Here is a 67732-nt window from a genome sequence, read left to right as displayed (position 1 = left end):
GTATAAGCCGCGGGTCGCTTTTTTCTTCGCGACGATAGATCGGATTTTTTACAAGCACTGCTCCAGGAGGGCACATGTAAACGGCAAACGGAGGCCTCAGGATAGCACCTGAGGTTATATTAAAGCAGGCGGCGCAGGATATCCGGGGCACCCAAGCTGTAGCGGGGGGATCAAAGCTAGAAGCCGGACTGGTCCGTGGGTTGGGGCTCGCAGAGGCCCAACCCACGGACCAGTTCGGCTTCTAGCTTTGATGTCCCCGTTGCCGCTTTGGTGTGCTGGAGGCGCCACCAATAATGCGAAATAATGACACATTGTTTTCATTAGTAAAAACATCACCTAATAAATATAATTGCGTCGAGCCGCCAACTTGCGATGGTGAGTTCAGCACTACCGTGCCCCGCGACTTCTGCCGGCACGCCTAGGGACAAGCGCATACAACGCGCGCCAAGAAACTCCTCCATAGTACCTAGGCAGAGTCGTACTTTCAAGGAGCAAAACTCCCCACATTTCCTCTCTCGCACCCGCTCTTACTCGCGCATGCGCACAAACGTCCGTCGTCTCCGCAAGTGCCTCGCCCCGCTGTACCTACAAGCAGTTGGAAATACGCGGACCGGCGTGCCTTTCGCGCTTTCCACGCTGGTGGACCGCTCGTGACGTCACACGAAGATCGCTCAGCTCCTCGGTCAGGCTTCGGTTTCTTTCTTGCGCTTTTCAAGCGAAGCTTTATTGCCTCACTCGTGTCGGCGGTGGTGTTGCTGTACGAAAAAACTCAAGCCGCGCAAAAACAAAAATTGCTTGTCGGGCTGTGGATTCGAACCACCGATCTCCGGGTTGCGAGACCACCACGCTAACCGATTCATCATATGAGCCCTTTAAAGCGGGCTTTATATGCAGAAGTAGACACAGTGCAAGGCGCGAGCCAAGCACAGGCGTCCCCTCCCTCTGGAGAAGGGAAAGGGCGTGATTGCTTGTCGCTTGCCTCGCTCCCGCCATTTCCCGCCAGTTCAGGCCCGGCAGCCAGACGGGGAGGCCGCGCTTGGTTCGTTCTGCCGCATAGCAGGCTGCGTTGAAGGAACGGCAGCGGGAGCGGGCCACGCGTAATGCGTTCGGCCGAAGAACAGGCGGCGTTTCGTGAACGCTGCCGGGAACTCGCTCGAATGAAGGGATCGTCGTCGACGTACCGACCTCATCGTGAGGGAGCGCGAAGCCCAAGCGTTACAACGAAGAGCCGCGCATCCCGAGCTCCGCGCTTGCACCGCTTTTAACAGTAGTGAAAGAGTGGTCTCTTTTTTTAGAGCGCGGCTTTTTGATGCCCGTTCCCACGTTTCGCGTCGGCCTCGCCGTCGTGCTTCGCCGTAACCAGCTCCGTAGCCAGAGCCAGCGCGCTGCTCTCCTGTCGCAATCTCTCGCGCATGGCGCGAGCCTTGCTCTCTTCGCTCCTCCTCCAAAGCCGGATCACATGCTCTCATCTATCCTCTCGCCCCCTTCCTCCGTTCCTCCGCGCAACGCCATAGCAGTGACTCTCGCCGCTACCATCCACTCCGCCCTCGCCGTCCCTTCTCCCGCTGTCGCGGCAGTGCCGCGGTGCCGGCGGCGGGCGCTCCTCCGTCTCCGCGTCGCGTGGCTGTACAGCTCTCAGAGCCGTGTCTCTTGCTTCCCCATTTGCGGGGCACGTTCCTCAGTGGCATTTGTCGCCTTTGACAGTGCTTGCGCCTGGCTGTCCTTCTCCCGCTTCCACTCTTGCCCTATGCCTCCCCTTACCTGGCGCAGTGCCGTTGCAGTGACTCGAAATACACTTATAGCCTTTCGTCCCCTTACTTCTACTTTCCACCCCAACCTTGGGCGGCCACATTGAGGCCTGTCCGTGAGTGAATGAGTGTGTGACTTCTACTCAATACCCCTGTTCTTCACCCGTTTACTCATCCCACCTCAGAAGAAACATTAAATAATAATTGTTAATCCCCCACCCTCTCCGCGGCGGTGGCCCGCTATAATATGGCGCGTCGCCGGAGCGCCGGCTCGGTAGCGGCGGATTGCGGTGTGTGCGGCCCAATCCGAAGCGCAGAACAGCCTCTGTTCGGCACTGCGTGTTCTGTATGAGGTTGCCTGTTGTTGAAATAAGGCAGCAGCTGCACTCAAAAATCGCATTACCACGAAGCGTAATCGTCGGCCATTTTCTTTATTTAGGGCTATTTGCGAATTTGCCGAAAAATTCTATTATGGGGTCTCGGGAACCTAAAAATGCCATCACCTTGACATGGTAAAAAAAATTGCCGGGGTTACTCTTTAAAGTAGTGAGCGCTGTATTGGTTGGGTTCTACACAAGCATGATCGAGAATGCATTTACAACGCTTACTTCGATGGTAATCAGTGCCAGCGCGGCTGAGGGCTCGCTTATCCAACAAAACATACAGTATATATCAGTTAAAATACGTCTGTTTACCGATGATTGTATACTTTACCATGAGATTTTGTGCAACGACGATCAGGAATTATTAAATATGTCTCTGCGTAAAATTCAAGCCTGGTGCTCAACTTGGCAAATGTGCATTAATTATAAAAAAACAGTAGCTATGACTGTGACACCTAAAGTTAATCCTTTGAAGTTCCGCTACACCATCGATAACAACGCCTTGTCTCAGGTTACAAAATACAAATACTTAGGAGTCATAATTACATCAGATTTGAAATGGAATGACCACATAACGTACACCGTAAATAAGGCAATGAAACAACTTGGATATTTAAGAAGAACCCTTAGTAAATCCTCCGCAGAAATTAGACTGCTCGCGTACAAAACTTTCATTAGATCAATTCTGGAATATGCAGCAATTGTTTGGGATCCACACACAAAGTGCAATATTACCAAACTTGAAAATGTCCACCGCAAATGCGTCAGGTTCATATATAATTGTTATAGTTGGAAAAAATCTCCATCAGCCCTTTTGCAAACAGCCAATTTAGAGACCCTACAGGTAAGACGACACCAGGAAACACTAAAAATGTTCTACTTAATTTACCATAACCAACTTGGAATAAATAAAAATGCATATTTTCATTCAATTACCCAGCCACACACCCGTTCTTTCCATTCAAAGAAGGTGAGCGAGTTCTTGTGCAGAACAAATATGTTCAAAGCCTCATTTTTCCCGAGCGCAATTCGCACATGGAATAACCTACCTGCCAATGTGGTTGAGTGTTCGACGGTGTCTTCTTTCTTAAGTGCATTCCACAATAGCTAACGATAGTTCACATTGTCGTGGCATAGTGTTTGTACTCCGCTTTGTATAGCTTATGTGGGTTCTTCTCATGCCGTACTTGCTCGACCAAATGTACATTGTATTCCTACATGCTGTATTGTTATGTACCCCACTCCTGCCTAAAGCCTGACATCCAGGCTGGCAGTATGAAATAAATAAATAAAACATACAGTGCCTGTTTTTGTTCAATGCATTATAGATTGAAAAGTCTCTGAAGCGCGCGAGAATTGGTATGTAGAAACTGTGAAGTCAACAAAAATCTGGCGGCAGAAAGTTGAACAGTTTAAAGTCAGTACTTAATATTACAAGTACAGGAGCTATCGCAAGTCGGCCGTTTTGTTAGAGTTGTGTCAAGATCTCCGGTTGTTACGCTTGGCACCCGAGTTGGAAACCAACTCACAACTTTGTTTGTTTTGTTGTTCTGCGGTAGTTTGCCTGACGTGCACGGCGAAAGCCTTTTCAACACTTGCATCTGCAAGGGGATGACGACGACGAAGTGATCCTATTGCTGAGTGTTTGTTCTCCGTCACCAGTATTTTGTGGTAATTCTCGCTTTCTTCCGGGGAACACTGTTCCCTGCCCGACGGGAATGGAAGTGGAGCCACCCGCACTCCCACCTGATGTAGCGGCGCCCGCGTCGGCAGCCTCAAGGAAGCGGAACAGCCTCTCGAGCGACAGCGAGGCTACCCTGATAGACTCGACCGAGAGCGACGACAGCTCCGACGACGACTACGTGACTGTCCTGAGTAAGAAAGCAAAGCGGCGGATGCTTGGGGCCTCTGTGGACACATCTACTATGAGGACTCCGCAGAGTTCGCCGAAGTACACCATCCTTTTCTTACCTGTGCTACCTTCCGACAACATGAGGTTCCTCAACAGGCAAGTTGCATCGGTTGAACTCGAGAGACTGTTGCCAAATGGCATTGAGGACGTACGAGTCAACCCTCGGAAGAATATTGTCGCGGTAGACGTCGCACAAGCGTCGGCGTAAGATTCTCTGCGAGCTGTCACTGTTCTCGGTGGCATGAACGTCCGTACCATCATCCCGATGGGAAAAGAGACTACTACAGGCGTCATATATGACATTGATGCGGCCATCTCAGGCGAGGATTTACCACTTTTGATAAAGCCTGCCAATCATGGGACCCACATACTACAGGTGGCCCGTCTCGGAACTTCCAGATGCGTGAAAATCGTCCTTAAAGGTGACTGCCTTCCATCGCATGTGAAGGTAGGTCATTTTCGACATGCTGTCCGGCCCTTTGTTCCCAAGCTGCTTCAGTGCAGAAACTGTCAGAAATTCGGCCACGTGAGCGCCGTCTGTGGAAAGTCTGCTATATGTTCCCGCTGTGCAGCACAACACTCTGCAGGCAACTGCCAGGCAAAAACTTATAAGTGTCCGAACTGTCAAGGGCCCCACGATGCCTCATCAAAGGATTGTCCTAGAGTTAAGCGAGAACTCTCCATCTTGAAGAAAATGGTGAGGGACCGGTCGACTCATCGTGAAGCAGCTGCTGACGTCAGGCGACGTCGTTCTCGTCGCAGACGCTCATCAAGGAATTCTGCTCTCCGCACAAAGAATACGCGTGCCGCACAGCCTCTTGCTGTTGAATCTGCTCCAACCTCAGTGCAGAATGTTTCCAAACCGTGTATAGATAACGGAGCATCTAAAAAGACTGCCGTGGATGAGGAATGGCCACCACTGCCAAGGATAAGCCCTGTGGAAAAACCCCAACAAGGAAAGGCACCGCAATGCTCCACCCCTCACCCAGATGAGCTGACAGAGCATGACCGCCGAATTTTAACAATGCTCAGGTCTTTGATAAATGCGATTCGCACGCTTGTGGGCAACTCGAATACGCCAACAGCTCGAAACGCAGTTCAAGTGTTGGATGCCCTGAGCCCAGTGCTTGCAAATCTTGCATAAGCACAATGGCTCTTCCACTGCCTTGACTCCGTGATGAAGTGCGTAGCGCGACGATTTTCCAGTGGAATGCCAGAGGACTTAAATCACGGATTTCATGTTTCCGCCAATACGTTTTCACGAACCGATTTCCTGTGTTGGTGATATGTGAACCAAACGTGTCGAAAGCGCTAAGACTCTCTGGATACGAAGCCTTTATGGCGTCGACGTGCGGGCAATCCAGCAAAGTAATTGTTTACATCCGTACAGAACTGACTTACATCCCCCACTCAGTGCAGCCTCATGATGGAAACCAATACGTGTGTCTCCGCATTACAAAGAATAAAGTGGCCTTCACCCTTATCGGCGCCTACATATCCCCATATAGTCGGTTCGACGGCGACCGATTGCGAGACATCCTGACGGCGACTACTGGACCCTGGATTATCACGGGAGACTTTAATGCTCATCACTTGGCTTGGGGAAGCTCCAGAATAGATTCCAGGGGCCGGAAGCTTGTGGAATTTGCTTCCGACCATGAACTTAGCATTATGAACGATGGCAGTCCGACGTACTTGCGCGGTGCGAACTATAGCAGTTGCTTAGACTTGACTTTGGTGTCACGGCAACTTGGTCAAAATGTTCGATGGTTCTCTGACATCGAGACTCATGGTAGTGACCATATTCCCACCTACTTAAGTATCACTGGATTTGGAAGCTTCTCCTCTTGTACTTCCCGACAAGCATATATAAGGTGGACAACGTATAAGACAAAGGTGGAAGAGGCATGCAAAGAAGAATTTACCGGAACCATTGAAAACCTTATTACAAGTGTACTGGAATCGTCTAAGTACACATTTACATCTGCTAAAAAACGTACGGATTTTGACATGGAACTTGAGCGACTTCGAACGATTCGCAGAAGAGCCGAGAGGCGATACAGGCGCACGAAGTCAATTCATGACCTTAGAGTCGCTCGACGTATACAGAAGAAAATCCAACGTCGTATGGACAGGTTGGAGGAACAACAGTGGAAGACGTTCTGCGAATCACTTGACCCCCGCAAGCCACTGTCTATCATATGGAGGACGGTGCGCGGCCTTGGCTCGTCTCCACAGCAACGACACCCATTCTCAGCCCTAGCCCTCCATCAAGGCCGCTCACAGGTCGATATAGCCGAAGATTTCTGTGTGAAGATTGCGGGCAGTGTGGTCACCATCAATAGTGAAATTTTGGGTGAGGTTCCTGCGACACGCTTCCAAGAACTGAATGTGTCCTTCTCACTTGAGGAATTGGACGCTGCTCTGGCCTCATGCAGGCGCTCATCGTCGCCAGGACCAGACGGCATCACCTACGCTGCTTTATGCCACCTAGGTGAAGATGGCCGAAGCAGACTGCTGGAATGTTATAACCAGTCATGGAATCATGGCGTCGTTCCTGAGCGGTGGAAGTCCAGCCGCTTGATACCACTCCTGAAGCCTGGAAAGTCGCCACTTGACCTAGCGTCCTACCGACCCATTGCGCTGTCCAGCTGTGTCGGGAAGGTCATGGAAAGAATGATTCTCACCCGCCTAGAATGGTATCTTGAGCGCCACAACGTATACCCCGATGCCATGACTGGTTTTAGAAGAGGCCGTTCCTCTATTGACAACGTCATCGACCTAGTCTTGTCTGTACAACAGGAAAAACACCACAAGCGTATATCGGTTGCACTATTAATCGACGTGAAAAGCGCCTATGATAATGTAACGCATGAAGCCATCCTTGATGCCCTGGAAAATAATGGAATAGGTGGACGCATGTTTCGGTGGATCCGGAGCTATCTATTCAAAAGATCCTTCTTTGTGCACAGTGCAGATGGCCGAACTGCTGACCATTACACTTACCGTGGCGTCCCTCAGGGTGGGGTTCTTAGCCCCACTTTGTTCAACCTTGCAATCCTTGGCCTTGCCGACGTTCTACCACATACAGTAAACCTTTCCATATATGCTGACGACATATGCATATGGGCCTCGGCAGTTACACGTCTCCAGGTGCGTGCACGGCTCCAAAAAGCAGTGACCCTAACATCATCGTACCTGCGTGCGCAAGGCCTCAGCATTTCGACCGAGAAGTGCGCCTTAGTCGCCTTTACCCACAAGCCCATGACCTGGTACCCCATTTCTATTGACCACCAACCAATTTCCTACGCAAAAACTCACCGATTCCTAGGCGTTATTATAGACAGAGACCTTTCATGGAGCCCCCGCATCACATATTTGAAGAAGAGGCTTACTTCTATCTCCCATATAGTAAGGTTTCTTGCCGGCAAAACGTGGGGCACATCCGTGGCATCTATGCTTCAACTATACAGGACGCTCTTCCTAGGATACTTGCGATACAGCACACCAGTGCTGTCCAATGCTAACAAAACTAACATCCATGTCCTACAGAGCATTCAAGGCCAAGCCCTTCGAACATGTCTGGGGCTACCTCGAAATGCTTCAACCATGGCAACAATTGCCACCGCGAGAGACCACCCAATAAGGACCTATATAGATATCGACGCACTCCGGGTGCATGCTCGCCATATATCCAGAGTCCCTGACCACCATCTCGCTCGACTGCCTGAGAAAAGACCCAGGGCAGCGTTCTCCATATCAATTGCGGCTAACCGCAATTTGTCTCTTTGTCTTTGAGGCACTCACCCGCAACAAGAACGCCATCCCCTATGTGGTGCTTGAAGAAGCCTCCTGTGTACCTTGCTGTTCCAGGAATAGTGAAGAAAGCTAGCCTCACCACCGCGGCTCTCAAGCAGATCACATTGGAACTTCTGCATTGTTCATACGCTAACCGAATTCATGTTTACACGGATGGTTCCGTTTCGGAAAATTCTACGGGCGCCGTTGTTCTACCGTCTCAATCGATCGTCATCAAGTTTAAGACATCACACGTAACGACATCTACAGGCTCTGAACTGGCCGCTCTTCGCGCTGCTGTCGAATACATTGAAAAAGAACCGCCCAACAAATGGGCAATATTCTGTGACTCGAAAGCAGCCCTCCAGAGCTTGAGAATTTTACGACGTGGCAATTATGAACAGCTGGTGTCACAAATCAACGAAACCTGCCATTGCGCTTCTGAAAGAGGACATGATATCATATTTCAGTGGCTGCCGGGACATTGTGGCATCGTTGGTAATCACCTCGCCGATGACGCTGCCCGACGTGCCCAGGCTGACTCACCGACACTCCTTATACCTTTATCCAGAGTCGGCGCTGCAAGAGAGCTTCGCAGTCTCGCTCGTACAATCACGTTAGGTTGCTGGCATACACCTCAGAACTCTAAGTGTCGTTTACACAGCCTCGACCCATCACTGAAACTTACATTACCAGCGAACCTTCCACGACGTGACGCAACGCTGCTGTGTCGGCTGTGGGTAGGAGTAGCATTCACCAACTCCTACAGCTATCGCATTGGAATGGCGGATTCACCAATGTCCGCTAAGTGCACGTGTGAAGAGACCATCAGTCACCTTCTGTGCCACTGTTCTCGCTTCGATAATCAACGCGAGACTCTCCAGTGTGCCTTAAATAGACTGGATGACAGGCCATTTACGGAAGCGAAGATCTTGGGAGCCTGGCCTCACAGTTCATTGGCCCAGAAAGCAGTTCGAGCACTTTTTCACTACCTGAGGGCAACAGACTTGAGTGCCCGACTATAGACATCCTACATCTAAGTTCTCTCTCTCCCTCTTTCACTCCCCATTCCCCTACCCACGTGTAGGGTAGCAAACTGGACTCAGTCTGGTTAACCTCCCTGCCTTTCCGTCTTCCCTTCTCTCTCTCTCTCTCTGCATCTGCAAGGCAAGACAACAGGAAATATTGCATTATCACATGCGCTAAAGAGCACATGTAAAAACGGAGGATAAACATATTGTAGAAACAGCACAATAAACATACTTATACGTATGACCTGACGGTGTATTAGATCCAGCTGTCCAGCTGCAGTTTCGCTGTCATTGCTGTCATTGTCACTGTCATTTGCCACTGTCATTTGTTGTCAGATATAAGGGCGAAAATGTTTTCGCAACGAAATCACAATTCCACATGACATGTTTTCGCAAGAAAAATCACAATTCCACATGACACTGTAACTGCAAGAGTACGGATCGTTCTCGATCAGTCAGCACCCAGACCTGATTCTGTCACTGAAGAAATGCTTAGAAAAAGGTCCTAATCTTATGACCGACTTTGCTACTCATGTTATACATTTTGGGATTAATCAAACTGCATTCACAGCCGATATTTAAAAAAAAATTCGAGCAGATCGAACCTTAGGTTGATGTCTTTGTAAGTGATAGCTTGTGCATTACAAGAGACGCGCTGCAGATTTCAGTGGCGAACGTGCCACTAAACCACCGTAACACAGAGAAAGTGATACATTTAGTCAGCATTAACACTTCTCCAATCACAAGACACAATGTGCATAATCTCGCAGAAACCCGCCACAGCACAACAGTATAGTGAGAGAAATGCAGAGAATTTCTTGTTGCCAAAGAATGGGCCCATACCCACTCCGAGAGAGTGGCCAATAAGCAGGCGATTGTACAAGTGTTCATATTAGGAGTGTACGCGAAATAAAACATAGTATATCAGAGCATAATTTCACGTATGAATGTGTCCTGTAACTTTCTTCATCACCGTCTAGAAGGTACGTGCACTTACGTTTTATACTTAAATTGTTGCTGTGCAATGCGTCAAGCGGCAACTTGCACGTGTTTAGTACCCCTTTTTCAACCGTGTGTACATGGTCTAATGTTTGGAGCATCGAGCTTCTAAGGCGGGGGGCCAAGGTTTAAAACCAACCAATGGACATTTTTATTTGATGTGAAAGGCGCGAAGAAGAGGACGTACAAAGAGAGAAACACACACAACACGGGGCGTTCTCTTGTCTCGCTTTGTCCGTCGTCGTCGTCGTTGTGCCTTTCACATCAGATCATGCTCAACCGACACGCCCAGCTATCCATCTTAAATACATCCTGGACGCAGGGACCACATTATCGATCCCTCTTGGACTTCATTAGATCAGCAAATCATTTATTCATTCATTTAATCCTCCTTATTCACTTCCACCCCATACCCCTGTATGCCCTGAGGCATTTACCCTCGCATTAAAAAAAAATACATCCTTATACATTTTATTTATTTTTAGCTAGTGACATTTAGCCTCCCAAGCTGACCCTAAATTGCCAGAAACTGACAAACCATGAAGTGCGCGAGGGGAGAGGCAAGGAAAGCTATTCCTTTGAAAGCCTTTCTACAGATGCGTATCACGAAAGAAGACAGGGATGCTTTCCGGTGAGCAGAGAATAACCACAGTGCTCTTTGGGACAGCAACGAGTCCATTCATGCTAAATGTCACTCTTTAGCAACACCTGATGTTTCTGCAAAGTCACCTACAAGCGATAGCCAAGTTACTAGCTGAATCTTTCTATGTAGTGACCTCCTCGTTAGATCTGCAACAAAGAAGCACGACAACTGTACAGAGGAGCTAACGTCCCAATTGAGTTGACGGGTATGCTGCTGAGAAAATGGCCATCGAATTCTCAGCATAAGCTCATTGCTGCAGCCGAGGGAACCGCCATTCCGGCTCGGACTCATAAAGGACCCCATGACAAACATTTTGACAGTTGTCTCAAAATCTGCGCTTGGGTTTCTGCAGACAGAACGCAGACAATGTAAGAGGTTTCTCCTGCACACTGTGTCAAGAATATTTGACCCCCTTGGAATGACTGCACCTTTCAGTATTCAAGCGAAGTAATTTTTTCAAGAGCTGTGGCAACGAAAGATTGACTGAAACGACGAGCTACGAGAACTGTAGGCTGGGGAAACTTGTGCTTAGAGCTACATTATATTCCTGCTCAGGCGGTCCCTTGTTTGGTGAATGCTGAGCCAGAAAATCAAACTGTGCAAATGTGCATGTTTCGAATGCCAGCTGGAAAGCTCATGGAGCCTGCGTATTATCTAGGTATTTTGGACAGTGTCCACGGCGCTTCAATAGGCTAAATCAAGAGTAGCACCTATAAAGAAGACCATGCTACCGAGACCGAAACATTCATGGCACATTGTTCGGAGTTAGGTTGGAGAAGTTTATGGTTAGCTCCCTCAAGGCGTTTGCACGTAAAATAGATGCGACCTTTTCTGAAGCAATTCTACATTCAAGCTGCATTGCATCAGAGGATCACCATCCAATGGCAGCAGTTCATGGGCAGCAATGTCTGAAATTCAGCACAACTCTTGACAAAACTAAATGGCGACAGTGTGTTGGGACTGATAACTACTCTGATTACATTACAAAAGGGACATTAAGTTACAGCTGCTCAGAGAAGAAGAACTATGGTGAGAAGGTCCACCCTGGCTGAGAAAAAGTCAAAGAACATGGCTGACAAATGTACTGGATCCACTATGTAGTGAAACAGATATAAAAGTTTGAGCGTCGTGCAAGTTCTACATATCAAAACCATTTGGTCTGAAGTTATATACATCGACAATGCACAAATCTTCAAGACTCCAAATGAAATTGCTTCTTTAACAAGTGCATTCTTCAGAAGTAAACTTCAAGACTACTGCTCTCGAAGAAAGTTCAAGTGCAAGTTTATTACAGAAAATGCCGGTAAGGATGCTTTTGGCCGATAACGTACGCTAAGAAGTGCCAAGTCCAGCCTCCGAAAGATTGTCAGCCAGGCAATTGCTGACGCCTCAGGAATTGAGGACGGTCTTGTGTAAGGTAGATGAAGTAACAAACCTCGCTGTATCTCGCTTTATAAGTGCGTTTTCTAAGGCATCCTGATCTGGCTTCGAAAAGTAATGAGCTTCCCTTTGAGTTATCATAAATTGTTTCTTTCCTGGTTTTGTTTTTTTTTTCCTCTTAATTACTCATGTCAGGTTTGTTTTCTATTGGCGCCACCCATAAGGTTATCTCAGCCTCTCTGATTTTCCGCTTGACGTTCTTTGTTGCCGTGTTATTCACAATACAGGTCGCTTACATACTGGTAATTAAGCTTCCTAGTTCTTTTCCTCCACTGTGAATCAATGTTTTTCCAGTACTAATACCTGAATACTCACACAGCCCATTTACTCTCTTCCATATTCCTCAGTCGTTCTTCATACTCAAATTTATTGTGACCTTCCCTCACTTCAAAACTTGTCCAGCCCATATCACCCTGCACAGCTTCATTTGTGGTCTTCCCGTGAGCGCCCAATGCGAGGCGTCCAACTGAGCTTTGGTAACCAGCGAGACCTGATTGCACCCCTGATTTCAAGCAAACAACCGTACTTCCAAATGTAAGCTATGGAACCATTAAACCTTTCCACATATCCCGGAGCGCTTCGTACCTATTGTATCCCCATAGTGTTTCATTATGGCCGCATTTCTCTTCCCCTTTACTGTTATTGATTTTTTTTCTGTATTTCCATATATCTGTTGCTTTCGTTTGTCCATATACCGGCATATTTATATTATTTTACGCGAGGTATTTCCTGGCCCTGTATTGACACTGTCTGATCGCTGTTTTCAGTGATCACAACAAGCAAATGCACCGATGTGGTTGCTTGCCCCCTAGTGCCTCTAATCGACACCGCACTCACCAACTTATGACTTCCGAAGCTTGGGGTTATCTCGGAGGCTACAACCAACTAAATTGGCGTATACTCGTTTTGTGTCCCGCATAGCTCATAATAAGACTCCTCCATACACGTTTCCGCCGTTCGTGACGCGTGGATCTTTAGCTCACGACACCTACCTAACCAAGTGGTGGTGTACAAATTCACGCGCCATAGGATGGCGTCCTCTAGATTTATCATGCTGATTTAAAGGCTAAGCTTTTGCTATAATAATGCGGCGGAAGCGATTTTGGAAGCCGGAAACACGTCATAGACGTGTTTTGTACACCACCCTACCTATTCAAAACGAAAACAAGCGCAGTCGTTAGGAGCATGTAGGCGCTCTGGGAGCCAGGTATGGCCATCTACGGTCGGCTGTGATACAGTAGCTATAAGTGGGCAGTGTGCCGGCCGACGGATCTACGCCGTGCGAAGGAGAGGCGCGATGAGCGATGAAATTCTCGGCGCCGCTAGGGGCGCTGAAGCGCGCTGGTGTGCAAGTACAAGCCACGGCGCTGCCCTTGCCAGTGTACGTAGGGTCAGCGAGGTTTGGCGGGCAAGTGTAGACCGCGTTTGTTTGTACGTCGATCGTGATCACTTGGAAGCTGGGAAGTGTCGCACATGTGCCACTGTGATTATTTTGAGGTGCCTGGCACGGGATATTGTGCTGTTCCTGTTTTATGTGTTATGCATTAGATAACGCGGTGTGTACTCATGGACGTCGATCGACGGCGAATATCTCAGCAACCTTCGATTTGCTCATGACAGTGTTCTATCCAGCAACACATGCAGACGAGTTGCAACAAATGATAGAGGGCCTTAACAGAGCGAGCGTAAGAGTGGGGTTGAAGATTAATATGCAGAAGACAAAGATAATATGAATAGCCGGGCAAGAGAACAAGAATTCAGGATCGCCAGTCAGCCTCTAGAGTCTGTGAAGGAGTACGTTTACCTAGGTCAACTAATCACAGGCAACCATGACCATAAGGAGGAAATTCACAGAATAAAAATGGGTTGGATCGCATACGACAGACATCGTCAGCTCCTGACTGGAAGCTTGCCATTATCATTCAAAAGAAAAGTGTACAATCAGTGCATTTTACCGGTGCTAACATATGGGGCAGAGACTTAATTGGAGACTGACAAAGAAGCTTGAGAACAAGTTAAGGACCACGCAAAGAGCGATGGAACGAAGAATGCTACGCACAACGTTAAGAGACAGAAAGAGAGCGGTTTGGATCAGAGAGCAAACGGGTCCGATATTCTAATTGACATTAAGAGAAAAAATGGAGCTTGGCAGGTCCTGTAATGCGCAGGTTAGACAACCGCTGGACCCTTAGGGTTACAGAATAGATAACAAGAGAAGGGAAACGCAGTCGAGGACTGCAGAAGACTAGGTGGAGCGATGAAATTAGGAAATTCGCGTGCGCTTGTTGGAATCGGTTTGCACAAGACAGGGCTAATTGGAGATCGCAGGGAGAGGCCTTCGTCCTGCAGTGGACATAAAATAGGCTGATGATGATGATGACTCATGGCGTCGAAAGCGCAAACATGTTTCGTATCCGGGTGCAGAAGCGGGTACAGAGCGTGCCAATCCAAGGCTTCCCATTTCAGACATCCATTCTCAGACGCAGCTCGGCGTGAATTGTGGCCGCGAAACATCAAACATGCTGTCAAGGAGTTGACACCATGCAGAGTGTGTCGTTTGCGGACAGCACTTTGAATTGAAGTACAGATGTAATAAATGGGGAAGTAGTAGAAGTTCCACGTGATCGTCTGCAGGTGCCTAACGACGCTATTTCTACGGTCTTTCCGGATGCCCCCAAATAATTCACCAAGAAAGCGCTTGTCAAACGGAAGAAGAACCTGTGCAACCAAGCCACGCTCATTAAAGTGCTAGAGGTTGCATTCATGTTATTATTCTTTTTTTTTCAACAGAGAGGCTTTATGCTTTCAGTGTGCGTGATTTTATGCAGTTTAACACTCCGCCAAGTGGTATATGCGAGCTTGTGGTGTTAGCTAGGCTGCACTTTTTCACAAAATCTTTGAACTAGGACAAGACTCTTTAAATGGAGCGCCAAATATATCTTTGAAATTAAGCAGAGTGAAGTAGAGCCTACCGCTAAACTCGATCTGATGTGTGCATATGGATTACTGTACTATGTAATAAAGTGTTTCCTCTCGTCTTGTGGACCTGGACAACGAAAGCAGTGATTGAAAATAGGGCATATGTTGAGGTTCGCCAATGCGCCCACATATGTACTTTTTTTTTTTTTTTACAAAGCTAAAGCTTCTTAAAGGGCATGTTGCTGGCCCATGCGGACGAGGAGAGTGAACTGAACGACGTGGTGATGTGCGCAGCCCCAGCGTTGTTATTGTCTGTTAGCGTATGCAATTTTCTCTGCGCCTACTGGCTATATTTGCGACAGCTAGATGACCGAATGACAAAAGTTGAAAGTCGGCGTTTCGGGCTCTTTTTTTGTGTGTGTTCACGGTCCACGTTAGCTTGCGCTAACATCAAGCCTTTTAGTAAAAACCAACTCGTCCAGAGTGACCTTCAGATGCGATCTTCCTCCTTTGTTAAATCGCATGGCTAAACATCTGCTGCGTGTTCCGGTGTTGCAAATAACAGATCTTTGCATTTTCTGCTCTACGAAGAAGAGTTACCATTATTAATAATGCATCTCTGAGCTGCAAACATTTTGTAATGTTTCGAACGCGCATTACATATTAAAAATTCAAACGCGAGGCGAAGTGAACGCGCGTGCTAGCGGCCGTGCGCTGCCCCCCCCCCCCCCCCTAAAAGCTGCGGAAGCTGCACGCCAGCTACAAATAGCGCCATCTACAGCGTTAATCGCTCCTCTGTGCGCTCCGCCGGCTCCCGCCTGTCGCACTGCCCCCTTCTAGCCACCATAGCTGTGAGCCATCGCAACCCCTTGGCGCCAGTTGCTTCTTGATTCTATGTTGTGCCCCAGAACTGTTGGCGCGTTCTGCGAGGAAGCGTGAGCAGCCGAGCAGCGGGTTCGAGTGGGAGATACTAGATCGACGCTCAACATTCAGTGTGCCGTGGTGCTGCGGTGTCAGTGCGGAAACTCAGTTGTGCGACAGTTGAAAAAGAAACAAAACAAGACTTGCAGTGTTTACTCGTCCACGTGCTCGTGTCATGTCATATCACAGAAGGCAGCGGAGATGAAACGACCAAGATGACGGAGAGGCGCCGGGACAATCGAGAGCGAACCTGTTTTGTACAGGGCTGCAAAAGCGGCTACCGTTCTTGCAAAGAAGCTCGGTCCATCTTCCGCGCTCCGCTCGAGCCCGAACGCCTCAAAGCGTGGTCGCGCAACATCCGGCGAACAGACAGGGCCCTCGACCACAGAAGCGTCGTTTGCGATCGTCACTTCGACCCCCGTTTCATAGAGCGGACATTTCGGACGAAAATCAACGGCGAAATCGTCGAGATCCCCCGCGACCGACCGCAGCTGACAAAAGATGCCATCCCTACCATTTTTCCCGAGGCGCCGAAATACTATACGAAGTCGCTACCGAAGAAGCGAAAGGAGCGAAACCTTTGCAGTCAGGTACTGCCCAAGCCGAAGCGACGAGAACAGGAAATTACAGTGGAAAATGGATGTTCTGACGCAACGACAACGTCGTCAGAGGCCCGCAATTGTGACGGAGGTAGCTCACTGAACGAACACGTCAAAACGGCTGAGAGTTTGTCGTTTTCGAAGCTCGAGATTCCAAGAGGATGGTCGGAAATAACCCTGGCGGAAGCCAAAGATTCCTTTCTTTACGCCGAGTGCGAAGTGGACGCCGCCGAACCCAACAGCAGCGTAGTGATGACCAAGTCGGTCAGAATTCAAGTGCAGCAAAACGGCGGAGGTGCTGCGACGGCAGAAGCGCACCTGCGGGGGAAAAAGTGGCGTGAAGAGCCAATCCCGACGCGCAAGTATGCCGAGGCATTCATTGACAGCGTTAGCAAACTCGCATTGTGCTCCGGAGTAGGACTACAGCCTTTGGCTGGCAGTTGCCCGTCCTACAATGGGAAGTTCTTTTCCAAAGACTGCACCCTCTTCGCAGATTCGAAAGGACTGGGCGCGTGCGACCACTGTAAATATCAGAGGAAACTAATCCAAAATCAGATGTCCAGGAGAAGGAAAGGCTACGAAGTGGTCATGACCAGAACCAGTGATGTGCGATGGCATGTGGAGGTGAGCGTGGCAAGCGCAAAACGTGATCAAGTGTCTGAACAAGAAGCCGCGGACCCTATGGAAGTGTTTTTGGAGCCTTGCACGGAATAACCACAGAAGCAAACAACTTCAGTTAGTGTGACGCTGTGGTCTCTGATCAGTCGGAATTTAGCTGTTGTTTGCGTGTCCACTGTTATGTTAGAAATGGCAACATGCCCAAACAAGTTTTCTGTGGGAGAACGGCCAGGTGCCGACCTCGATGTTCCAACTTTTGGTGACCTAATATATTTCTGTTTTGCCATCTTGTCATCCATTTCTGTCCTGCCTCACTTTTCGAATACCTTTAGTTGTGCGAGTGCCACCCCACTCTCATGTTTAGTAATACACATTGTATGAGTGAGGTACTCAGCAATCATTTCTGCATCCCATTTGCATAGCTTCGTAAGCTAGCCGCAGACAAGTGGCACACAGACTCGCTTGCAGCCAGTGCAGTGTGTTTCTAAGGCATCAAATTGCACCAATTGTAGCATCACTAAACGTAAGGACACCTGCAAATCAACAGATCTGAATACGTGGCTTCTCCTTTATAACAGGCTGACAAATGTCACCCATACAGCTGGTATAAGTTTCACATCATTGCATCTTATTTTTCACCCAGGCTTTCAACCTTGTTTTACTTTTTTCTGGATGATGACGATCAATCGTTCTTAACAGGCAAAGCTGTGAAGGCTAGAGACTAGACTTCCCTCACTGCTTGTATTCGCAGTCCGAATGGTACAGTCAGTGCATAAGCATTGAATGACGTTAAAGTGGTGGCCTAAGCAGTGCGTAAACATCACATGACATCGCACATTGCTGTGGATTACAATGAAGACACTTATACGCATTGCATTTGGTTGTACAGCACTTAATTACCCATTTAACTTAGATTCCAGTGTGTGCATTGCATCTTGCTAGCAGCCAAACATTTTACAGCTGAATTGACAGAAATTACAAGCCATATTAACTGATGACAAGTGGATCTGGCAGCTGGTGGTTGTGAGGAATGGGAGGGCCAGCCGGCGGCGAGTCTCCTTCTCTCGAATACGAATATTTGAGAGAAATTACCTTCATGTATCAAATTGAAAACTGAATGTTTAGAAGTTCTAAACAAAATAAAAAATGAAGGCTCAGTGAAGTCTGGCAACTAAAGGCTTATTTGTTTTGTTTGATACACGTAACTAGAGAATGGAACTTTAGGTAAAATGCCTATTTTTTACCTTACGTCCTTACGGTGCCTATTTAACATACAAGCACAAGCTTATAGGTGTACAAACATTTTATTGGCACCTTTATCTTGCCTATACTGATATTGGTGCCTATATTGGAATTTCAGAACCTAAAAATGCCTTTTTTTATGTTTTGTCCTAGCCTCATTTTGTTTATAATGTTACAACCCACCAGGGAACCTGGCTTAAGGAAGGCGATTCTCCCTACAAACACTTGGCCAGTGTAAATGGTTGTCAATGGTTCTGACCAACAAACATTCTGAAATTCCTAATGGCATTGGATCGTCGAACTTTTCAAAGTACAAGTATCTACCACAAACTTGGGTGCTTGTTGAGCATTCCTTTTCTGCATAAAAACTAATACTCAGGGTAAAAAGAAACAACATGAAACCCAAAAACTTTGAGATGATGCTTGTTTGTCACAGATTACTCCAACTTTTCTCATGGTGTCTATTCACACTTAACTTTAGGCAACTCTTTTGTAACTTACGCAACTTGCCTCATTCCGTTCAACTCTGCAAATAAACTGAATTTCACAAAACAGGAGTTATGGGGTCTGTGTTTATTAGAAAATCACGATTTATCCTCAGATGCATAGCTGAAGTTATTAATTTAGCCTATACATGCCTAAAAGACAGTTGTGATGCCTATATATGCCTTGCATGACTGCTTTAGTGCCTGTTAAAGACATCTGAAAGAGCTTTTTTATGACTAAGTGTCCACTGTCTACACATGGTACCTTTATAAATTGGATTTCAGCTCAACTGAGAAGCTTGCGGTTGAGAAACAAAGGAAAGACAGTCAGACCTGCTGCACAATGACAGTAATTGACAATGCCAGTAACTTCACAGCATAGTGCTCGTTGAGGAGCTAAATGCAATACTGTCAGCACTGTGAAACATTTCAAAGGAACCCAAAAAGCAGTGAAATTGGTCAAGTAACAAATTGGTTTGCCTAAACTGAGAGCAAATTCTTAGGCAGCCTAATTGTTGAGACATCCTTATTTAACAACTGGAAACTATTGGGCGTAAGTGACTTCCTCCATGTGTTTGCTCAAGAACTGGTTTGCCTGCGCAACAACTGCAGCTTGTATCCGAGTCATTCGGAAGGCTCTCGACTTGCATCAATCTTTCTCCCTGCAAACTGCAAAAGCTGTTATTGCTTAGTATTAGGATGGAACAAACATTTGAAAACTCCAAACACAGAAAAACCTCGATTCAACGAACACAGATATAACGAATTATCAGATATAAAGAAGTAAATAGATTGCCTGACCACTATTGTAGTGGAACAGAGAGATATGGTTATAATGACTATTGGGTTTAACTAAGCTATTATTGTGTCAGGTGCAACTTCGTTGACAACGAGGCTACACTAATAAATTCTCAAATTAAATCAAATGGCAAGGGATATTAAATTCAGGTTCAAAGTCCTAGGGCCCTTCCTCCTGCTGTATACGTAGCTCATGGTAAAAACGAACAAAAGGAAATGGCACAAAGGTAGCACTATGCTTGTCCTGGCGTCTCTTCTTAACGCGACAGCGTTAAGGGCCCCTGTAGCAGAAAATCCGGTGGCAGCATCGGCAACGTTATCCGCATGAGAAAAATCATCTTAGAGCACACATCCCGATGTGTGCCATGCAGGCCCTCGGCGTGACACATGGTCATTACTGAATTAATTGAATTTCTCAAAGTAAAATGCGTTGGAAAATTAGTAAATTACGACCTACACGCAACCTCTAGACATGATAGCATCGGATTGTAATCTGAATATACAATATAATCTCTCAAAGTAAAATGCGTCAGAAATTTGGTGAAGTACAACTTACACGCAACCTCTAGACATGATAGCGTCGGATTGTAATTTGAATGTACAGGAAAATATAATTCTGTTACGTGGAAACTCTGACGCAAACCCCTTTTGCAGCTGCCGTACAAGGTCCGTCTCAGTAGGAGCAGCATGCCTCGCTTGATTCCTTGCAAAACCATCCAAATGGCGCTCGCCTCAGTGTATGCACAGCACCCGCCGTGGGGGGAAAGAAAAAGAACCACAAAGCTTGCCTTCGAGCGTAGCATTCGCCACCAGCGTTCCCAGGAAAACATAACGGTTACATAAGCTACAGCTTCCAGGAAGTACGAGAAGCTGTCAGGGATCTTTGAATGCTATCACATTCCCCTCTTAGGTGAAGCTAAAGCGTCCTCCAAATTCTTTGCTCTCATTGTGCGCTACTTAAACAAAATGTTCCATTCCCAATTTTCCCAAACAGCTAAGCTCTTAATGTCTCCTGCTTGAAATCTGTTAAACATTGTCATCATCAGTGTATTCTATGTAAACTGTGGGACAATGACCTCTTTCAACCATTCCAATTATCTCTATCCAGCATCAGCTAAATTGATCCATGCCTGCAATTTCTATCCCACCACCTATCCCTCCCCTGCTGTCCATAACTACGTCTGCTTACACTTTGTGCCCATTCTGTGTTCCATTCTGAAACTATTGACATCGCATAGCATTTGAGGGTATCCAGCCATGGTCTCAATAACATCCATTCCGTCAATATAAAACAAATGGCTTGTCACATCACTGTACCCTCTGTCTCGCATAATAAATACAATGTTTCAGACTAAAATATTGTTGACACAACAGCTAAAGTTATTTTGGTACTTAACAGGGGGAACTTGCAGTATTGCAAATTATCGCACACTAGCACTTCTATGCTTTATATAGGGCGTCCCATGTCGTCATCATCATCATCAGCCTATTTTATGTCCACTGCAGGACGAAGAACTCTCCCTGCGATCTCCAATTACCCCTGTCTTGCGCCAAGCAATTCCAGCGAGCGCCTGCGAATTTCTTAATTTCATCACCCCACCTAGTCTTCTGCCGTCCTCGACGGCGCTTCCCTTTTTTTGGCACCCATTCTGTAACCCTAATGGTCCATCGGTTATCTAACCTACGCATTACATGACCTGCCCAGCTCCATTTCTTTCTCTTAATGTCAATTAGAATATCGGCTATCCCTGTTTGCTCTCCGATCCACACCACTCTTTTCCTGTCTCTTAATGTTATGCCTAACATTCTTCGTTCCATCGCTCTTTGTGCGGTCCTTGTTCTCAAGTTTCGTTAGTCTTCAAGTCACCGCCCCATATGTCAGCACTGGTAAAATGCACTGATTGTACACGTTCCTTTTCAATGATAATGGTAGGCTACCAGTCAGGAGCTGACAATATGCAATCCAACCCATTTTTATTCTACGAATTTCCTTCTCATGATCAGGGTCCCGTGCGAGTAATTGACCTAGATAAACGTGCTCCTTCACAGGCTCTAGAGGCTGACTGGCGGTCCTGAACTCTTGTTCCCTTGCCCGGCTATTGATCATTATCTTTGTCTTCTGCATATTAATCTTCAACCCCGCTCTTGTACTGTAACTCGTACTCTTATGCTGAAACTGAAGCTTTCTTACATGCAGATGACACTACAACCTTTGCTTCCAACTGGTCTATATATCTTTTGACTATCAAATTAAACACTGATCTACAAAATATCTTAAACTGGTACTGACATAACACTCCCAACATTTACTCCTCTAAAATGTCATTCATGTTGTTCCATTCCAGTAAAAAAATTTCCACCATCCCATCCATCAATTCATTTCAACCACTATGCCATTCATACTGTTTCTAAAGAAATTAAATTATGGGGTTTTACGTGCCAAAGCTACTTTCTGATTATGAGGCACGCTGTAGTGGAGGACTCCGGAAATTTCAACCACCTGGGGTTCTTTAGCGTGAACCTAAATCTAAGCACACGGGTGTTTTCTCATTTCGTCCCCATCGGAATGCTGCCGCCATGGCCGGGATTCGATCCCGCGACCTCATGCTCAGCAGCTCCATGCTGCTTCTGAGTGCCGATTTCTGGGAGTAACTTTGGACACAAACTTCAAATATGCAAGCATATTACTAATTTAAGACCTAAGGTTGCTCATGGTATCAGAATATTACTTGAGGCCCAATGCTATTTTAATACATCAACTTTGCTTGTGCTCTACTTTGCATGTATCCGAAGCACTTCATGTCATGTAATTGAACACATTTTTTTTTTGTGCTTTTACTAGCACGGTTAATTATTTCTCTGCAAAGTCCACCATGGTGGTCGTGGGGGCAGAGTCGTACCTTCTGTTTGCACATTCGCGTATCTCGCCGCTGTGCGCAAGATATCACCTACCAAGACAGCAACCCAAGGTTGGTTCTGCTGGAATTCTTTTGTTTGGTAATGTAACAATAAGACTTCCAACGTTAGTCTGTACTCAAAGTTTTTATTGTTTTGTTTGCTGCATTTAATATACACTACACCACCATTTTACAGACCAAGAGGTCCCCATACAGCTCTACACTCGGGACCTCTTCCTGCATATTCCGATACGAACGTACATCACTGCCCGATTTGAATAAACTTGAGCTGAAGCAGCAGCGTTGTTAGAGGCCTTGCTCTCAGAATGCTTTCTAAAAAAAGCCTGTCCTGTCAGTCAGTCTTGTTTCTTTCACGCCGTTTCCCTGTGATGAAGCCATATCAACAAGCTCAGACCCTCTTAAAGAGGTAAATTTGGTGAGCTTTTCAGCACGGAACTCCAGTCTAACCGGTCATGCTACACTTACATCTTCATGTTGAAATGCAACATCATTAGCCAACCTATGGTCGACAACCATTCACCCATTACAAAGGAGCATGTTAAATAATTTGAAGTTGGTATTTTCATGGCAGTAGTGCCAGTCCTGCCTCGCACCATCTTCTCACTTATGAATGCCACATTCCAGCAACAAAACATTATGGCGTGGACACCGTAGAGAGCCAAGCTATTACTTCAGCTTGATATGGCAACGGCATAGTGTTTCAAAAGTAAATCTGATTAAAAAGGAAGTTCTAGCTCGGTTGCTCCCATTGGAATGCATGGGAACGGAGAAATGATTTTTTTTGGCACTCACTACACAGATTTCGACGAGACTTGCCGCATTTGAGAGTTGAAATATAGGGACTGTAGGAAGCAGATGTTTAATTTAAGCCATCAGCACTTTTCTTTTTAAAAAATAGCAAAGTTAAGAATTCAACATCCATTTCCCACTGTCAGTATTCTCTGAAATGCAGTAAACCTTGTTCAATTTGGCTGAGTCATCGTTTACTGCGAGCCTTCCTACATTTCGCATGTAGTTGAATAAGGAGACTGTAGATGACCCTCGAAATAAAGCTTCCTCTTCACAGTACAGAGTGTACCATTTTTTAAGCAAGCACAATACAGACACTACAACTGTTACCCTGGAGCGTATTGCCGGTGCAAGCATTTCCTTGACCCCTTTCGTACACAAATTAAGCCTACTCAACACCTGGACGGAGGTCCCACAGGCAGCTGTTTGACCTTGGGACGTCCTACTTGCTTGGAACTTGTATCCAACACCATTGTACATTTACTTATCAATAAACTGCACCTAGTTTCATGGAATTTTTTACCATCCCTGGACAACATTAAATACAAAGCGAGAGTAGACAAAATTTTTCGAATTTGTTTTCTTGGCGTCTATGCATGCAAACTCCACAGCAGACTGCCAAAATATACTTTTGTGCGTAAACAATACCAACATTTTTGCATGCAGTGTTATCACAAGTCACATAGCCAGCCTGGAAATTTTCTTATCTTCACTGTCAAAAAGAATAAAACGCTAACCTGCTAAATGGTCGTATATGTGACCACCCGGCAGCTACCAGGACATCCATCTTCCAGAACATCTTTCTGGTATTATCGGCGCACGTTACCCATGTTATAACACAGCTCTAATCTGAAGTGTGATTAGACATGCCCACTGCATTTTAAGTATTGTTTTTATTAGTACTAGTGAACCTGAGTTATGACTTGCTCATTGAATTCCAGACACTACTGCAAAGGGTCATACCGCTCTCACGTAGGCTGGTGCCTCTTCACCATCTGTCATTCGCAGGATGTCGCACGAGAAAGCGACATTGACGGTAAAAGACATTTGCCGGGGTGAGCATTCAGTGAATTTTCTTTGTGGCATCGGGTGCTTCGAAACTAAACACTCATCGCAAAGTCGAAACTCACTTGAGGCACCTTTTGTGCAAGTTCAAATTTCATAAAGTGTCCCCGTGCCACGTGCAATGAAAACGGCCATTTTCTCTTTGGTTGCCTTGAATGCAATGCTGTCTTGTCTAGCTCGTCACACCTCATGCGCTTGGAAAGAGTTTATGTTCAGGTTCAATGTCATGCTATCTAGTACACTACCTGCAATAACACAGTGTTGTTTTGCAAATATTGTCACAATGACAGACACGTAGGGTATCCAGATTCACCCACTGACATTGGCATCAATTTGGAGCGATCTCCTTTGGTTGCAGCATGCCACCAAAGTGGCACTCAGATCAGCGAAGTGCTCAAAGCAACGCTTAATTTGCCAGTCTGACTTGAATATTAATGAATACAGGCTATCTTCCCCAAACTTCTTATAAGGTTCCCAAACACTCAAACTAACGCGAGACAGTCACTTTCAATGAAGCCAGGCTGTCCTTGAAACACGCAGAAAAGCCTGCAGCAAGGAAAACCAACTGCTAGATCCGTTCATATCTGTTCACCCAACCAGCAGGTAACCACTCAGAGGTTCTGGACCTTGGCTCTTATCGAACAGTTTTTGTTCTCAGGTCTACACCACAGAGCAAATAGTAGAAGCAGTTTACGGCGTGATCACCATTAACTTTCTGGTCGACGTCAAACCGGCACACACGTCGTCTTCGTCCTCCTCAGTGCAGCCACTCTGTGGCGGCTGTTCCGTAGCAATATAGTTTGTTGCTTTAGGTGGTATTAGCCTAGAGAGAGAGAGAGAGAATAAACATCGGTATTCAGGGATTCTTAAAGCGTTATCTCCGGGGTGGTCTCCGCTTTCCAGGAAACAATAGGCTTTCGCCGCGTTGACGGCCCTCGCTACCAGTTCGCGCTGGCTTGCGAGGGTGGAGCTGTCTATAAGGCTCAATCCCAAAGCTTATGTGTGTAGTATGGATTGGCTCGGCTAAGGGGTGATTCCGTAGAGCTCCATACTATGGGGTAAAGGGTGCTCTGTGCTTCCACAACAGTGGCAAAGTGGAGAGGACATTTAGAGGGTGAAACGGTAGATGTGCGCACGGGGAACCTGTTTGTTCGGAGTGCCCTGAGAAAACGGTCTTGGCCTTTGGTTAGCTTTCTTTGCTATAGTGTATGGTGAGCAACTAGAGGGTGAAGGTGCCAGGGCTCCTCCGTTCCGGCAGGGGCTTGGTTAGTGAAACCTCGAGGCCCGAGATGCGCCGTCTAGTTGACTGACATGCCATGATGCGCTGGTATCACACGATCTTTACTCGTGTCTCAAGGGGGAGGGTGTCCCTCTAGAGTATTTGCCAGCAGGTTCGGTGACTTATGCCGTAAGAGAAAGTGCGGCGTGCTTGCTGGGAGTCTGTTGTTATGGCAGTCAGAATTTTCTCTCTCATCACGGCATTGATGAATACCACGCAGAATCTGGTATGACGACGACTTAAGGGCGACGTCGCTAATCCAGCTGAAAACATATGTAGCTGTTAGCGGTTAAATATGAAACTGCTGCCGCCTCAGAACACACTGGGAAACGCGTTCGGGGTATACCGACCGCGCCGACCGCAGCATGATGCCTTGAGTTATTATGCTACACCCGTAACATTATAATGAAGTGGAAAGCCTACACTGCCATCACAGAGGCGCCTTTGTATCCCCAAGATCAAGGACTCTATCAGGGGTTCAGGGACGTAAACACCACACCCAGTTTCCGTCACCGTGTCTGGGAATGTAGAGCCTTCTCGAATCAGCCGGGCTGCACCGCACGGCATGACCGTATGTTCGTATGAGAAATTAATATCGTTCAGAGAAAACAAAGTCGTTAAAATGGCAGTGGCATTATCGCGGTATGGCCGAGAATTTGCGGTTCTCCAAAAAAAAGCGTCGCAGTTTCTTCCGAAAGGCGAAGCATCGATTGGCATAGCAAATTATTCGACAACTATGCGAAGTGAGGACAGAAGATTTTTCGGCTGTATAAACTTGGAAACGTGCCCTTACTAACTATATTAAGAAGCATGGTGTTAACGCGAAAAAGCAAGCATGGACACATCACACTCGATAAGCGCGGACACTCGCCGTCGAAAACGCTGTACGCTGGTGCCAGCAATCGCGGCAGCAGCAGCAAAAGAAGTGACCTCCGTGCGGTTTATTGCTTCAACGCAAGAGCCGCGAGAGAACAGCGCGCAGAAAGGTACGAGCCACCTGCAGATCCTTTCCGAGGTACGGGACACGTGACCGCGCGCGGCCGGACAAAGTACACGCTTGTCCGCGGAGTCGAAACTCCCAATCCGCCCGCACACCCTCTCCCCCCCCCCCCCCCCCCCCCGCTTCGTCCCGTGCTGCGTCCCCGCTTTCCTCCATATGTGGCGCACAGTAAACGACGCGCGGCAACGGTGTCTTTAGACATGCAGTTTCTACGGGACATCACGACGACGGCGACGGCAAATATGCGCGTGGAGTGTACATATAATTGCTATCGCAATAATGTGCGAGGAAATTATTCTTGTGGATCCAGAGTGCCACCTCCCTCTACCCCTTTCTTAGCCCATCTTCCCTTTCCCCAATTTGGTCGCGCGCTGTCCTTTTCGAAATAAATGTATTCCATCATCGCGTAATTGCAGCAGGGACGACTCACCATGTCACTCAAAATCCGTGAACGCCGCGATAATACGTGAAGCCGTGGTGTGCGTTCTTTGTCCCATTGCATAGTCTTTATTTCTGTGCTCATTGAGTCATTGAAGTTTCGTTGTCATCATTGTAGTCGTCGCGTCGTCACTGCTGCCATGACGTTGTCATTTTTGTTGTTTGGAAGCTATCGTCATGTTGGGCTTTGGTTTGCGACTTTATGTACTTTTTTTGCTGTATGAATTCCCAAGGACAGTAACTACGCAAGAACATACTTCTGTTCAGAGTCGAACACAGAGAGGAAGTAATAAACATCAACAAAATCGGCGAATTACACAAATCAGTGTGAATTGGAGATATTGGCGAGTTTTCTCGAAAGTTTACGAAAACGTTAAAGCAAATGGTATACAAATGTGACCCAAATGGCCTAGATGTCGCCAAAATGTCCTAATGTCAACGCACTTTGGCTAAGGGACAAAGGTCGACAGATAATTGGAGACCATATCGGTCAAGCTTAATGAGTCACTGAAAAAATTTAGTTCACTGGTCTGAGCTGCTGAACGAGTTGAAGTCGAGTAATCTTCGAATGACGATAGAAGTTCGCGTCGTCAGGCAAGACATTCGCTGGATTGAGCTCAACCATAAAAAATAAAACATTCTAAAACTTCAGTAGCTCAAAAATATATCGTCAAGTTTGTGACGTCGCGCGGTGGAAGCTAGAAGAAGCGGCTTGTGCCGGTCCTCAAAACGATGCTGACAAACAAGAGATCAGCGACACTTAGATGTCAGAAAGTGCCGCGCGTCGTGGCGAAGTCGGAGCAGCCGCTCTCGTTCCCGACGTTGCTCATCGGCTGGCATTGGAACGCGATTGAGAAGTCGGCGCTGTGCCTGGTAGGCCCATTCACCGAACCACGGCTCTCGTCTCTGCTGCATCGGAAGTAGGCGTAACGGGCGTAGAAGAACTGCGCCTCGGACATGCGGTACAGGCTCCAGGCGAGTTTCGTTCGAAACCACTCGGTCCTTGCGAGATCCCCGCCGGCATAGCTCGCGGTTGCTACACTCGCGGCTATCCGCAGGCCCATGGTCAGCGCAAACAGGTAGTCCTCGTTGTCGTACATGGACAGCCTCTCCGACTGCTGCACGCATTCCCTACGACGGAGATAGAGGTGATACGGAACAGCGGGAAGACAGAAACACCTTTAGTAAATCCAGTTCAATTTCAAAAAAGGTAACTTAGTCGAAATGGCAGATTTAATTATGTAAAGTAACCAACGTGATTTAGTACAGGTAACAGAAAAGCGGAAGCTTCCGGATATTTCGATGAGGTAGCATTGTACAGGACGTACGTTACCGGGATTCAGCCATACGAGTATCTAATAAGATTCCTCCCGCGAGTAAGGGGAAGGAAGCGTAGGAGGGGAAACTAGAGACAAGTCATGAGCAAAGCAGCTCCCGGATTGGTTAGCGCGTGTGCTGACGTCGATTGAGCGCTATGGTGAAAGGAATAAGGTTGCACGCAGTAAGCAGGAGGGAAGCCTACCTTCCCGCCGTTGATAGATGGCGTAGCGTGATTGATGACGTCACTGATTATGTGGCACGTTGGACATGGGGGGGGGGGGGGGTTCAAGCACGTAAAGTGATAAGAAGGTTATCCTGTACGCTGTCAAATTCTGCCACATTTTCTTATTTGTCATTGTGACAGATTTAGTAGACTCACACTCTTCCTACAGCTCCTCTGGTTGGCTCAAAACGCCGATTTGGCTGAATTGGACTGCGTAAAGAATAGCACCATTGCTGGCTTTATCGATCCTACTCGTTATGTTCGGGATCGAACATAACGAGGTTAAGATACAGCACACGGAGTACATCATGATGTGAAATGTCAGCAACCCGCATCCCGCATGGAAGTGGTTAGAAGGGCGCGGCGTAGACGCAGTTAGCGGAGGCTATGTATGAACGTGCATCGTTTCGGCGTAACGTTGTGAAATGCCGACACACATTCGGCGTTCCTAACAGCTTTCGCTAGCGTTGCATCAGTCGACGCGGAGGGACGTGACAGACGACGAAATGGGAGCCGATGAAATCGCTGAATGTGCGTAGGCTTTAAGGGACAGAGCGGGCACTAAGCCCACACTATTGTATCACCGTTGTTAGGATCGGCCTGCAGCTATTTCAGCCCGCTGCACGTGTTCCAATCCAATCGGACGGGGCGCACTTCAGAGAACTGCGGCCACGTGGCGCGGGGTCAGCTCAGGGGAGTTCTCGAGGGGAGGTAATTGGCGGAACCTCCCCATGCGCTTTTCGAGACGCCAGACAATGGACCGCGGTGGAGGCCCCTTTGCGAGGTCCGCTCTGGTCCGCTCTGGAGATAGCAATGAAACCTGTGCGGCACTGAAACCTGTGCAACACGTGTATGTGAGCCCGCCTCCTCCTGAAGGGCGGGTCATCTTCAATGACGTCGAACTATGACGTCGAGTGGAGTGCTTATAAGCAGCGATTGCCGGCTGCTAGTGTGTGCTCGTTGTCGTGCTCGAAACGTACTAGTGAGCTTTGTGCTCGTAAGCTGTTTGCTGCATGCGTCGTCTTGCGTGTGCTCCATTTGGGAGTCACGCTAGACTGTCGATGTACCTCATCTTCAACTGTAAATAACATGTAAATAAATCCTGCTCGCCTAGTCCTGTCGCCCCAAGGTCCTCCCAACGACTACGACCGCTCCAACTCCTACACCGTAAACACATGGAGCGGGCCGGCCCCATACATGATACCGCATATATCTCATTGAATAAACGTTTCCTAACTGACGCTGGCAAACTTTAACAGCCGAACTCGGTCCAGTGAGGCCAGCTTAGCAGGAATCTTTGAGGAACAATTAAGACATAGTGTGGGATATCATTGGCCTTAGCGAGATTAGAAGAACTGCTGAAGCTTATACTGTGCTGACTAACGGCTATGTCCTCTGCTATAGAGGTCTCCCAGATAGAAGCAATACGGGGTAGGATTCCTAATCCTTGAGGACACAGTGGACGAAATTGACCAATTCTACAGCATTAATGAGAGGGTAGTAGTAGGCGTAATCAAACTGAATAAGAGTTATAGATTAACGGTAGTGCAGGCCTAATCTCCAACGTCCGACCACGATGATGATCAAGTAGTTCAGTTTGATGAAGATGTTGAATTATCGATGAGAAAAGCGCAAACTCACTATACTGCAGTAATTTAAAAGTGTGGGAAAGCAGACTGGTGAAGAAGCAATTGGCAACTATGGCGCCGATTCCAGAAACGTTAGAGGAGAGATGCTGGTAGGATTCGCTGAAAGAAATAAGGATTCAATAATGAACACCTTTTTCTGGAAGCGTAGCAACAGAAAGTGGACCTGGAGAAGCACTAATGGTGAAACAAGAAGTTAAATTGATTCATACTTTCTGCTGACCCAGCATAGTGCAGGATGTAGAAGTGATAGGTAGGGTAAAGTGCAGTGATCATAGGTTAGTGAGGGCTAGGATTCACCTCAATTTGAAGAGAGCAAGAGCTAAATGGGTCAAGAAGAAACAGGTCAACCTAGATACAGTAAAGGTAAAAGCAGACAAATTCAGGCTGGAAGTTGCAAACAAATATGCAGCCTTAGAATAGAGAGATGATGATGACATAGAGCTAATGAATGAAACCGTAACTAGGTTGGCTTCAGAGGCAGCAATTGAAGTGGGAGGCAAGGCACCAACGCAACCAGTAGGCAAGCTCTCCCAAGCAACAAAGGACCTAATAAAGAAACGACAAAAAAATGAAATTGTCCAGCTCAAGAGATTGGATAGAATTCGGCGAACTGTCAAAACTGATCAACAAAGCGAAACTGTATTCGAAACTATAACGTGAGAAAGACTGAAGCCGTAATGAATGGACGCAGCCTGAAATCGGTGAGAAATAAACATGGCATAGGACAAACCAAGATGCATGCACTGAAAGATGAGCAGGATAATATTATCAGCCATCTCGAAGGTATAGTAAAAGAAGCGGAAGGATTCTATACTGACCTTTACAGTATCCAGAGGACTCAGGATACCTCCATTCGAAACAGTAATGAAAAGGATACAGAAACTCCTCCTGTAACTAGCGATGACATCTGAAGAGCCTTGCAGGACATAAAACGTAGAAGAACGGAGGAGAAGATGGAATAACAGTCGATGTAATCAAAGGTGGAGGAGACAATTCTTGGAGAACTAGCGGCGCTCTATACGAAGTGTCTATCGACTGCAAGGGTCCCAGAAAGCTCGAACAATTGAAACATTATATTAATCCAAAAGAAGGACACGTTACAGAATTGAAAAATTATAGGCCCTTTAGCTTACTCCAAGTATTATATAAAATATTCATCAAAATAACTTTCAATACAATAAAGGATACACTGGACGTTTTCCAACCAACGGAGCAGGCTGGCTTCAGGAAGAGATACTCTACAATGGATCACAGCCATATCATTATTCAGGTAATCTAGAAATCCGCAGGGTACAATCAGCCTCTCTATATGGCTCTAAAAGATAGGAAAAGGGCATTTGATTCGGTAGAAATACCAGCAGTCATAGAGGCATTACATAATCGAGGAGTACAGACAGCTTATGTAAATATTGACACGTGTACTTATCTTTATCGGGCGACCACGTTTCGCCACCTAAGAAATGTAATCGCAAAGCGCGGGACGCGCCTGTATGTATCCGAAGTTTCTGGAAAGTTATCGATACTTCTACCCGGCTATCTGTTGTCGCCGAACGTTGTGTTATCTGATTTCATCGTGTAACGCGAATGGTGTAGAACTTTGTGGAAGGTACGCGGGTCCGAACGATTAGTCTGGAACATTCGACGACTGCTCTATAAAAGCCGACACGCTTGACTCGCTGATCAGATTTTCGACGATCGCCGACTGTGTTCGCCGCTTTCGTTGTGCTATAAGTGTAGCCTGTTTTGTGGGCACAGGTTCGCCCAATAAAATCTAGTTTTGCCTTTCACAGTATTGCTACTGTGTTCTTAACGTCACCACCACGTGACATCTGGTGGAGGTGCTTTTCTTTCATGTACCGGACGCCCCCGACAAGCCGTGATCCAAGCCCGGACCGCAAAGAGAACACCAACGTAGTCCCGGAGCATCGAGCAAGCCGCCGTCTTCAACAGCTGCCCCCGGAGCACGGACTTCTACCTGAGAAGACCAAGAAGATCGTGGACAAGGCAACCCCAATGGCAGCCCCAGCGTCCCCCATCGTGCTGCAGCAGCCCAGGGAACCTCCGACGTTCCGCGGATCAACATTCGAGGACCCGGAAACCTGGCTCGAGACGTATGAGAGGGTCGCTACGTTTAACGGTTGGGACAGCGACGACAAGCTGCGGCATGTCTATTTCGCACTGGAAGACGCCGCCAGGACCTGGTTCGAGAATCGAGAAGCCACCTTAACAACGTGGGACCTGTTCCGAAGCGGCTTCTTGCAAACGTTTACAAGCGTCGTGCGAAAAGAGCGAGCCCAAGCACTACTAGAAACCAGAGTGCAGCTGCCAAACGAGACGATCGCGATCTTCACGGAGGAGATGGCCCGCCTTTTCCGGCACGCTGACCCGGAAATGTCAGAGGAGAAAAAAGTCCGCTTCCTGATGCGGGGCGTCAAACAAGAACTTTTCGCAGGACTTATTCGTAACCCGCCGAAGACCGTAGCTGAGTTTTCTGCAGAAGCATCGACGATCGAGAAAACTCTGGAGATGCGCACCCGGCAATATAACCGCCAGGGGCTCACGCCGCAGTACGCCATCCAAGGACTGGATTCCGGCGACCTTCAGGAGACAATCAGGGCCATTGTGCGTGAAGAACTGCGCAAGGTCCTGCCTTCGTCGCAGCCCCAAGTGGCTTCGATCGCCGACATCGTGAAAGAAGAGGTGCACCGATCGCTTGGAGTTCCCGAGCTGCAACCACAATTACCGCAGCCCCAGCCAGAAGCGATGACATACGCCGCCGTCGCACGCCGTCAAGGTCCCCCTCCGCGACCACGCCAGGGCCCTGCAACGACGCAATTCCGTCGTCCGCCGCCGCCGCCGCCAGCACGCCCACCCATCGCCCAGCGCACCTACGCGAGGAAGACGGACATTTGGCGAGCCCCCGACCACCGCCCGCTCTGCTATCACTGCGGAGAAGCCGGCCATATTTATCGCCGATGCCCATACCGGGAGATAGGACTGCGAGGTTTCGCCGTCAACGCTCCGCGCCCGCAGCAAGGTGAACGCCCTCGCGATATCGCCGACTACCTCGCCGCTACTCTGTGGAGCTCTAGACGACCGTCGCGTTCGCCATCACCAGGCCGCTACCTCTCGCCGCAGCGCCGACCATACACTGGCCCAGCCCGGGGCCGGTCAGCGAGCCCATATCCGGAAAACTAAAAGCAGCAACCGATGGAGGTGCGGTTGCTGTTCGTCGAACTGACGAAGATCCTCCGCCGCCGACGAAGACGCCGAAGAAACCATCTCGACGACATAATAACGACACGCCGCCGTCCCGAGGAAGTCAGGAAGCCAAGACTACACCGACGAAAGACGACTTCACGACGCGACGTACTAGCTTCAGTTCAACACGACGCAGCCGTGATCCGACGCCAAGACCCAACTGCAACGCAAGACAAAGAACCACCGACCTCGACGTGCTTCTAGATGGCCACGCAGTCACCGCCTTAGTCGACACAGGCGCCGATTACTCAGTCATGAGTGGACACATCGCCGTCCAGTTGAAGAAGGTTAAGACTGCATGGGAAGGCCCTCAAATTCGGACCGCTGGAGGACACCTGATTACGCCGACAGGAATGTGCACGGCAAGAATTACCATCCACGACCGGACTTACCCTGTCACCTTCGTTATCCTCCAACAGTGTTCACGAGACGTCATTCTCGGCATGGACTTCCTCAACCAACACGGCGCAGTCATCGACCTAAAGTCGAAGTCAATAACGCTGTCGGAAGATAATGCGATACCGCCGGAGAGCCCTCGTAGTCACCACGCCTTGAGTGTGCTCAAACATCAAGTGAGCATCCCGCCTCGCTCCAGCATTTTTATTTCGGTCGGCACCGAAACACCCGCTGACGTAGAAGGCGTCATCGAAGGCGACCAACGTCTACTGCTAGACCGTGAAATTTGCGTCGCAAGAGGGATCGCTCGACTGCACGGAGGACACACGAAAGTGTTGCTGACAAACTTCAGCCAGGAGTTCAAGCACATCAACAAGGGCACGACGATCGCATACATCGAGGAAATTCTGGAAAACAGCAATGCGTTTGTCCTCTCGGATTCTGCCGCATCTACCCCGACGACCGTAGTTCCCGAGCCAGACTTCGACATAAATCCAAGTCTCCCCACGATTAAGCAACAACAGCTCAGAAGTCTACTTCGACGATACAAAGAGTGCTTTTCGACGTCATCGAGGATTCGACAAACCCCAGTCGCAAAGCATCGCATAATAACCGAAGAGGGCGCTCGACCTCTCCGCCAGAGCCCATACCGAGTTTCGACGCGAGAACGTGAAGCTATAAGGCACCAAGTCGACGAAATGCTGCGCGACGACATCATCCAGCCGTCCAAAAGCCCGTGGGCATCTCCTGTAGTCTTGGTGAAAAAAAAGGACGGAACCCTGCGTTTCTGCGTCGATTATCGTCGTCTCAACAAGATCACGAAGAAGGACGTATACCCCCTCCCACGAATAGACGACGCACTAGATCGGCTCTGCAACGCTAAATACTTCTCGTCAATGGACCTCAAGTCTGGCTATTGGCAAATAGAAGTCGACGAAAGAGATCGCGAAAAGACGGCCTTCGTCACCCCAGACGGCCTCTACGAGTTCAAGGTTATGCCATTCGGACTGTGCTCGGCTCCTGCAACGTTCCAGCGCGTGATGGACACAGTTTTAGCAGGATTGAAGTGGCAGACCTGTCTCGTTTACTTGGATGACGTCGTCGTCTTCGCCGGAAATTTCGACGATCACCTGAGGCGGCTTGCGACAGTACTAGAGGCCATCAAGTCATCAGGGCTCACTCTGAAGCCGGAAAAGTGTCGATTCGCTTACGATGAGCTTTTGTTCCTAGGCCACGTCATCAGCAAATCAGGAGTACGCCCCGACCCACAGAAGACAGCTGCCATCGCAAAGTTCCCGCAGCCAACCGACAAGAAGGCAGTGCGCAGATTCCTTGGCATGTGTGCCTACTATAGGCGCTTTGTCAAGGACTTTTCACGCCTCGCGGAGCCGCTAACACATCTAACCAAATGTGATGTCGAGTTCAAGTGGGAAACGCCGCAGGCCAAGGCATTTCAAGAACTCAAACGACGCATGCAGTCGCCGCCGGTACTTGCACACTTCGACGAGGACGCCGATACCGAAATCCACACTGACGCCAGTAGCCTAGGCCTCGGTGCCGTCCTAGTCCAGAGGAAAGAAGGGCTTGAACGGGTGATATCGTATGCTAGCCGGTCGCTGTCAAAAGCGGAAAGCAATTATTCTACGACTGAAAAGGAATGCCTCGCCATCATTTGGGCTACAGCTAAATTCCGCCCTTACCTCTATGGCAGGCCATTCAAAGTCGTCAGCGACCACCACGCGTTGTGTTGGCTAGCTAACTTAAAGGACCCTTCAGGACGGCTGGCGCGGTGGAGCCTCAGACTACAAGAATACGACATCACTGTAACATACAAGTCCGGAAGAAAACACTCGGATGCCGATTGCCTATCACGCGCCCCCATTGACCCACCGCCGCAAGATGACGAGGATGACGACGCCTTCCTTGGCGCAATAAGCGCGCAAGACTTCGCCGAACAACAACGAGGGGACCCGGAGCTAAAAGGCCTAGTCGAGTATTTGGAAGGGCACACCGATGTTGTCCCTAGGGCATTTAAGCGTGGATTATCTTCGTTCACGCTTCAAAACAACCTACTCGTGAAGAAGAACTTCTCACCAGTCCGCGCCAGCTACCTTCTTGTTGTACCGTCAGCGCTGCGTCCAGAGATACTGCACGCCCTACACGACGATCCAACCGCTGGGCACCTCGGATTCTCCCGGACGCTGTCGAGAATACAGGAAAGGTATTACTGGCCGCGTCTGACCACCGACGTCGCCCGTTACGTCAAGACATGCCGAGACTGTCAACGACGCAAGACACCACCGACAAGGCCAGCAGGATTACTACAGCCGATCGAACCTCCTCGCCGACCATTCCAGCAGATTGGGATGGATTTGTTGGGGCCGTTTCCGATGTCAACATCCGGGAATAAGTGGATCGTCGTCGCGACGGACTATCTCACCCGCTTTGCTGAAACTAAAGCTCTACCAAAAGGCAGCGCAGCCGAAGTGGCGAAATTTTTCGTCGAGAACATCCTGCTGCGACATGGTGCTCCAGAAGTCCTCATCACCGACAGGGGAACGGCTTTTACAGCAGAGCTCACCCAGGCCATTCTGCAGTACAGCCAGACAAGCCACAGGAGGACAACTGCCTACCATCCGCAGACGAATGGTCTCACGGAGCGCCTCAACAAGACCCTCGCCGACATGCTAGCAATGTACGTCGACGTCGAGCACAAGACGTGGGACGTGGTCCTGCCGTATGTAACCTTCGCTTACAACACGGCGGTGCAAGAAACAACACAGATCACGCCGTTTAAGCTGGTTTACGGCAGGAACCCGACGACGACGCTCGACGCCATGCTGCCCCTCGTCACTGACGAAGAGAATGTTGACGTCGCTAGCTATCTCCAGCGCGCCGAAGAAGCCCGACAGCTCGCCCGCCTGCGGATCAAGAACCAACAGAGGACCGACAGCCGACACTACAACCTCCGACGACGCTTTGTCGAGTACCAGCCCGGTGACCGTGTTTGGGTTTGGACCCCTATACGCCGACGAGGACTGAGCGAGAAGCTCTTGCGTCGCTATTTCGGACCGTACAAAATCATCCGACGTATTGGCGCACTAGACTATGAGGTCGTGCCAGACGGCATTTCGCTGTCACAGCGGCGCCGCTCACGACCTGAAATTGTCCACGTTGTGCGACTCAAGCCATACCACCAGCGTTGACGAACTTTCGGACTTCGCGTAACTGACCTTTGGACTTGATTTCTTTTCGTTGTTTTGTTACTTATGTTTAATAAGGGTCCTTTTGTGTTTCGCTCTCTTATATTTGTAGCATCGGGACGATGCTTCTTAAGAGGGGGGTATTGACACGTGTACTTATCTTTATCGGGCGACCACGTTTCGCCACCTAAGAAATGTAATCGCAAAGCGCGGGACGCGCCTGTATGTATCCGAAGTTTCTGGAAAGTTATCGATACTTCTACCCGGCTATCTGTTGTCGCCGAACGTTGTGTTATCTGATTTCATCGTGTAACGCGAATGGTGTAGAACTTTGTGGAAGGTACGCGGGTCCGAACGATTAGTCTGGAACATTCGACGACTGCTCTATAAAAGCCGACACGCTTGACTCGCTGATCAGATTTTCGACGATCGCCGACTGTGTTCGCCGCTTTCGTTGTGCTATAAGTCTAGCCTGTTTTGTGGGCACAGGTTCGCCCAATAAAATCTAGTTTTGCCTTTCACAGTATTGCTACTGTGTTCTTAACGTCACCACCACGTGACAATATCTTGGAAAAAATCTTCAAGAGATTCCACAGCTAGCCTAATTCTACACAAGTAGAACGATACCTAGAAAAAAGTGGTCAGATAAGGAGAGACAATCTCTCCAGTGCTATAATACACTGCGCGCTTGGAAGAAGTATTCAAGCTACTAATCCAGGACGGCTTAGGAGTTAGGATCGGCGGCGAATATCTCAGCAACCTTCTGTTTGCCGATGACATTATTTTAATGACAGATGCTTGAAGGCCTTAACAGAGAGAGTGTAAGAGTGGGGTTGAAGATTAATATGCAGACAAAGATAAAGACGAATAACCAGGTAAAGAAACCAGAGTTCCGGATTGCCAGTCAGCCTCTAGAGTCTGTGAAGGTGTACGTTTACCTAGTTCAATTATTCACAGGGAAACCTCATCACGAGAAGGAAATTCATAGAATAAAAATGGGTTGGATCACATACGGCAGACATTGTCAGCTCCTGATTGGAAGCTTACCATCATCATCACAATGAGTGCATTTTACCGGTGCTGACATGTGGGGCAGAGGCTTGGAGATTAACAAAGAAGCATGAGAACAAGTTAAGGACAGCGCAAAGAGTGATGAATGAAGAATGCTAGACATAACGTTAAGGGGCAGAAAGAGAGCGGTTTGGATCATACAGAAAACTGGTATAGCCGATATTCTAATTGACATCAGCAGAAGAAAATGGAGCTGGGCAGGTCATGTAATGACACAGGTTAGACAACCGTTGGACCATTAGGGTGACAGAATGGGTACCAGGAGAAGAAAAGTGTCGATGAGGGCGGCAGAAGATTGGGTGGGCCGATGAAATCAGCAAATCCACAGGCGCTGGTCGGAATCGGTTGGCTCAGGACAGGGGCAATTGGAGAATGCAGGCAGAGGCCTTCGTCCTGGCAGTGGACATAAAACAGGCTGCTGCTACTGCTGATGTTGATGATGACATTGAAACTATTTTGCTTTCATCCGCAGCATTTATATTTCCTTATAAGCTCAGTTTGAAGTGACTTCGCGAAACTCATTTCCTCGAAGCAGCGTCATCTGTCGAGTTTCTTTTTTAATTGTGTTTTTGTATCATGACAGGATCTCAAGTTTCACCTGCGCCGCGCTGGAAATCACTAAAAGTGGCTCTGGCCCTCTTACATCTCAATACAGCAATGAGCAATGCTTGGACGTTTCTCACAAGGCCGTCCTTTCATCAGCGCGGGCACAGATGACGACGAGGACCGACATAGACTGTGACGTGCAAGTCAAGGAGCACACTTGGAGGCGACAAGAGCTGCTGTCCTACGCGAAGACTTTAATTACCGCGGAAACCCCTCTACTCGAACCTGACGCAGACAAGGCAACTCATTACTGAAAGGGGTCAACGTCGAGGTCTTCTGTGGGAACAGCGTCGACTTAAGATTTCCAGATTGTGACATGGTTGCCTCGTATGCGAGGGCGAAACGGTGCGACAACATTGGTTCGATACTGCAAGCGGTTCGGCGACTATGACTGGCCGAGATACATTAATCAGATTCCCTAGTTTAGTCTGCTAGGGCAGACGACTGTCTTAAAAGCGGACTCCTTCGGTGCAGTAAAGGTGGGCTGACATGTCCCGATGTGAAATCAGATATTTAATGTGATCCTACATAGAATGGGCGTCCCTACGTGGAACCAGTGTAGTTATTGTAAAGCAAAATTGCTTTCCTTTATTACTCCTACCGGACGTACCCATCAATGTGCTTGGAGGTACTCCGAGCCGCAATAGGCCAAAGCAGTGAAGCAAAAAAATAATGAATGGCTCCCACTTGCCGCCGTTATACTCAACAAATCACGTCGACCCCCTCAACCCCGTAGCTACAATCACCCAAGCAAGAACTGTCCCGTCTCTAACATGTTTCGCGATTGTGCAGTGTGCGGAATTCCGCAGTGTTGTATATTTTTAGTAAGTATAAAAGAGCGTACTCGTATTTAGTGATCGTGGTGATCATGGTAACGTAACTAAAGATTAGATTTGATGTGGTTTGATCTATAAGCCGATCCAACCGTAAAATACGAATTCGACAAAATGCAGGAATTGATTATTATTTCTAGGTTCTAGGTTTTTTAGGTTTCTAGGTATTTCTAGGTAACGGCAAGGACCTTACTGAAAGGACTTAAGCACGACTTGTGTCCTTGTAGACCAGCCACTCCATTGGCGGACGTTGCTCCACATCCAGTACGCCATGCGGCTCGCAATGACCGGCGCATCCGCGAGTAGAGGATTGGCAGTACCGGCGCTCAGCCAGGCGTACGCTGGCGCACTGACGTAGAGAGTGGTCTTGTTTACAAACATGATCCGTTCTGCCGCATATTCCAGGAAACTCTGGGGGAGGGCAGGCATTCCTCGTTGCTGCTTCTCAACTCTTACGTCGTACTCGAAGCTCGTCGCACGGAAGATGTTGCGCACGAAACCGCTGTTGTTCAACACGGGCGCGCCCATTTCCGGCAGGACGAGGTCACCCGGAAGCATGAGAGTGAAGCTCCGCATTAGATCCTCGAAGTTCTCCGTGTCGTTTCCGGTTGCCACGAGCTGTCGAAGCGGCTGGTAACCGACGAAGCTCCGCCGTGTCGCCTCGAAGATGTCGCGCAGTTGACGGTCCTTGTCGGGGTTCGTGAGGGCCGCGACGTAAGTGGCCCTCCACAACTGCAGGTTTCCGCGGAGGTGAAGCTGGCAGATGTCTGCGCTACGCAGAGTGGGCGAGTTTAACTCTGCGTCTCCGAAGACGATCCATTCCAGGGCACTAAGTGCGACGATGATCAGTGCGTGACACAGCGACAGGGGCTGATTTGCGACGTTCCAAAAACGCGCTATGTCGGCGAACAGCTCCGGCTTGGATGACACAATTACCGAGGTCGCGGTGTCGACGTAGGTAAAGAACTCTCGCAATATGGCCTTGAACTGCTCAGCTTCCATGCCTCCGAAAACCGCGGAAATCTCGTCCCAAGCGATGACGTCTGGTTGAGTGTTGTCGTCAGTAAACAGCTGCTCCCACGCGGCTATTTGTTCTTTGGTGAGGTTAGCGCCGAAGTGCGCGTTAAATGCGGACAGGGCGGTGGAATAACAGGCGTCGTCGCAAAACTGTCTGTAGGCCGCGACCCGGAGCAACTTCCTTGTGAAGTAGATGTTACCGTGGTAGTCGTAAACAGTGAAGTAGAAAGGGAGATCGTACCGTGTCTGGACTTCCAAGGCAAAGCGCAGAAGTTGGGCGCGGCTCATGTGCTTCGTGGTGTTAGCGATTTCAAAAACGGCCGCCAGGATGTCTCTCAGTCGCTGATCTGGCTGCCATATCTCCGTGACGCATGATCTGTACAACGCCTGAAGTGCTGCAGCGGCTTTTACACCGTAGTTTGAGGTGCCCGTGAGGATGTGCGTATCGATGTCCCACTGCGAAGAGGGAGGCGTGGTGTTTTTAGTACTTAAAGGCTATCTCGTACTTTTGAGAGATTCAATCAGGAATAAGGATAAGCATATACTCTGTATAGTGGAGATTAAAACAATGGTGGTATGACATCAAATTGGGTGGGGTATGTGATAACATGGTAAATTACAGTGGAAGATGCGGTAATTCAAAGGAAGTCCTAATAAAGGAAGCAAGAAAATTGGTACGGTTTTACAATAAAAGAAACTGCAGTTGTAGGGTGTTTTAACCTCGATAAGGAGAACAGTAAATGATGAGCTCAGACTCAAGCTCTTTATTTTGTCGTCGACAATAATTAAGCTAGTGAGGGTGATGGATTTGGTACCATGCACCAGGTAACTAGATAGTACTCTATGTGCACCCACTTGTAGGATTTTTCGTGCTAGTTAATTAAGAAACATAAACCTGTTTCGAAAAAAATGGCAATAGTTAAGAACTGTTACGTTTCGCCTACAACGCGCGGTAATGCCGGCGCGGATGCAACGGACGCCGGGGCTTTGTTCAAAGCGGCGGACATTTTGGCCTGTTCGACGCCGCCGCAACGCCTACCCGCCAAGCGTGTCCAGGCGTGTTTCAGTGCCACGTGTCTTCGTGTGTGCGTGTGTGTGTGTGTGCCCTCGCTTGTCAAAGCGCGGCAGCCGGGGAGCGGAGTTCCCCGAATGAGGAGCCTGGACGTCTCTCGGCTCAACTGTTCGCGCCGTCGTGCGGGTGAGGGTTGGCGATGCGTCACTACACTCGGTTCAGCAGGTCTCTCGGCCCGACAGTTCGCGCCGTCGTGGGCTCCTGCTGCGCCGTCCCGTGACCTTCATCCCGTGACCTTCCCTCCTTCCCTTTTGGACCGCGACGCCGGGAGTATAAGAGCAGCTGCCCCCGGACGCCAAGAGAGAGGCTCCGATTTGTACTGTTGAGTTACGTGCTCTCCCGTCTCTCCACTCCGGTCGACCTGACCGGCCGCTCTTTTGCTATGTTAGAATAAACTAGTTGTTCTGTTACCAGTCTTCTCATGCTTTGCCGGGACCTTCGGATGCTTCCTGTGCCCCAGGCCGCCAGGCCAACGCTACCCTTGGGGCTTGCGACCCATTGGCAATAACGGGCGTCAGCACCGAGACCCCAACAACTCGGGCCAGCGGTACGATTACAACATCTGGTTGCCAGCGGTGAGATCGCGACAACGGAGGCCAGCAGCGAAGAGATGCGGTTGACTGTATGCTGAGCAGCACAACGACCATCCGGGAGCAGCGCAACGAGCCCTGTGTGATGACTGGTTGCCTGCAGCGGAACGACTGCGCTGAAGTCTTGGCTGCGAGGTTTGGTGAGTGCGGGACTTTCTTCTTCTGAGTTTTGCCAGGCTTTTGTTAGTGTTAGAAACAGAGCTGGTAATTGTGGTTGTCGTTGCTACCGGGTTAGTTTGCGGCAAGACAATAGTAGGCAGTAGAGAAAGCAGCATTCAGAGCAGCCATGGATTTGAAGTCGTTGCGCAAACCGAAATTGCTGGAGCTTGCAAGAGAGTTGGGTCTGGATGTCTCAGACAAACTCAGAAAACCAGAACTGCTAAGGGCTATTCTTGAGTTAGAAGCTGAGGATGACGAGCTGTCGGAATGCCTTGAGACCATTGAGGAGAGGGAGACGGCAAAAAGACAGGAGCGCGAACTTAAAGAGCAAAAAGAGAAACAGGAGCGCGAACTTAAAGAACAGAAAGAGAAAGATGAGCGTGAACGAAAAGAACAGAAAGAAAAAGAAGAGCGCGAACACGCTTTGGAAATGAAGCGTCTCGAGTTAGAGATGGAACGCGCTCGTAATGGAAGTCAGGCACACGGTGCAGGAGAACGAGTATTGTTCAAAATGACTGACCTGATGCGGCCGTTTAAGCTTGGAGAGGACATTGGTTTGTTCCTGGTTAACTTTGAGCGAACGTGCGAGAAGCAGGGGTTCTCTCGGGAAACGTGGCCACAGCGCTTGCTCACTTTGCTACCCGGCGAGGCGGCCGACGTAGTCGCTCGCTTGGAGAGAGAGGAGGCAGAGGATTTCGACAAAGTGAAATCGAGTCTGCTAAAAAAGTACAGGCTGTCAGCGGAGGCGTTCCGTCGGAAGTTTCGGGAAAATGAGAAAGGCAAAAGTGAGTCATATACAGAGTTTGCGTATAGGCTTATGTCAAACATGCAGGAGTGGCTCAAAGAAGAGAAAGCGTTTGGTGACCACGAGAAAGTTCTGCAGTGTTTCGGGCTAGAACAGTTTTATAGTCGGTTACCTGAGAACGTGCGGTACTGGGTCTTGGATAGGCCAGACGTTAGTACGGTGGCTAGAGCCGCTGAGTTAGCCGAGGAGTTTGTGACGCGTCGGGCTCGTGGAGCTAAGGACGGTCAAAAGGGTGAATTTGGCTCCAAGTTTGAGAGGCCAAAGTTCACGCCCATGAGAGCAAAGGGGGACACACGTAGTTCGGATGCGAGTGAAAGCAGTCCGACCGAACGTAAGGAGACGGCGGCAACCGAAGCCGAACGCAGAAAGCGGTTCGAGACGAGGCAAGCGCGCGTTTGTTATACGTGCCAGAAGCCGGGTCACTTTTCGGCGCAGTGTCCAGAAACAAAAACACAAGTCGTGTTTTTGTCTATATGCAGCACTGACGAGAACATGAAGCTTCTCGAGCCTTACATGCGAGACCTCCTCGTGAACGGGAAAGAGTGCCGAGTGCTTCGCGATTCCGCAGCTACAATGGATGTAGTTCACCCCTCTTACGTAGAACCCGATATGTTCACGGGCGAGTGCGCATGGATCAAGCAAGCAGTGGAAGCTCATAGCGTGTGTCTGCCGGTAGCAAAAGTGCTTATTGAAGGACCTTTCGGAGCACTTGAGACGGAGGCCGCAGTGTCATCTATGCTGCCCCCCCAGTACCCATACTTATTTTCAAACAGGTCCGATCACCTCCTGCGCGAGAAGGGGCTTTTGTTTGGTGAGGCTAGCGTTCAGGCCTTAACCAGATCGAAGGTTCGGGAGCTCGCTGCAAAGGCGGTAGTTGCGGGGCCGACGTTGTTGAACGATGAAAAAGGGTCAGAGGCGCAGCAAGCTGGTATTCAGAGCACGCCCGAACTGAATAAAATTGAGCCTGTAACGTTAAAGGCAGCAGATACTGGAGAGGAAATTCCCGACACGGGAAAGTTAGAAGAGCTGTCTCCAGATTTGCTCATCGCGCCTACGTCAGACGGACTTAACAGGTTGCTAAAAGTCAGCCGCTCGGCTTTGATAGCCGAGCAAAAGAAGGATATCAGCCTAGAAAACATACGCTGCATTATCAAGGAAGGTATCGCCAAGAAAAATGCTCGCTTTGTGGAAAGAGGTGGGGTCCTGTACCGGAAGTATCTAGACCGCAGAGGAGTGGAGTTCGATCAGCTGATCGTGCCTCAATGCTATCGTCAGGATCTGTTGCGCTTGTCGCATGGGGGTTCGTGGTCCGGACACCTAGGAGTTAAGAAAACTAAGGACCGTCTCTTGCAGGAGTACTATTGGCCAGGGTGTTTTCGGGACGCAGACCACTTTGTGAAGACATGCGACACCTGTCAGCGGGTGGGCAAGCCAGGGGACAAATCGAGGGCGCCGTTGAAGTTGGTACCTATCATTACGGAGCCTTTTAGACGGCTCGTCATTGATACAGTGGGACCTCTGCCGGTAACAGCCACGGGGTACCGACACATTTTGACTGTGATCTGCCCAGCGACAAAGTTCCCTGAAGCAGTGCCGCTTAAAGAACTCAGCTCAGTTGAGATAGTCAATGCACTACTGTCCATATTTGCGCGAGTTGGTTTTCCTGCAGAAATCCAGTCAGATCAGGGTACAGTGTTTACTAGCGCTTTGACGACAGCCTTTCTCGAAAGGTGCGGGGTAGGGCTGTTACACAGCTCAGTGCACCACCCCCAGTCGAATTCCGTTGAGAAGCTCCACTCCGTCATGAAGCGCGTGTTGAGAGCATTGTGTTTTGAACATCAAACTGACTGGGAGCTGTGTCTGCCTGGAGTGATGTTTGCTTTAAGAACCGCGCCGCATGCGGCTACGGGGTTCTCGCCAGCTGAGCTGGTGTACGGTCGCTCGCTGCGATCTCCGCTTCGCATGCTTCGAGAATCATGGGAAGGCAGGGGCGACGACCCAGTCGTGGTAGAGTACGTGCTTAAGCTCCTCGAACGCTTAAGAAGGGCACAGGAGTTGTCAGGTGAAGCAATGGCAGAGGCCCAGCAGAGGGCCAAGGTTTATTATGATCGGACAGCCAGGGCCCGTCGTTTTGAGGTGGGCGATGAGGTCATGATATTGCGCACATCGCTAAAGAACAAACTCGACGTGCAGTGGGAGGGCCCAGCACGGATTGTTCAAAAACTGTCGGACGTTAACTACGTGGTGAGTCTGCCAGGAAAGCGGAAAGCACAGCAAGTTTACCACTGTAATCTGCTCAAACCCTATAAGCAACGGGAAGCAGTGGTGTGCATGATGGTAAACGTGCCCGAAGAGCTTCCGGTCGAGCTTCCGGGACTAGGCTCAGTGACAAACAGGAAAGACGCCGATCAAGTCATTAGTGACTTAATAAGTAAAGCATCGCTGTCGCCTGAGCAGAAAACCGAACTACACCAGCTCTTACAAGAGTTTCAAGGTCTGTTCTCTGAGAGGCCTGGTAGGACTTCTGTCCTTACTCATGACATAGAACTTACCTCCCCAGAGCCAGTACGATCCAAGGCGTACCGGGTGTCACCCCGCCAGAGCGATATTATGGAGGCTGAGGTAAAGAAAATGCTACAGCTCGGTGTTATTGAAGCGGGTGAGAGTGATTATACCTCCCCTTTGATTTTAGTTGAGGCACCGGGCAAGGAACCTCGTCCTTGCGTCGACTACCGCAGGCTTAATTCCATCACTAAGGATCAAATTTATCCGATCCCTAACATCGAGGAGCGCCTTGAGAGAGTGAGTAGCGCTCAGTTTATTTCCACCCTAGATCTTGTCAGGGGTTATTGGCAGGTTCCACTTACAGAAGAGGCTAGTAGGTATGCGGCGTTCATTTCACCAATGGGGACATTCCGTCCTAAAGTTTTGAGTTTTGGTTTGAAGAACGCGCCATACTGCTTTTCAAGCCTCATGGATAAAGTGTTGCGGGGACAGCAAGAATTCGCTTTACCGTATCTAGACGACGTAGCGATATTCTCCGCATCCTGGCCTGAGCATATGGCGCACTTGCGGGCAGTGCTAACCCGCCTGCGCGATGCGGGCTTGACAGTCAAGGCTCCCAAGTGCCAGTTAGCACAGGCCGAGGTTGTCTACCTCGGACACGTGATTGGTCGGGGTCGACGCCGCCCCTCTGAAATAAAGGTGGCCGCTGTGCGAGACTTCCCGCAACCGCGCACGAAGACCGATATTCGGTCGTTCTTAGGTGTCGCCGGCTACTATCAGAGGTACATCCCCAGGTACTCTGATATCGCGGCTCCCTTGACGGATGCTCTAAGAAAGACAGAGCCGCAAACAGTCGTCTGGGATGAGACGAAGGAAAGAGCTTTTAGCGCCCTAAAGAGCGCCCTAACAAGCCAGCCTGTGCTACGATCGCCCGACTACACAAAAGGGTTCGTTGTTCAGTGTGATGCTAGTGAGCGAGGCATGGGCGTTGTACTGTGCCAACGGGAAAATGGAGAAGTAGAACACCCCGTCCTGTATGCTAGTCGTAAGCTGACGAGTCGTGAGCAGGCGTATAGCGCCACCGAGAAAGAGTGTGCGTGTATCGTGTGGGCCGTTCAGAAATTGTCATGTTACCTAGCTGGCTCGAGGTTTATCATTGAAACGGATCACTGCCCTCTCCAATGGCTGCAGACCATCTCTCCCAAAAATGGCCGCCTCCTGCGCTGGAGCCTCGCTTTGCAACAATATTCCTTTGAGGTGCGTTACAAAAAGGGGAGTCTCAACGGTAACGCCGATGGCTTAAGTCGAAGCCCCTAACGTGGGAATCAGCCTCAAAATTGCTTGTTACTGATGTTTTTCTTCCTGAGGCAGGATTTTTAACCTATTGCTTTTGTGTAGTGTTTCAAAGTGATGATGTGCTTTTTAGTGCAATTTTTCCGATTTGTGGACGCGTTCTGAGTGCTGCTAAACTACTGTAAGGAACTAGGCAGCAGTATAAAAGGGGGAAGAGCCTGGCAGGGCTTAGTGAGGGTTGTGCCGTGCTTGCTGACTGAGCGGTTGACTTTTGGCGTGGTTCTAACGCTTGCCGGAAACGAGAACAAAAATGTCAACTCTCCCGAAGTCACTTTGCAGTGTCCTGTGTGCACCTGAACGTGAGAACGAGGCCTTCTCTGTGCGCTGCGCTCAAGAAACGCCCAAGGACGCCCAACTTCGGTTATGAGCATCATCGAGCGACATCCCTCCGGACAGCGGATGCAGTCCCCTGACCATCGGGATCTCCTTCCCCCGGCGGGGCGGTCTGTTACGTTTCGCCTACAACGCGCGGTAATGCCGGCGCGGATGCAACGGACGCCGGGGCTTTGTTCAAAGCGGCGGACATTTTGGCCTGTTCGACGCCGCCGCAACGCCTACCCGCCAAGCGTGTCCAGGCGTGTTTCAGTGCCACGTGTCTTCGTGTGTGCGTGTGTGTGTGTGTGCCCTCGCTTGTCAAAGCGCGGCAGCCGGGGAGCGGAGTTCCCCGAATGAGGAGCCTGGACGTCTCTCGGCTCAACTGTTCGCGCCGTCGTGCGGGTGAGGGTTGGCGATGCGTCACTACACTCGGTTCAGCAGGTCTCTCGGCCCGACAGTTCGCGCCGTCGTGGGCTCCTGCTGCGCCGTCCCGTGACCTTCATCCCGTGACCTTCCCTCCTTCCCTTTTGGACCGCGACGCCGGGAGTATAAGAGCAGCTGCCCCCGGACGCCAAGAGAGAGGCTCCGATTTGTACTGTTGAGTTACGTGCTCTCCCGTCTCTCCACTCCGGTCGACCTGACCGGCCGCTCTTTTGCTATGTTAGAATAAACTAGTTGTTCTGTTACCAGTCTTCTCATGCTTTGCCGGGACCTTCGGATGCTTCCTGTGCCCCAGGCCGCCAGGCCAACGCTACCCTTGGGGCTTGCGACCCATTGGCAATAACGGGCGTCAGCACCGAGACCCCAACAACTCGGGCCAGCGGTACGATTACAACAGAACTAATGCGTAGTGTTTCCCGAGACTGGAGTCCTTTGGATCGAGTAAAGTAACAAGCTATACCTCAGTTTCTACGATAAGATATCAATTTGTGAAGTGGCTCAAACAGCTTTACATATATATACAAGACTTCCATAGCTTAACTACTGCGATGTATTCAAGGCTAGGTGTTACGTTAGCCAAGAGAAAGAGAGCAGTTGTGATCAACCTCATTCTTAAGACCACATTGAAGATGGCCTAGTTAGAAATTTTGCAGGATAAATGTGCTTCTCATACATCGTGCTTTAGAACGAATATAAAATCGCTATGACGAGGAAAGTGGGGGCACTGCTCAGAGTTACATGTGAGCGTCAAAATAATGGTAGTTGATTTTATGCAGACTATCTTTTTGAACATATCATGATGTATTTCTATCTTTAAAAATTTGTTCACCTCATAACATGATTAGACAAGACAAAGTTCAAAGGAACGAAAAAAGGACTCCCTAACTATTTAATTCTTTAGAAAATTGTTCAGAACCAAATTGTTTTTAGTGCAGCCTAAACGTCGCGCTGGCAACGTGATTAGAATCAGGTGCTATAACTATTTTATCGATGGCGGTTGACATAAACATTTCCGCAGGATGCCCAAGAAAATAAAAGAAGGTATGGCGCTATAAGAAACTGTACAGGTTTAGAGTTGATTCTATATTACAACAGTATTCACGCCTATTGCATCGTCGCCCTCAAAAGCGCTCACTACGATAAGGATCTTCCCAATTTGCTCTTTTTTGTGTCGCTTCACTTGCCGTGGCACCCTTTCCGCTACCATAACAAATCACTGGTTATCTATCCTATAACATCACATGACATGCCCGGGTCCACGTGTTCCTCTAGACTTCCCTTAGAATATGGCTGTGGGTGTCCCACCTCTAATCACTAATTATGTGTATTACGTGTAATTAGCATGCCTTGAGTTACGTTCCAGTTTGTGGTACTCTGCCAAATCCTTAGGTGCTTACGGTGTTTCCATAGAGATTTAGCACGCCTGCAAACTGGCTTTTCTGACTGGTTTACCAGAGCCGGCGACCGTAGTAACAGCTGATTTTTTCAAAATTTAATTCTGGGGCTTTACTGGTCAAAACAGCAATCTGATTAAGAGGAACGCCGTAGTGGGAGACTCTGGAATAAATGTGACCAGCTGAGGTAGGTGCACCTAATTCACAGCACACGTTGTTCCTGCATTTCGCCCCCGTCGAAATGCGACCGCCGCGACCGGGATTCGATTCCGCGACCTCTGGCTTAGCAGTGGAAAGCCAAAGCCACTAAACCACCAGAGCGAGTGTTTTATTGGCTTTTAGTTGGCATAGTAGGATACTGCCACATGTAGGTCGTGGGTCGAGCCCAAAAGAACAAAGAAGACCGCGGGGCTTCGCTGCTCGCGAGCCGACCACGACGGACGCGCTCTCCGAGAGCCCGCTGCTGTGCGGTTTATTAAAACCCCAAGAGTATTCTGAAGGCTGGAAGATAACCGAACCATTGGGGTTACAGAATAGGTGCCAAGAGAAGGGAAGCGCAGTCAAGGATGGCAGAAGACTAGGTGGTGCGATGTAATTAGGACATTGGCGGGTGCTAGTTGGAATGGGTTGGTGCAGGACAAGGGTAATTGGAGACCACAGGGAGAGAGGCCTTTGTCCTGCAGTGGACATAAAATAGGTCGATGATGATGATAAAGTATATTAGAGTAGAGTAAGGTGAATTACGGTGGATTAGGCTGGGTTAAGGTGGATTGAGGTGAATTACAGAAGACTTTACAAGGCTTTCTCCTTCGCATCTTAGGCTATATAGCTAAAGACACCTGGGACACATTTTAAACACTTGAACAGCTTCAAGTTTGTTAATGGTCTATACGCGCACGCCAATAGTAAAAAATAATGAAAGCTTTAAATAATCTGCCTATTGTGGTGATTTGTCACTACAAGAAAATGAAGCGAGCAATAGTTATACTTAATGCACAGATCGTTTACAATAAGCAGCGCGAGTAAGTCATCCCCGTGGCATACGTTGCGTAGATTCCATCGAAAAGCGTTATAAGTATTTATAACGCTTTTATAAAACCAATTATTTGCAAACAACTTATCCTCTTGTGGAATATTCATACAGTAAGAGTGGGAGAGTGGGCTAGTTTATCTTATTAGAAGTAAACATGGTGATCGCACGTTTTAATTCTTGTAACCTACTGTTGTAGCCCCTGTGATTACATCTTTCTGCTATTAAGCACGAGTTCCTGGGTCTGACTCCCGGCCATGAATCTGAAGCTCCGATTGGGGTGGAAGGCAACAGCGTTAGTGTACTGAAACACAGCTTGAAGAATTAAATCCACAGCCTCCGACTAATGATTCTCTCATGGTCCTATGTTATTTGGGCTTCCGTTTCTCGATCGATAATATCAACGAGTCTTCCTCTAGCACAATGTTTCCCACCATATTCCCAAACAGTCCTCGACATGACGCACTTTCAACCACGTCGCATAGCCTGCGTACTCACGCTATGGTTGTTGCCCTTCGTGCTGCGCGATTGTATACTACACGATATCTTCTGCGCGGTTTAGATATTATTATGCAGATTTATATAGCACGAAGAAAAAACGAAATAAAAAATGCAAGTAAAGGAAGCATAGTTATGGCAGCGGGTCCCCGGGAAGCCGCAACTGCTGTCGCTATTATTCCTTCGAATGTCCAGAAGACCTGAGGTTCTTTAGTGACACGATCATCGAGTGACACTCTTGTTTCTTGCGCAGAGCTTCCAGTTCACCTCCTGAGACGGCCGAGGACGAAATTCAACATAAAACTTTTCTTAAAAATTCAAAAAATTGCGCACTCTTTCAGTTCAGTCAGCGTAGGGGGTCACTTGCTAAAACGCTATGTAACGAAAAGACGCCATAAAGATATCGTGCCTTGCTTTGATACCGTTGTGTCGAGGAAGAAAGCGTTATGCATGGGTCGCATGCACACAGATGCGGTTGGTGTGTCACGCATGGCGCAATCGGAGCTAAATTTATCCGCTTGCGACGCGCTCAGCGACGCATACCTCGGTAGTGGTAGTGGTCACGTTTGAGAGATACGACTCGTCTAAAGTCGGCTCTGTGCTCATCGGGAGTTATGAGGCTTAAAAGCGTTTGATCTGATGCAGAAATCTGACGGTTGCTAGGCTACGGCGCTGTCCTTGTTCGACAGGTAGTTTCCAGAAATGCCGTGAAACCATGCAGGCAATACGACAGCGAAATGTTCATTCGCGCGCGCCACCCATGAATACGGTGGGGACACAATAAATAGGGAGTGAGCACCGATGCGAGATTGGACCGTGGGACCTTCACTAGATGTTTCATAAGTTCAATCAGTAAGCTTGGTAATACGGGAATAAATGTCACGTCTATGTCACTGCGGCCACTTTTGTACCATGCGCCCTCAGCAACACGCGCAATACAGCAGCCAGATTTTGGAGAACAACAGCCGATAAGACTCTCAATAGCGAGGTTTTAGTACTCTGTACTTGACTACGTTAATCTGGGCGCTTTTCATCGATCGCTAAAATTATAGTTCTCATTGTTGTCGACCAATGTTTAAGGTCTGAAGGGTCGCCAGACTGCAACGTGCATCCCCCTTTGAACTTGGCAGCCTTAGTAACACTGCCCTCTGCTGCTCAACGACACTTACCAAAATGTCGTGCTCAACGTTCCGCTGTGTTAAGACTCGGTCGACGGCGTTCCTGCAGACGTACGCGAAGAAGTCCTCGCAGGGCGCCGCCTGGTTGTCGATGACGGCGAACAGTTCGGCCGCCTCGCGGGGGCAGCAGAACGGCGTCTCCCGGAGGACGGTGTCATTGCGCCGCATGGCGGTCAGCCGGACCGAGAGCCAGATAATGAAGAAGATGGCCACGGAGATGGAGAGGGCGCAGGAGACGCCGAAGGTGGCGCCGGCTATAAGCGTGCGTTTACTTCGGGGCGCCGGCGTTGGAGAGATCGCACCAGAGACGGCCCCCGGGCGCTGTTCAAGTGGCGACTGCGCTACTTCGCTCCGGGCCATAATTGCACTTCTTTCTCTTCGTCTTCTACTTCTGCACCATCAACATCTATGACGCATACTCATGTCGACATACTGGAGAATAGCGATCGAGCTGCGTGTTTCTTTTTGCTAGTCTCCTCTCTTGTTCCTGAAACCAGATATGGGGTACTAACCAAGAAGCCGGCGGTTAAAAGGAGGAGGGAGGTAAACTTAAAGAAGGTAAGACATGCTATGGAAGGAATCGTACTAGAACCTGAGTATCCTTGTACAAACAAACAAACAAGAATTTTGGAGTTTCGCCGGAAAGGAGAAGCATCAAGTGCGATAGTAAATTAACAGGCAGCTAAACTAAGTAAGGATAGTAGTTTTATTGGCTGTATTGACTTGTAAACATTCGCTTACCTAACTAAAATAAAAAGCAAGGTGTCAAACGCGCACAGATAGACATGAACACATCTCACTCGATCACGGCGGAAACTCGCTGTCAGAGCGCTGAAGTGAGGAAGTGCGCAAGCAGCAGCGAAGAGATATAAGACAGCAATTTTCCTCCTCGCTTTCCTCCTCCCTTGCGTGCGCGAGGTTGAGACGCGATCGTCGGGGACGATGTTATCGTTCTTGTATTTCATTGTGGACACCTCGGAGTCGGCGGCGCTGATGACAGAAATGAACCAGGAGTGTCGATATGTCTCCTATCCCCATAAAAATTGACTATATTTCCAAACAGACTGTAAATTGGGAGTATAAAATAATTGCAATAATTACGACGCAAATCTTATTTCAGAAAAGAAGCATGTAATTCTTGTGTCGCAGCGGTATTCATAAATGCCCGTTTAAGTTTCCAATGGCTGACGCCGAACAAAGGGCCTTGAATGTCGAAATATTTTAGAGAACTTATGAGAATATTTATTAGTCGAGATTGACAATTTCCAATACTTGTGCCTTTGACTTTAATGTGATTAGCATTCTTTGCGCAACTTCATCAGTTTGCGGGCTGTCTCTCTGTCTGCATATTTGCGCTGCGCTAACATCTTTCACGCCAACTGCGGTCACAGTGTAGTTCACTGTTTAATGGGTGGAGCTTGGTATGTGCCAATCTTCAATGAATTTCTTTCACACCAACTTCTGTTATGGGTCACGTGCCACTCTTCCCCGATCTCCAATGAAAAACAGGAGAAAAGAAGATTCCTAAAACCACTTCTGCTGCCATGGGGAACCTAACCTGTGCCCTGGATTTTTCTCTGAATACAGACCAGATTTTTGATAGCCTCGTAGCGGGAGTGCTAGCCGCGCCACTACTGGATGGATGATTGTTATGAGCGTCCCCTTTGGAACGGGGCGGTGGGTTGCGCCACCAAGCTCTTGCTGTTATACTGCGTAATGTCCTACCTAGGTTAAAAAAGAAAAAAAAGAGAAGAAAACACGATCAATTTCCATAAACAAATTTTTGACCCCCTATTCTGAACTTTCTTTTTGTACGTCTCCGTCTTTTGTCGTTTCCCTACTTTTCTTGTACCAATCTTCCAATCGCCTCTTACTAATCTCTGTTGCGGACATGTTTACTTTTCCCCTGCTCTCGCTGAACCCAAGGGCTTCAAGGGGGCCAATGGTGCCTAAATCGACCTCTGGGCAGATACCTTCACCTTCTAATACAACATGCTCCATAGTTTCCCTAGCTTTACCACAGCAAGCACATGCTTCTTCTTCCTTATTATATCTCCCTTTATAGGCGCATGTCCTAAGGCATCCTGATCTCGCTTCGCAAAGTAATGAGCTTCCCTTTGAGTCATCACAAATTGTTTCTTTCTTGGTTTCGTTTTCTTTCTCTTGGCTATTTACTCATGGCAGGTTTCTTTTCCGTTGACGCCACCCATGTGATTACTTCAGCGTCTCTGACTTTCGCTTGACTTTCTTTGTTGCTATTTTGCTCACCCCACAGGCCGCATATTTGTTGGTAAGCTTCCTAGTTCTTTTCCTCCGCTGTGAATCAATGTTCTTTCCAGTACAAATACCTCAACACTCTTCAAGCTCATTTACTTTCTTCTATATTCCTCAGTCGTTCTTCATAATCACTTTTACTGTGAGCTTCCGTCACTTCAAAATTTGTGCAGCCCATGTCACCATGCACAGCTTCATTTGTATTCTTCCCATGAGCGCCCAATGCGAGGTGTTTTACTGATCTTTGGTTTCCATCGAGTCCTGATTCTATCCCCGATTTCAAGCAAACAACCGCATTTCGAAAAGTATGTCCTGTAACCATTACACGTTTCTACATATCCCGGAGCACCTCGTACCTATAGTACCCCCATAGCACTCCGTGCTTTATTATCGCTGTATTTCTATTCCCTTTTTATTGTAGTTTTATGTGTTTCCACATACCTATTGTCTTCTTTTATCCATATACCAAGGTATCTATCTTCTTTTACCTGAAGCATTTACTGGCCCTGTATTGCCACTGTCTGTTCACTGTTTTCATTGAATACCATAACACCTGATTTTCTAACACGGAATTTCAAACCTGGATTCTCGCCTTCCGGTCCACAGATATTACCCAGACGTTGCAAATCACTTTGCTTGTTAGCTAGCAAGAGAATGTCGTCAGCATAAAATAAATCGGGAAGCTGCTGCTCTACTACTGTACCCGCCTGTTTGTATGAGAGATTAAACCCGTCAATACTTACTTCTAGCGACCTGTCCATCCTCACCATGTACATCATAAACAGCAGTGGGGACAAAGGGCACCCTGCCTCAGTGCATTGTTGATATCAAGTGCACGATTCGGTGTCAAGTTGTAATTAGACTAAACGTGAAGCTCAGACAGTTTAAAGGCGCGACAACCTCGCGTCAACGTACACTGTGAATATCGCTGTGTTGTCATCATTGTAGCCGTGTCGTCGTCATTGCCGCATGACGTTGTCGTCATTCTTGTTCTTTTGCAGGCGGTTGCCATGTCGTTGGTTTGTGACCTTAAATACTATATTTTTTTGCTGTTGGAATTCCCATGGATAGTAACTACCTAAGAGCACAATTATGCTTAGAGTCGAACACAGAGGACAAGAAACAAACACAAAAAACGGTGAATACCAGAAATGAGTGTAAATCGGAGATACTTGAAGCTTTCTCGGATGTTTGCAGAAACATTAAAGCAAACAGCACACAAACGTGGCACTAGCAGCCTAAACGTCGCAAAATGTCCTATTGCAAAACAACCACGGCAAGACAAAAGATTATTGGAGCCCGTAGCACCCAAAATTAATGAGTGCTGAAAGAAGTTAGATCACTTGGCTGAGCGGCTGAACGAGTTGAAGTCGAATAATCTTCGAATGATTGTAGAAGTTCAAGTCCTCACGAAATGCATTCCCTGACTTGAGCGCAACCGCATAAAAGTAAAACATGTTCTAAAGTTTCAGTGGCTCAATATATATGATCAAGTTTGTAATGTTACACGGTGGCAGCTAGAAGAAGCGGCTCGTGCCATTCTTGACAACGATGCTGACAAAAAAAAAAAAGATACCAGCGGCACTTGGATGTCAGAAAGTGCCGCGCGTCATGGCAAAGTCGGAGCAGCCGCTCCCATTCCCGACGTTGCTCAACGGCTGGCATTTGAACACGACGGAGAAGTCTACGCTGTGCCTGGTAGCCCCGTTCACCGAACCACGGCTGTCGTCTCCACTGGATCGAAAGTAGGCGTAATGGGCGTAGAAGAACTGCGCCTCGGACATGCGGTGCGGACATGCGGTGCGGACATGCGGTGCGGACAAGCGGTGCGGACAAGCGGTGCGGACAAGCGGTGCGGACAAGCGGTGCGGACAAGCGGTGCGGACAAGCGGTGCGGACAAGCGGTGCGGACAAGCGGTGCGGACATGCGGTGCGAAACCACTCGGTCCTTGCGAGGTCCCCGCCGGCACAGCTCGCGGCTGCGACACTCGAAGCTATCCGCAGGCCCTTGGTCAGCGTAAACAGGTCGTCCTTGCTGTCGTACGTGGACGGACTCTCCGACAGCTCCACACATTCCCTACGACGGAAAGTAAGGCGGCAGCGGAGAGCCGGAGAATAAAAACACGTTTAGCAAATGTAGTTCAATCTGTAGAAGGTAATTTAGTCGAAATCGCACATTTAAATGTGTAAAAGTAACCAACGTGAATTAGCACGTGGTAACATTAACCCGGAAGCTTTTGGTTACTTAGATGTGGCAGCATTGCACAGGAAGTTATCGGGATTCAGCGATACGTGTATTTTAATACGATTCCTCCCACGAGTGGCCGTGCCCAAATGAGGAAGGAAGCCTAGCTGACGGAACTAGTGGGGACAGTAATGAGCAAAGCAGCGTCCGGATAGGTTAGAGCGTGGGCGTGAAAGGAAGAGTGCACGCAATGAGGAAGAGGGGCGCCTATCTCCCCGCCGTTGATAGAATGGCGTAGCGTGAATCATGACGTTGCTGATTATCAGGCACGAGTAGGCAGCGGGCGTGGGTTAGCGCACGTGAAGTGATGGGGGTGTCATCCTGGGTACTGTCAAATTCCGCCACATTTTCTTATGCGCCATTATGACAGATATAGTTGGCTTACAGGTTTCCCACAGCCCCTCTGGTTGGCTCAAAACGCCAATATGGCTCACGTCGACTGGGTAAAGAACACAACCACAGCTGGATTTCATCGATGACGTCACCTGCGATTTCTTGGGGTTACAGAGAGCGTGCGAGAGCAAACACAATGAGGTGTAATACTGAACACGCAGTAAGCGTTGCTTTTAAATGCCAGCAACATGGCTCCTGTATGGAAGTGGTTAGAAGGGCGTAGCGCACACGCAATTAGAGGTCGGCGCATATGAACGTGAATAGCTTCGGCGTCAAGTTGTGGAATTCCTTCACACATTCGGCGTTTCTAACATCTTTGGCTGGCGTTGCATCAGTCAGCGCAGAGGGATGCGACAAACAACGAAATACGAAAAAAAATTATGGGGTTTTACGTGCCAAAACCACTTTCGTATTATGAGGCACGCCGTAGTGGGGTACTCCGGAAATTGGGACCACCTGGGGTTATTTAACAGGCACCTAAATCTAAGTAAACGGGTCTTTTCGCATTTCGCCCCCATCGAAATGCGGCCGCCGTGGCCGGGATTCGATCCCGCGACCTCGTGCTCAGCAGCCCAACACCATAGCCACTGAGCAACCACGGCGGGTAACGTAATACGAGCTGATGCCGATGAAATCGCTGAATGTGCGCAAGCTTTAAAGGACAACGTCAGAATCAGAATCAGTTTTATTCAAGACAAAAAATGGGTATAATTACATGATAGCATATACAGAAGGAGGTCCCATAGTTAGAAACTGAAATGGGACCGCCTGTACATGATGACTAGAATTAATACAACAATGGCAACATGTTAAATTTACGATAATAAAGGTTTTAGGAGACAAGGCATAAATGAACAGAAAATCAGCAGATGAATGTATTACGCAATAACAAGGATTTGGATTAGTCAAAAAAAGGTGAAACTACAAGAAGAGCTTAAGAAAAAAAAAGTAAAAAAAATGCGAGAGACCTATAGAGAAACAAAGTGAAAGTTAAAAATACAACACATAGTACACTCAAATGGGAAAGTCGGAGGAAGCTAAAAGAAAATACTAAAGTTCTGTACGAAATCTGTGAGCTTTGAACAATTTTAAAGGGAATGGTAATGTGCTCCACAGAGATAACGCTGAAAAGTGTAATGACTGCGTACTATAGTTGGTGCGAACGAAGGGTAAAATGAAGTCCATATTTCCTCCAAATCTAGTATTATTTACATTAGTAAGGGATGTCTTTGGTATGATGGTTACTGGAGTATCATTGTTTGATGCCCCAAAAATAAATATGGCCAGGTTATATTTAACAAGGTCAGTCACATTCAAAATATTATGTGCATGTAACAGCTGATTTGCGCTAATGCTACGAGGTGAAAATGTTATTAGTCGAATAGCTCAATTATGAATGACTTGCAACAAAGTTAGGTGACTGTCATAAGTGTTTCCCTATGATTCAATGTTATAGTTAATATGAGAATGAACAGAAGCATAATAAAGCAACGTGAGAGTTGAAAATGAGAAATATGGACGTGGTTTGATTAAAACGCGTATTCCGTATGCCATTTTCTTTTTCACATTAGGTATGAGAAGGTGAAATTTAAGATCACGATCAAATTCCACACCTAAATAGGTGTAATGATCAAGTGCAGTGATTAGGTGATTGTTGATGGAAATAGATTGAAGGAGCTCAGGCGATCGCTGATGTGAGGCAAAGAAGACAAAATTGGTCTTACTAAGGTTAATCTGCGGCTTGTTAAGTTGACACCATGGGGAAATTTTCACGAGATCTTCGTTTAGCTTACATGTTAGCGTTGATAGACAATTGTTAGAACTAAATATAGTAGTATCATCACGGTGCCGAATACACTTCGATGTGGAGAGGCAACTAGGCAGATCATTAATATAATTTAGGGAAAAGTAGAGGGCCTAATATGGACCCCTGTGGTACACCAATGTTAGTAGTAGCTTCTTTAGAGTAGTACCCAGAAATGTTAACGACTTCTTTTCTATCTTGTAAGTAACTGCGGATTGGAAGTAGAGGCGGACCAGTTATTCCGATGGCTTCAAGTTTAGCATAAAGAAATGTGTGATTAATTGTGTCGAAGGCCTTCGATAGATCAACGAATATCGAGGCTGCAAATTTACTTTCATCAATCGCTTTTTTGAGATAATCAGTAAGAGAAATAAGTGCTAGATTACGTCGGCAACAAGCGCACACCATTTTATCACAGTGAACGCGTGTAGCGGGCACGCCGCATACATGCCACCGCATATATCTCAATGAATAAACATTTCCTAATTTAAAACTACGTTTTGCTTTCACCCGCTGCACTTCACATATCCTTATCGGGTTAATTTGAAGCGATTTTGCAAAGACATTCAGCTGTTCGAAGCAACGTCATCTGTCGAGTTTACTGTTTACGTCATCTGTGTTTACGGTTACGTCATCTGTTAAGCTGTTTACCTGACGACACCTGTATGAATGAACCGTATGCGTGTCTCGTAGGGGGGAGGGGGTATAAGGGGCTGGTTAACGTCCGTAACGTGAACAAAAAAATAATGAACGATAGTACGGCGCAGAAGAAAGAGAGGACACGTGATTCCACCGCGCACCTCTTCTGCGCAGTGGGGCATTGCACCGGCAGCTGCCGCTGTTGCTGCCGGCTGCGTCTGCTGTCGTCCGCCCTCAATACAACGGGGCGGCAGTTGTGGCGGGATAACACGGGAATGCGCGCCGCAGTGTGTAAGAACCGGATTGTACATTACAGGGGTAAACCATTGCGACAGTTGCAAGTCAAACAAAAAGGGGAAGAAAAATTGGAGGACGCTTAAGCTTCGCCTTCAAGAGAGGAACGCGACAGAGTTATCGCACCCCGTTCGCACCGGCCACTCCTTCGCTCGGCATGCTCTTGAGTCACACAAAGACAGTTTTCATATACAACACTTCCAAGTCCACAGCACAACTTTGGGGCATCCTCGCACCGGTCCCCGCACGGCCCCAATGCGCTCAAACGAGTCGAAGGGGAGAAGCGGGCGAGTGGCGCGCCACCTGTCGGGCCTGCGCAGTACATTGCGATGAGGGGGTCTTCTGTGTTTGCCGCAAGATGGCTCTGCGTGTGCGCCAAGCGCAGAAGAAATGTAGCGAAAACGTACTTCGCTACTCGTTTAACTGCGACTTCTGTAATTTACATGCTCTAATTACCGATATACACCGCAGTATAACATTCTACGGCACGTTTCTAAGGCAACACCGCATTCACTAGAGGCGCTTTTGTCACGCTTTGAACCATCGAACTCAAGGCTGAGTGGCAGCGGCTCCGTCTCACACTCCGGAGACCCTGGTTCGATTCCCACCCAGCACATCTTGCAAGTTGTTTTTATTTATGAATTGCCTTCCGGAATTTTTCGCTCGCGGCCAACGCCGCCGACGACACCGGCTTTTCTGCGACACCAGCTCCTTAACGCTGTCGCGTTAAAATGCAACTTGAACTTGAAAGCAAACGTTTGGAGTTGTCTCAAGGAAGTGAAGAGGCTCTGGGACGATCAAGTGAGGCAGAATCATACCGCATGGACAGGCTGTTAACGCCATTTGAGCTCGCAAACGACATAGGCTTGTTCCTCGCAAATTTTGAAAGGATTTGCGAGAAGATGAGCTTCGGTCAGAGTACATGGTCAAAGCGGTTGCTGTCTATGTTGCCGTGTGAGGCTGCGGAAGTAATCGCAGAATCAGTGCGCAGGATGCATATGATTATGCGAAAGTTAAGGCTAGTCTTCTGAAGCAATACCACCTTTCAGCCGAAGCTTTTCGGCAAAGGTTTAGAAGCACAGGCAAGAAGGATAGCGAGGGGTATTTGGAGTTTGCATACGGCTCAAAGGCCAACCTAATCGAGCGGCTGAAAAGCGCGGAAGCGTAGGATCATTGAATGCATGTGTCTAGAGCAGTTTTACAAAACCATCCCCTAAGCTGTGAAGCTGTGGGTGCAAGGCAGAGGAAAAGTAAACACTGTGGAAAGGGCGGCTGAATTAGCCGAAGAGTACGAAACGCGTAGAAAGCTGAACGCCGAGGACGGAAATAGGGATCGTCGAAATGGACCGCGGAAACCATTTCCGTTCGAAAAGGGTTCGCAGATTAGACGACCGGAGCCTGTAGACGTGGAGGAAAAGCCCTCAGAAAAGAGAGAGGAGAAAGCAAACGGGGGAAACCGGACAAAAAGAAAGCAGAAAAGAAAGTTCGAATCTTTTAGACCAATCCGCTGCTATAAATGCCACAAACTAGAACATATCGCTGTAAACTGCGGGAAGCCTAGCGTAGTTTTCTCCTGCGTGGATGAAAAAGACGAGAATATGGAACCTTTAAGCCCATATATTCATGACCTGCAAGTTAATGGCAAACCATGCAGGGTGCTGCGAGATAGTGCCGCCACTATGGACATTGTCCATTCGTCTTACGTGACGGTAGATGACTTCACTGGAGAAGTAGCATCGATCAAACAGGTTGTAGAAGAACACAGCTTGTGTCTGCCCATGGCCAAAGTCAAAATCAGTGGACCGTTTGGGTAGCACGTGACCGAGGCTGCAGTTTGCTCTGGCTGCACCGATAAAACTACAATCCTTACTTCTTATAGCTGTCCACTAATTTGCTATCGCAATCGATGCTTCGCCTTTCGCGTGAAACTGCAACTTTCTGTTGCAGGCAGCCCGCTTCAACTGGCTTCGCCTTATCCTATGCTGTAGCGCCAAGCGCAAAGGACAAGGACGAGACGCGTGCACATACACAGCGCTGTGTACGTGCACTAGTCTCGTCCTTGTCCTTTGCGCTGTAGAAAAAGTTTAACAGCGAGTTACCGCGGTCTTCGAGTCAGATGTGTTCACGTTTGCTTGCGCGCGTGTGACACCATGCTTGTTCATTTAGTTAGTGTACCTACGTTTACAAGGTTATACGACCGATAAAACTACAATCCTTACTTCTTATAGCTGTCCACTAATTTGCTATCGCAATCGATGCTTCGCCTTTCGCGTGAAGCTGCAAATTTCTGTTGCAGGCAGCCCGCTTCAACTGGCTTCGCCTTATCCTATGCTGTAGCGCTAAGCGCGGCGCGACTTTTTACGAACGGAAATTCGCTCATTGTCAGGGAAAACTGTTGGGATTTTTAGTATAGCCTATAATCTGGAACATCGCGCACCGCAGATGAGCAAGAGATAAAGAGAAACGGACAAGAACGCGGTTTCTAGGCGCACGCGGAACAAATTTCGCTGCGTAACGTAACATGACATCCGGCGCCGTATCAGACGAAGCGGAAAAGACGGAGCTGTCCGTGCTCACGGCACTTGCGCCGTGCCTTGGCACTTGGTTTCTGTACGAAAATAATGAACTACAGGAGCACATATATTTGCAAGCACTAACAGCTTTTCTTTACCTTCATCGGTCAGGGACTGCTCTGCCGCTCCAACTGTCGACATAACAGACTACAAGTCTTGTTTTGGCAGGGTCCATGCATAGTCCTTCTTTGTGAAGTGGTCCGAGCAGAGGCCGCAATGCTCTCCAGAGTAACGAGTTTGTGCAGCAACCGTTCAAATACCTTCGGAATATATAAATTGCATGTTTTCTACTCGCCGAAAAAAATGAAGAGCAACCGCTAACATAAGCCGAAGCAAAATTTCTGTCTGCGCATCAGCTAGCGTCAATCGACTCATGAGCAACTGTTAACAAGTAGGTTTAGCTTCTAGCAACACCGCAGAAAGACGCGCCGCGCGCCACACCAAAAAGATGTTCGCTAAAGATCAACCGTGGAAGAACTTTCGTTTCGTCCGGAAGCTGTTTCGATAAGGATAGCGCTTGTTTCTTCTTAACGACTGCAGAAAAAGTGCGCTTACCTCTCGTCCACGGGGAAACGGAAAAATTGCGTCCTTGCGTTGCCCCCCGAGCTGCCACACCGCACAGCCGCGCAGCACGCCTTGTGTCCTTTTCTCAGTTTTTCCAACATTGCCGGAACGTTCGCGGGCACAGAAGCGAAATGTTTAACTGCAGAGCATACGAAAAAGCGTACACGTGCATAGAAAGCGGCAGGAGCAGACGAACAAAACGGCAACCGAAGCGATAAGCATAGAGAAATGCGATAAGACCGAAAGCGCCACCCTGTGCTGCAACAATTGAAGCGTCTAAATCAAGATATACGACGGCAAAAAAAATAAAAATAATATAGCCGAGAACACATTTTATTTCTACACATAACAGCGTCACTTTTTTATTATGTAGGTCGAAAAGATAAAGCCACATATGTATACACTCTTAGAAATATTTACACCCTTTGGGGCGTATCTTGTCCCACAACAATAATCGTCATCTGTCTTGCCCGCGTTTCCTTTCTTTAACGCTGCGAGCCCGGAACTTCCCAGTCACGAACGGCATGCGCGTTATCAGTGTGACGCAGCTTCTCGAAAGGAAAGTAGCGAGCGCCGAGCTTTCAAGAAAAGATACTCGGGCAAGACAGATGACGATTATTGTTGTGGGACAAGATAAGCCCCAAAGGGTGTAAATATTTCTAAGAGTGTAAGTTACTGAATTTTCCTTTGGCTGCCAGTATACACTCTTCACTCTTAAAACGGTTGCACCCTTTGGGGTGTATATTTGTCCCACAACAATAATCGTCATCTGCCTTGCTTGCGTTTCCTTTCTTGAAACTCGGCGCTCGCTACTTTCCTGTCGAGAATGCTGCGTCACACTGATAACGCGCATGCCGTTCGTGACTGGGAAGTACCGGGCTCGCAGCGTTAAAGAAAGGAAACGCGGGCAAGACAGATGACGATTATTGTTGTGGGACAAGATACGCCCCAAAGGGTGTAAATTTTTCTAAGAGTGTTAAAACGGCTGCACCATTTGGGGTGTATATTTGTCCCACAACAATAATCGTCATCTGCCTTGCTTGTGTTTTCTTTCCTGAAAACTCAGCGCTCGCTACTTTCCTGTCGAGAATGCTGCGTCACACTGATAACGCGCATGCCGTTCGTGACTGGAAAGTGCCGGACTCGCAGCGTTAAATAAAGGAAACGCGGGCAACACGGATGACGATTATGGTTGTGGGACAAGATACGCCCCAAAGGGTGTAAACTTTTTTAAGAGTGTACTCTTAGAAAAATTTACACCCTTTGGGGCGTATCTTGTCCCACAACGATAATCGTCATCTGTCTTGCCCGCGTTTCCGTTCTTTAACGCTGCGAGCCCGGTACTTCCCAGTCACGAACGGCATGCGCGTTATCAGTGTGATGCAGCATTCTCGACAGGAAAGTAGCGAGCGCCGAGTTTCAAGAAAGGAAACGCAAGCAAGGCAGATGACGATTATCGTTGTGGGACAAATATACACCCCAAAGGGTGCAACCGTTTTAAGAGTGTATAATGGCGATGCTTTATTGCCAATACCGAAACTAGCCCCACTGTCCTGCCACTGCCGAAAACGACGAAGAGTGCGAGGGATGGTGTACGTCATCGCATAAGGAATACTATACCATACCACACCAATGCTGGGCGCTTTCGGAAGCGCCCAGCGTTCTCCGTACTGGCGGGACCGGCGGCGTTTTTAGAATTGCGAGTAGGTACAGCGGGGCGTGGCACTTTTGACGGAGCTCGACGTTTCTGCGCAGGCGCGAGGAAGAGCGGGCACGAGAGAGAAAATCTAGGGGCTTTTGCTCCTTTAATATATGACTCAGCCTAGGCACTACGGAGGAGGTTTCTTAGAGCGCGTTGTATTCGTTTGTCCCCTAGACATGTCGGCATTGCGGAGTGCGGTCGAGTTGGTTTATACACCCCGCCGCTGGCTGCCCGCGCGGTGAGGCAGTGGGCGCGGACGCAGCTTGGTGATCGCTGTGTCTGAAGGGACAATGTTCTGACTGATGTTGTATAAGCCGCGGGTCGCTTTTTTCTTCGCGACGATAGATCGGATTTTTTACAAGCACTGCTCCAGGAGGGCACATGTAAACGGCAAACGGAGGCCTCAGGAGAGCACCTGAGGTTATATTAAAGCAGGCGGCGCAGGATATCCGGGGCACCCAAGCTGTAGCGGGGGGATCAAAGCTAGAAGCCGGACTGGTCCGTGGGTTGGGGCTCGCAGAGGCCCAACCCACGGACCAGTTCGGCTTCTAGCTTTGATGTCCCCGTTGCCGCTTTGGTGTGCTGGAGGCGCCACCAATAATGCGAAATAATGACACATTGTTTTCATTAGTAAAAACATCACCTAATAAATATAATTGCGTCGAGCCGCCAACTTGCGATGGTGAGTTCAGCACTACCGTGCCCCGCGACTTCTGCCGGCAGGCCTAGGGACAAGCGCATACAACGCGCGCCAAGAAACTCCTCCATAGTACCTAGGCAGAGTCGTACTTTCAAGGAGCAAAACTCCCCACATTTCCTCTCTCGCACCCGCTCTTACTCGCGCATGCGCACAAACGTCCGTCGTCTCCGCAAGTGCCTCGCCCCGCTGTACCTACAAGCAGTTGGAAATACGCGGACCGGCGTGCCTTTCGCGCTTTCCACGCTGGTGGACCGCTCGTGACGTCACACGAAGATCGCTCAGCTCCTCGGTCAGGCTTCGGTTTCTTTCTTGCGCTTTTCAAGCGAAGCTTTATTGCCTCACTCGTGTCGGCGGTGGTGTTGCTGTACGAAAAAACTCAAGCCGCGCAAAAACAAAAATTGCTTGTCGGGCTGTGGATTCGAACCACCGATCTCCGGGTTGCGAGACCACCACGCTAACCGATTCATCATATGAGCCCTTTAAAGCGGGCTTTATATGCAGAAGTAGACACAGTGCAAGGCGCGAGCCAAGCACAGGCATCCCCTCCCTCTGGAGAAGGGAAAGGGCGTGATTGCTTGTCGCTTGCCTCGCTCCCGCCATTTCAGGCCCGGCAGCCAGACGGGGAGGCCGCGCTTGGTTCGTTCTGCCGCATAGCAGGCTGCGTTGAAGGAACGGCAGCGGGAGCGGGCCACGCGTAATGCGTTCGGCCGAAGAACAGGCGGCGTTTCGTGAACGCTGCCGGGAACTCGCTCGAATGAAGGGATCGTCGTCAACGTACCGACCTCATCGTGAGGGAGCGCGAAGCCCAAGCGTTACAACGAAGAGCCGCGCATCCCGAGCTCCGCGCTTGCACCGCTTTTAACAGTAGTGAAAGAGTGGTCTCTTTTTTTAGAGCGCGGCTTTTTGATGCCCGTTCCCACGTTTCGCGTCGGCCTCGCCGTCGTGCTTCGCCGTAACCAGCTCCGTAGCCAGAGCCAGCGCGCTGCTCTCCTGTCGCAATCTCTCGCGCATGGCGCGAGCCTTGCTCTCTTCGCTCCTCCTCCAAAGCCGGATCACATGCTCTCATCTATCCTCTCGCCCCCTTCCTCCGTTCCTCCGCGCAACGCCATAGCAGTGACTCTCGCCGCTACCATCCACTCCGCCCTCGCCGTCCCTTCTCCCGCTGTCGCGGTGCCGGCTTCGGGCGCTCCTCCGTCTCCGCGTCGCGTGGCTGTACAGCTCTCAGAGCCGTGTCTCTCGCTTCCCCATTTGCGGGGCACGTTCCTCAGTGGCATTTGTCGCCTTTGGCAGTGCTTGCGCCTGGCTGTCCTTCTCCCGCCTCCACTCTTGTCCTATGCCTCCCCTTACCTGGCGTAGTGCCGTGGCAGTGACTCGAAATACAGTTATAGCCTTTCGTCCCCTTACTTCTACTTTCCACCCCAACATTGGGCGGCCACATTGAGGCCTGTCCGTGAGTGAATGAGTGTGTGACTTCTACTCAATACCCCTGTTCTTCACCCGTTTACTCATCCCACCTCAGAAGAAACATTAAATAATAATTGTTAATCCCCCACCCTCTACGCGGCGGTGGCCCGCTATAATATGGCGCGTCGCGGGAGCGGCGGATTGCGGTGTGTGCGGCCCAATCCGAAGCGCAGAACAGCCTCTGTTCGGCACTGCGTGTTCTGTATGAGGTTGCCTGTTGTTGAAATAAGGCAGCAGCTGCACTCAAAAATCGCATTACCACGAAGCGTAATCGTCGGCCATTTTCTTTATTTAGGGCTATTTGCGAATTTGCCGAAAAATTCTATTATGGGGTCTCGGGAACCTAAAAATGCCATCACCTTGACATGGTAAAAAAAATTGCCGGGGTTACTCTTTAAAGTAGTGAGCGCTGTATTGGTTGGGTTCTACACAAGCATGATCGAGAATGCATTTACAACGCTTACTTCGATGGTAATCAGTGCCAGCGCGGCTGAGGGCTCGCTTATCCAACAAAACATACAGTATATATCAGTTAAAATACGTCTGTTTACCGATGATTGTATACTTTACCATGAGATTTTGTGCAACGACGATCAGGAATTATTAAATATGTCTCTGCGTAAAATTCAAGCCTGGTGCTCAACTTGGCAAATGTGCATTAATTATAAAAAAACAGTAGCTATGACTGTGACACCTAAAGTTAATCCTTTGAAGTTCCGCTACACCATCGATAACAACGCCTTGTCTCAGGTTACAAAATACAAATACTTAGGAGTCATAATTACATCAGATTTGAAATGGAATGACCACATAACGTACACCGTAAATAAGGCAATGAAACAACTTGGATATTTAAGAAGAACCCTTAGTAAATCCTCCACAGAAATTAGACTGCTCGCGTACAAAACTTTCATTAGATCAATTCTGGAATATGCAGCAATTGTTTGGGATCCACACACAAAGTGCAATATTACCAAACTTGAAAATGTCCACCGCAAATGCGTCAGGTTCATATATAATTGTTATAGTTGGAAAAAATCTCCATCAGCCCTTTTGCAAACAGCCAATTTAGAGACCCTACAGGTAAGACGACACCAGGAAACACTAAAAATGTTCTACTTAATTTACCATAACCA

At 48.5% G+C, this 67732-nt stretch overlaps 2 protein-coding genes across 3 annotated transcripts; both read right to left on the bottom strand.

The window, feature by feature from the left end:
* Positions 1–26951: 26951 nt before the first annotated feature.
* On the bottom strand, positions 26952–63128 carry LOC129380658 (uncharacterized). Of its 2 annotated transcripts, none has more exons than XM_072284625.1 (2): positions 62722–63128; positions 26952–28156 (listed from the first exon to the last, which is right to left on the bottom strand). In XM_072284625.1, the coding sequence occupies exons 1-2, from the start codon at positions 62829–62831 to the stop codon at positions 27793–27795; spliced, it is 474 nt and encodes a 157-aa protein (XP_072140726.1). In that variant the 5' UTR covers positions 62832–63128; the 3' UTR covers positions 26952–27792. The 2 variants fall into 2 exon arrangements, 1 of the variants encoding a protein (XP_072140726.1); XR_011890318.1 differs by lacking the exon at positions 26952–28156 and adding an exon at positions 56151–56295.
* Positions 39728–52316, bottom strand: LOC129380659 (uncharacterized). The gene is made up of 2 exons (XM_072284624.1): positions 51936–52316; positions 39728–41060 (listed from the first exon to the last, which is right to left on the bottom strand). The coding sequence occupies exons 1-2, from the start codon at positions 52302–52304 to the stop codon at positions 39777–39779; spliced, it is 1653 nt and encodes a 550-aa protein (XP_072140725.1). The 5' UTR covers positions 52305–52316; the 3' UTR covers positions 39728–39776.
* Positions 63129–67732: the final 4604 nt, after the last annotated feature.

This window comes from Dermacentor andersoni, chromosome 10 (genome assembly GCF_023375885.2).
Source record: "Dermacentor andersoni chromosome 10, qqDerAnde1_hic_scaffold, whole genome shotgun sequence".
Lineage (NCBI taxonomy): Eukaryota > Metazoa > Arthropoda > Arachnida > Ixodida > Ixodidae > Dermacentor > Dermacentor andersoni.
This window is presented reverse-complemented; position numbering and strand designations above follow the sequence as displayed.

Excerpts from the sequence above, each read along its gene's own strand:
- LOC129380658 (XM_072284625.1), bottom strand. The coding sequence starts at position 62,831 with ATGTTGGAAAAACTGAGAAAAGGACACAAGGCGTGCTGCGCGGCTGTG. Across the intron at positions 28,157-62,721 it reads CGTTTCCCCGTGGACGAGAG|GGAATGCGTGCAGCAGTCGG; the intron begins GTAAGCGCACTT and ends TCTCCGTCGTAG.
- LOC129380659 (XM_072284624.1), bottom strand. The coding sequence starts at position 52,304 with ATGGCCCGGAGCGAAGTAGCGCAGTCGCCACTTGAACAGCGCCCGGGG. Across the intron at positions 41,061-51,935 it reads ACGTTGAGCACGACATTTTG|TGGGACATCGATACGCACAT; the intron begins GTAAGTGTCGTT and ends CCCTCTTCGCAG.